The following is a 71,336-nucleotide window of genomic DNA, read 5'->3' as shown; positions in this document are numbered from 1 at the left end:
TCCTGCTCAGCCTGTGGCGGGGAGGGTGGTGTGATGGGGGAAGGCGGCCCCTGGAGGGAGAGGATGAGGCTGGCGCCGCTGGCTCCGTGTCCTGGGAGCAGCTTTTCTCCATGAAAAGACAGTGCTTCCATTGCTCTGAACACAAGGGACCTCCTTTAATCCTACCCACTGCTCTGTAAGGCGGGGAGCTCAGAAGGCAGAAGTCCTTGTGTCCCGGGAACACCTGACCAAGGTGGAAGTGTCCAGCTAGCTGGGCCCGGCACCCACATGAGCGCGGGATTGCTCCTGCCCAGGCTGGACTCTGCCGGGGTTTGGCTTCGGGCCCTGAGGTCAACAAAGCTGCCTTTCTCCTTGGCAGCTGCACAGCTGGGGCACCACTGGGCAGGCTGTGTGGGCAGGGAATGGCTGTGTCCATGGCCAGCACTGGGGTGCCAGGAGGAGAGCTGGGCCGGGGCCCCATCAGGTAATTTTCACTCCCGAAGCTGTGAGGTTCTAAAGACCAGCTGCCTAAACCATCTGCTGCCCTGTTTCTCCTGGGGAAGCAGGTCCTCCCCTGGGCGCGCCCTTCTGTCCCCAAAACACTTCGCGTGCCCATGCTGAGCCCTGGCTCTGGCATCCTGAGCCTGCTGCCCTGAGGTGGCTGCAGGGGTCCCAGAGCAGGAAGTGACCAGAGCCACAGACTACAGCAATCCTGGGGGCCGCCAGAGGAGGGAGTCAGGGCTGGAGTCCAGATGGGAGAGGGGATCTTAATGGAATCGGCAGGACCCGGTGACTGCCTGGAGAGAAAGAAAACAGACTAATGCTCAGGCCAAGAAGACCAATAAGAAATACAGGCCCCCTGCCTGCGATGCCCCCCTCACAATGCTCAAGCATGTCCCAGCATCAGCCCCGGAAGGAGGATTGGGAGGCCTGGGTTCTCAGCCCAATGTGGTTTCAGACAAATTGCTCAACTTCCCTGAGCCTCAGTTTCTTCTGAAAAGTGGGGCTGCTGTCCCATGTGCCTGAGGTCATTGTGAGTCTTTGTATCGGGCACTCAGTAAAGTGGGGCCGAGTCTTGTGGAACTTGAACGATCAGCCCTCTAATTGCCCCGCCAAGGAAGGAAGGACGGAAGGAAGGAAGGAAGGAAGGAAGGGAGGGAGGGAGGAAGGAAGCCACCAGAGAGCAAGGACTGTCTTCCAGAAGTGGGCAGGGCTAGCACCTGGGCCAGAGGTGCTGGAGAGAATTCGGAGGGAGCCTGTCAGGTGGAAGGAGCCAGGCTGGCTGTGGGTAGGACCTGCTGTGCCCATGTGGCCAGGCAAGCAAGGCAGATCAACTCACATGCAGACCAGAATCCAGCAAGGCAGGCCCTGCAGGGGTGAAGAAGTTGAGGCCTGGGGATCCTGGGTAACCCTCAAGAACCTTGAGTTAGGAGTGGCCTCACATCTTCAGGATTCCTGGCTCCGTTCGTTTCCTTGGCTTTCTGAATTTCTTAAAAGTTTGCTTAGATGATGTGCATCTTGCAAGACAAAGCTGGATGGAGTGGCTTGTGCCAGGTCCCAGAGCTGGAGGGTGGGGGTCCCAGAGGCCCGCTGGCATGGCGCTGGGGGGGTCAAGTTCAACAGTGATCCTGTGTTTCTGTCCAAATTGGGAGCAGGGGTCCGGGCAGCCAAGCTCTTGCTATTCCTGCTTTTTGGATGAAGAAAGGGTCAGAAAGGCTGACCCGGCCAGGTGCGGTGGCTCACTTCTGTAATCCCAGCACTATGGGAGGGCAAGGCAGGAGGATCATGAGGTCAAGAGATCGAGACCATCCTGGCCAACATGGTGAAACCCCGTCTGTACTAAAAATACAAAAATTAGGCCAGGCACAGTGGCTCATGCCTGTAATCAGAGCACTATGGAAGGCCAAGGCGGGCAGATCACGAGGTCAGGAGATGGAGACCATCCTGGCTAAGGTGGTGAAACCCCGTCTCTAGTAAAAAAAAAAATCCATAAAAATTAGCCAGGCATGGCAGCAGGCACCTGTAGTCCCAGCTACTCGGGAGGCTGAGGCAGGAGAATGGCATGAACCCAGGAGGTGGAGCTTGCAGTGAGCCGAGATCGCTGCCACTGCACTCCAGCCTGGGCGACAGAGTGAGACTCCATCTCAAAACTAACTAAATAAATAAATAATAAAAATACAAAAATTAGCTGGGTGCGGTGGTGCGCGCCTGTAGTCCCAGATACTCCAGAGGCTGAGACAGGAGAATTGCTTGAACCCGGGAGGCAGAGGTTACAGTGAGCTAAGATAGCGCCATTGCACTCCAGCCTGGTGACAGAGTGAGACTCTGTCTCAAAAAAAAAAGAGAGGCTGACTCACCTGAATTATTTACACACCAGGAGGTAAGAACTCCAACAAGCCCTGACTCCTGTCTGTCAAGGCTTTTCCATAGCTGGCCTGAGGACACAGTTCAAGAAAGCAAGTGACTCCAAGGAGGCAGCTCTTAAGGGATGAAAACCCTTGGGGGCTACAAGTTTGATCTCTGGGGCAAGTCACATGGGTTCCACTCCCTTCTCTGCCATTCAGAGCTGTGCCAGCCACTCAGTTTCCTCATCTGTAGAATGGGGACAGCAAGCACTACATGAAGGCCACAGGGCTAACCTGAGGGAGTGCTGAGCCTGGTGTGTGTTAAAGCAGAGAAGGTGACAGCTAGCACCTTTACCGTCACCAGAGCTGGGAGAGCCCAGCAGGACATTCACTAACCATATGTTCCACACAGATGAGGTACTGCTTTTTTTTTTTTTTTTTTTTAGGGGGGTGGGGACAGAGTCTTGCTCTGTTGCCTAGGCTGCAGTACAGTGGCTCTGTCTCGGCTCACTGCAACCTCTGCCTCCTGGGTTCAAGGGATTCTCCCGCTTCAGCCTCCCGAGTAGCTGGGATTACAGGTGCGTGCCACCACGTCCAGCTAATTTTTTGTATTTATAGTAGAGATGGGGTTTCACCATGTTGGTCAGGTTGGTCTCGAACTCCTGACCTTGTGATCCACCTACCTCAGCCTCCCAAAGTGCTGGGATTACAGCTATGAGCCACCACACCTGGCCCCCCGCTTTTTTTTTTTTTTTTTTTGAGACAGAGTCTTGCACTGTTCCCCGGCCTGGAGTGCAGTGGTGCAATCTCTGCTCACTGCAACCTCTGTCTCCCAGGTTCAAGCGATTCTCCTGCCTCAGCCTCCTGAGTAGCTGGGATAACAGGTGCCTGCCACCACACCCAGCTAATTTTTAGTAGAGACAGGGTTTCACTGTGTTGGCCAGGCTGGTCTCGAACTTGTGATCTGTCCGCCTCAGCCTCCCAAAGTGCTGGGATTACAGGCGTGAGCCACTGCACTCGGCCTCTTTTTAACTTTTAAATAAAACATAGGCCGGGCGCGGTGGCTCAACCCTGTAATCCCAGCACTTTGGGAGGCCGAGGCGGGTGGATCACGAGGTCAGGAGATCGAGACCATCCTGGCTAACATGGTGAAACCCCGTCTCTACTAAAAATACAAAAAACTAGCCGGGCGTGGTGGCGGGCACCTGTAGTCCCAGCTACTCGGAGGCTGAGGCAGGAGAATGGCGTAAACCCGGGAGGCGGAGCTTGCAGTGAGCCGAGATCGCGCCACTGCACTCCAGCCTGGGTGACACAGCGAGACTCCGTCTCAAAAAAAAAAAATAAAAAAAAAAAATTAAAAAAAAAATAAAACATAATAATAACTTCTGTGATAAGCATCCTTACTGCTAAATCTTTGTTCATATCATCATTTCTTTGGGATAAATTCCTACCTGTGGAATTAAAGAGCCAAAAGGTATGAACTTTATCCCCCCAATTTTATTAGTTTTAAAAACCAAGCTGGGCACAGTGGCTGATGCCTTTAATTCCAGCACTTTGGGAGGCTGAGGCAGGAGGATCACTTGAGCCCAGGAATTTGAGACCAGCCCAGGCAACACAGACCCCATCTCTTAAAAAAACAAAAAACAAAAAAACAGGTGTAGTGCCCGCCTGTGGTCTCAGCTACTCAGAAGGCTGAGGTGGGAAAATCACTTGAGCCTGGGAGGTTGAGGCTGCAGTGAACTGAGATCATGCCGTTGCACTCCAGCCTGGGCAACAACAAAAAACCCCCCCAAAAACCCCAACCATATCATTATTTCCAAACCATACAATTCATCCATTAAAAACGTACAGCTGGATGACTTTTGAAAAATGTATCCACTTGGGTACCACCACCATTATCAAGACACAAAGAACATTCCATGTCCCCAGGGGGAGGCTCCCTCATAGGTCCTCACTTTGTAAGGAACTCGCTGGGGGACAGTGGTTGCAGGGTGGGTCTTGCATTCTCTGACACGTCCTCAAGCTGAGCTGCTAAAGCTGGAGTGGGCAACACCGAGCCGCAGTGCTCAGGCCCTAGCCAGCTGGAGGAGCCTGAATGGCGGAGAGTCTGGAAGGCCAGAGGTCCTGGGAGTGCAGCGAATTCCCAGTGGCTGAAGTTCTAGGCACCAGAGCAGGGCAAGGGGTGGAGCTTGCAGGGCGGCAGCTTCAGCTTCGGGAAGGAAGCGCTTTCTGTTAGTTACAGCAGTCTGACCATGAAGCGAGCTGATTTGCACGGCGCTGGGCTCCTCTTTACTAGGGATGTTCTAGCATAGGCTTAGCTTTTATTTATTTGAGACAAGGTCTTGCTCTGTTGCCCAGGTGGATTGCAGTGGCACAAACACTGCTCACTGTAGGCTTGACCTTGCAGGCTTGAGGGATCCTCCCACCTCAGCCTCCCAATCAACTGGGACCACAGGCAGGCACCACCACACCCAGCTAATTTTCTATTTTTTGTAGAGGTAGGGTCTCACTATGTTGCCCAGACTGGTCTTGAACTCCTGGGCTCAAGTGATCCTCCCACCTAAGCTTCCCAAAGTGCTGGGATTACAGGTGTGAGCCACCATGCCTGGCTGGCTTAGCTTTTAGAAGCAGTCCCTCAGCCAGGCACGGTGGCTCATGACTATAATCCCAGCACTTTGGGAGGCTGAGGCGGGTGGATCACGAGGTCAGGAGTTCGAGACCAGCCTGACCAATATGGTGAAACCCCGTCTCTACTAAAAATATAAAAAATTAGCCGGGCGTGATGGCGCGCACCTATAATCCCAGCTACTCAGGGGCTGAGGCAGGAGAATTGCTTGAACCTGGGAGGCGGAGGTTGCAGTGAGCCAAGATCGTACCACTGCATTCCAGCCTGGGCGACAGAGTGAGACTCCATCTCAAGAAAGAAAAAGATCAAAAATAAAAATAAATAAAAATTAGCTGGGCATGGTGGCACAAGCCTGTAATCCGAGCTACTCGGGAGGCTGAGGCAGGAGAATTGCTGGAACCAGGGAGGAAGACATTGCAGTGAGCCAAGATTGCACCACCGCACTCCAGCCTGGGTGACAGAGCGAGACTCTGTCTCCAAAAAAAAAAAAAAAAGTTAAAAAGATAGGTAATGCATGGTCGTGTTACAAGGGGAAAAAGATAGGTAATGCATGGTCGTGTTACAAGGGGAAAAAAAGCAATGGTTCAAAAGAGCAGAGTGAAAAGCCTCCTTCCACCCCTGGCAGTCCCCATCAAGTTCCTCTCCCTAACGGTACCATCTCCTCAGACATCCATCGGAGGCATCTTGTGCTTATTTGAGCATATGTGTGTGTATTAATACCCCTTTTTAAAACACAAATAGCCTACGTGCTGCTGTGCACCTTGCTTTTTTGGTATGCGTATATTTAAGATCCGCTGGGCTTCAGTATCCCATTCCATGGCTGTGCTATAATTAACCAGTTCCCTACATCAGCAGGACAAGGGGGTTGTTGTACAATGTCTCCACGTATCTTACACTCCTGAGCTCCCCCATTACCTTTTGGATACCTATAGGGAAAATCCCTACTAGTGAAATAGCTGCACCAAAGGAAAGGTAGTGCTTTTAATAGCCCCACATTAGAAACACCCTAAATAGTCAATGGTAAGGAAGTAGATAAAACTTTAAGATATACAGGCATATCCATAGGATAAAATACTGCACGTTTATTAAAATTCATGTTGCAGAACATCTAGTAACATGAACAGACTTCTACAACTGATGAAAAAAGTGTACAGTAAGACTCTAACCATGTAAAAATATATCAGGGCATATGCACCAAATGCACGTTACGAAGTGGAAAGAACTCATCTGGGGAGGGATTAAGGAGATAATTATTTTGTTGTAATGTCTGTACTTTCCCATTTTTCTACAGTATGAATTACTTTTGTAATAAAAGGGGAAAAGGGAGACAGCCCTCGGTAGGAGCAGAGCTGGGCTGGGAGGCGCAGAGGGCCCGCAGACCCGCCCTTCCTGAAAGCCAAGTCAGCAGCCCCTGTCACAGTGGGACGCTGAAGGGCTCACCCACTCGGGACCCTGCGCTCGGTCCTCACCACCAACGCCTCCACAGAAGGCAGTGACCGGAGGCAGCTGGGGGACTTGGCCTGCGCGCACGCCTCGCACGGCTAGGCCCGGCGGTGGGAGTTAAAGGGAGGCCGATTCCAACTCGGCTGAAGGCAGGCCATTCTGACGGCTGCCCCCAGGAGGGCGGCTGCACGCTCCCGGCACGGAGGTGCTCGAGTAATGAGTCCGGGCACGCAGCAGCGAAGGCGACGCCTGCAGTGCCCACGGACCAAAGCGGGTGACCTCTGAGGCCGCCGGCAGCTCCGAGGTCGCGTGGGATTTGGGCTCCAGGAGCCTCCGCTCTCCCGCCCACCCCATCCCGCTGGCTCCGGGCCTCCGCGTCCTCCCACCACAAGGTGGGGACTCGCTGCGGCCCCTACCCAGCCCATACCTGTACGACGTGGTCGCTGCTCCAGTCGCGTCCGCGTCGCCGATGGGCAGCACGTAGACCCCGCGGGCGCCGGGCGCAGGTGGCGCGGAGGACTGCGCGGAGGATTTGCTCCTGCGGCCGCCCGCCCCCGGTCCGCGCCCCGGCTGCTGATCCTTGGGCCCGGCGTGCGTCGTCCACAAGCCGAAGTCCCGCTGGTATTGAGTGAGCGGCACGTCCCGACCGGGATCCCGGGCGCCCGCGGCAGGCTGGCCCCTGCGCGAGGCGGCGCCGCCCGGGCCCGGCTCCTCGCTGTCGAGGTCCGAGTAACCGTGAAGGGTCAGCGGCACCGCCACGTCGGAGCGGTCCAGCTGGTTCCAGCGCCGCGCCAGGCAGCACAGGCGGCTGATGCAGGGCCACGCCATGCCAGCCCCGGCGCCCGCCGCCCCGCTCCCGGCGCGCGGCGCTCCCGGCCGCGCCTCCTGCGCCCAGCGTCCCCGCCCCCGCGGCCCGCCTCGCGCCGCCGCAGCGCCGTCCCCCGGCACGGGGGTGGGCGTCCCGGGAGGGGGCGCACTCGCGGCAGCCCCACTTGGCCGGGGCCGGCTGCGCACGGCTGGAGCTGGAGGGAGCGGGGACGGGGGAAAGGCTGCACCGTCGCCAGGGGGCACCGGAAACCACCTACAGTCATTTACAAGTGTCCATCTCGAAGAATACCTCCGAATTGAATCCAAAGTTCCCTCAGTGTCATCTTATAAATGGCCCCGGCTTCGCAGAGGCCGACGGCCGGATGGTCGCAGGCAGGCGCAGTCCGCCAGCTGGGGGGTTCTCCACGTGGCCTCGGGACGCCCGGCAACTGCTGCATTTGTGCCAGGCTGCACCTCAGGGACTCCGCGAGCACAAGGGCAGGTGCAGCAATGAGGGTGTCAGGAAAGACTCGGGGCCCTGCTTCCTGGAGAACACGTGTTTCAGTCAGCCTGTGAGTCGCAGCCTATTTGCCTTTACGATGCTAGTCTACATTTGTGACAACCAATCCACTTTTCATTAGAATTGGCATTAGCCACCAATCGACCTTGTCCTAGGTTCTGAAATTCCTAATTTTAAAGCATGGCCATTGCAAAGGCTTTAGTTTGATAAAGGGGCCACAGAACTGGCCACTAAACTATCAAGTTCCTTTCCTCCTGCGCATGCATGGCTGTGTTCAGACAGAGCTGTTGAGGGATCCTCCAGCGTAAAGGCAGGTCTGTTCAATGCAGGACACGGCCTCAAACAACTCCCTGACCACCCACAAAAGCCTTTCTGAATATTTGAACGTGCTCTCGGTATACACTGCAAGCCAATTACTAATAACACTACTGAGACAGCATTAATTACCCAGAGCTCCATTTCAAGATTGTACTTGGAAGGTATCCAGTCTGCGCCTGCAGTACATCCCTGGCCAGTCAGAAAACAGATTCATCTCCCAAAACACTGCCTGCCTTAGCTTGAAGTTGTAGCAAAGTGACATGACAGCTGCCCAGAAGTGGCAGCAGGTCAGCTGAGCAGGCCAGGCCGTGGCTCAGCAGGCAGCAGGCAAGGCGCCACGTGTAGGGTGAGACCCTGGAAGATGACACACAGGCCCGCGTAAGAGTGAACTGCCTTTGTGGACTGTGCGCCACAGCCCTGGGTTAGCCAGCCTGGCAGATGGCGCTTGGCACTAAAATTCTCCATCTCGCAGGAAAAGAGAACAGCTCTCTTTTTATTACTTCATTGATCCAACAACAGTCAAAGAGCACTTACTATGTGCTAGGAATAATTCAGGGTGCCTTCAGGAGGTTTAGTGTGGTAGTGACGGACGGAAGTAAGTGTAATTGAACTGACGAAGCCAGGTCAGCATGAGAGGGAGGCGGGCTGGGGAAGGCTGGACTTGCCACCTGTTGTGAGGGAGGGTGGTTGGGCCAGGTGGGAATGTAGGTCACAGGGAGGAGGGTTCAGCTGAGGTAGCAGATCATGGAGGGTCTTGGCAGCCACACTAAGGAATTTGTTTTTCATATTGCTGGATGCGGGTGGCTCATGCCTGGAATCCCAGCACTTTGGGAGGCTGAGGCAGGAGGACTGCACGAACCCAGGAGTTTGAGACCTGCTTGGACAACATAGTGAGACCCTGTCTCTACAAAAAACTTGTAAAAATTAGCCAGGCCTGTGCCTGTAGTGCCCGCTACTTGGAGGCTGAGGCTTGAGCCCAGGACTTCAAGGCCACAGTGAGCTATGATTGCACCACTGAACTCTAGCCTGGATGAGAGAGAGAGAGACCCTGTTTCAAATAAATAAAAGTTTTTCACAGGTGACAACAAAGGAATGACAGACGTGTTGTTAGCACTCTGGCAGGCATATGGAGAAGCACAGGGACGCTTTGGAGACCAGATGGACGAACAGGCCCAACAGTCCAGGGACTAAGAGGTGAGGACCACCATCGAGGCACAGGCACTGGGAGCGCTGAGGGGCTGGATTCTAGAAATATGAGGCGAGAGAGGGAGATCTCGAACGGCTCCGGGTTTCAGACTTCACTGATCGCTCACGTCACTCCTTAAGCCGAGTGCTATTTGAGGGGCCTGTGCAGGGTGGAGGGTGGTCCCAGCACCTGGAACCGTGCATGTGTTGCAGTAGACACATTTACTAAGAATACAGAGAGATTCTGTGGGTCTGGAGCTCAGAATCCTCACAGATAACTGAGGCTACAGGAAGTGCACCCACTCAAGAGGTGTGTGGAATGAGGGAGATGGCAGCCACGGCACGTTCCTAGGTGCCCCACACTTCAGATGCTGGAGGCGGCAGCACAGCCCAAGAGGCCCACGGGCCAGTGAGTGCATGGCCTTGAAGGCAGTGATTGCAGGTCCCCAGAGAAGCCAAGAAGAGAAAGTGAAGCTCCCTCGTGGGCAATCAGGAGGGGGGCTGTGGATAGCAAGGCTTTTGTGGCCACAGCCAGGCTCTGGCCTCCCCAGGCCACGCACAGAGGTTCCAGCATCGAGGAGTTTTATGGACCAGGAGGTGCTACAGGGAGTTCTTTTTCCCAGTCACAAAGCAGGGACAGAGAAACATCTTCATTGCCTCTTTGCCTGGTCTGCCCAAAGCATGACGTCAATTAACGTTGGATTCTAGAGGGAATGTCCCTATGAACTCAGCCTCCTATCCTATCTCTGGAAAATGCATCTTAACTCATCTGTGTCGCAGAGTTGTTAGCGGATGTCAGAGCAAAGCAGTGTGGCCTTGGACACTGCCCCTACATCACGTGTGCCCTGTTTCCTCATTGGCAAAATGATGGCTGGGTTAAGATAACTCTCTCCCCTAGAAGTGATACGAGTTTAGAACAGAATCCTGTGCCTGCGAAGAGTAACTGTCCATCACAGTAGAAATCCAGCCTGATGGAAGCAGGATATGAAGGACTGCCAAATACTGGACAATTTCTATGTGCTGGGTGCATGCTCCCATGCAGTTCTCACCTACCTGGCAAGGTGGGCACCACTCCCACTCCTTTTCCAAAGCTGCCATTCCCATCGCCCCATGGCACACAACCTGAGTCAGATCGGCCACATGAGGCTGACATCAGGGCCTTCACTCCTCCCAGGACAAAGGTGCAAGACTTGGCATAACATTTTGAGGCCATGAAAAGACTAAAAATTATCCTGTAACTCCAAGAAGAACAAACTCTCAAACTGCGTTTCCTAGATGTCATTCTCAATCACGAGGGTAACATGAATTCCCCGACAGTGAGGCTGTGATGACAACCACTACTATCTATTTCAGTAAGACGCTTCAATTAGAACATACTTTCAAACCGAAGATAAAATTCGGCTCAGCTTCAAGTCTGAATTTACCCAAATCACTTCCTTCCACCTCTTAATGTATCTACAAATTGAACCTAGAAAGCAAAACCTGAAAATAGCTTTTTGTATGTGCCACTCACTGCCAGAAAACACTACCTTTCCTGGGAAAACTGAGAAAATACTGCAGCTGTTATTTCAGATCATGCCGGAGAGGGGATACTCTTGACTTTTACTTGCAGCCAACCCAGGGAAGGGGTAGGTAAGGAAGAGTGAAGGCTAAGCAGAGGCGCTGGAGGGTCCACAGACAGGCACCAGCGCCTTCATGTTCTGATCAGGCCTTTTAGCATGCACTCTCCCCAGGTCCTGGCTCAAATGATGTCAATGCAATGACCAAAGCAAAATGCCAGAGCCGTGTCCGCCCCTTAAAGAGAGAACGCACACATCTGCTTACAAACTAGATAGAAACCTTTATTTCACAACTTTATCATCATTCACTTTCTAAAAAGACAGACTGGGGGGGCGCAGCTGAAAACACTGGGAGGCCAGATGCTGGCATCTTCCAGGCGGGAGCATAGCCGTGGTCACTCTGGGGCCGGTGTCTCTGGGGCTCTCAGGCGTCATGGACCAGATGCATCACTACTGTCCAACCCCAGTTTTACTTAGAGCCACCTCCTTTTTTGGGGCCATTAGTCCTTATTTCATGCCAGATTTTCACTAGAGGCTCCCTGTTCTTCCAAATCAGTTCATGACCATAAGTAACATACCATCTGGAGAAAAGAAAAACAAACCAGGTCTGACATTCAAACAGTGTGACATACAAATGGTAAGCAGCATGGTGATAGATACAAAGTTGACATTTTAAAAATCGAATGCCACTCACTATGTAGCCTATTAAAACTGACTCACGTAGAGAAATGATTGAGCGTTCACATTAGACTATGTAAAAGGCAGAAGTAGGATGGGACGATGGCTGAATGCTCTGCAATGTGTAAGTACTTCACATATACTACTTTTGATTCACCACTATCTGCAAGTTAAGTACCACTTTTCCCATTGGAGATATGAGGCAACCAGGTCTGAAAGAAAGTAGCTTGTCCAAGGTGCTAATAGTTTCTAAGCAGTCAATCAAGGCTCACTCGCAGGTCAGACTGACTCGATGTTCTGAAGTGTCAGAATCAGCACTGACCCAGGATGGCTATCCCAGTTGACATGCCTCCATCATCTTCCTCCTAGCTATAGGAAGGGTGGACAGCTCATCCAAACTCTGCCCCACTTTAAGATCCATAGTTCCGATCCCCACTCTCCTATTCACACAGCCTAACTGCTAACTGCGGCCTGAAGCAATGAGCCTGGGAGGCTGACACACAGAGAAGTTTAGTAACTTCGCCTGCTCAGGCTCCACAATGAGGAATCAGCAGACTGAGACTAGAACCCGAATCTGCTGCTGAGGCCTGCGCTGCAAGCACTGACTTTTCTGCAGCGTGTAGGGAGCATCTCCTGTGAGCTGAGGAGCACACTGAGCTCTGGGAAGGGCCTGCCTTGAGAAGCTCCTGAGGGCACTGGGGGTGTAGAAAGGCTTCCTGGAGGATGTGTGGTGGATTTCCAATGGCAGTTAGTGAGAGCTGGCTATTGAAACCTTTATTTTTGCTCTGGCTTCCCCAAACAGATTTCATGTTCCCTGAGGCAGAGACCAGATTTTGTTATCTTGCATCTCGCTCCCAGACACCTGACCGAAAAAATGCTGTTTGACTTAGAGCAGATCAGAATAGCAGTTTAATGTTTTAATATTTTAAAAAAATGTTTTGAATGTGTATGTTTAATTATAAAGGGCTTGATTTGTACCTGAATATTAATATTCACTAAATATAGTTAAAATCTGATTATACACATTAATTAATCAGCATGTAATAAAAATTCTGTGCTTAGTCTCTGAATTTAGAACAGGAGAAAAAGGAGCACCCTAATATTCCAATGCAATTGTAAAAATTCTCCCCCAAAAAATCACTTTGTCAGAAACTCTTCATTAATAAAGTGTTTTCCAAAATCTCTTTTGTTGTTAGACAGAGTCTCGCCCTGTTGCCCAGGATGGAGTGCAGTGGCGTGATCTCGGCTCACTGTAACCTCCGCCTCTCAGGTTCAAGTGATTCTCCTGCCTCAGCCTCCAAGTAGCTGGGATTACAGGCAAGTACCATCACGCCCAGCTAATTTTTGTATTTTTAGTAGAGACGAGACGAGGTTTCACCATGTTGGTCAGGCTGGTCTCAAATACCTGACCTCAAGTGATCTATTTGCCTCAGCCTCCCAAAGTGCTGGGATTACAGGCATGAGCCACTGTGCCCGGCCACCCAAATCTTTTTAACCTACTTACTTCAAGCAAAGAGTCAAATACTTTAATTTCACAGGTATACTGTCTGACTATACTCATAAATCCAAATGGAATTTTTCATTTGGCTAAACTAAAATCGGGAAATGCAAGATGACTGATTTCTAGGGCACTCTTTTCTGCAGCGGCAGCGCAAGCCAGCACTCATCTGAAACTCCAGCTCTGCAATTCTTGTGTGACCTGGATAAGTTACTTTCTTTAAGCAGTTTCTTTTTCTGTAAAATAAAATACCTCACAGGATTTTAAGAGAATTAAATCCTTAGCTTAGGCACACAGCAAATATTCAGCATATTAATATGTTAGCTATTACTACTGCAACAGTACAATGTGAATACTATAAGATTTGGTTAGAGGCAAAGTCAGGGAAACGTATAAGTGGATAATAATGGAGTCTTTACCACCAACAAAATCAGGGCACTTTAACAACAAAAAAAAATATTTTAGATTTCTAAATCTAGATTAAAGCTTTTAGAAAAGATGAATTCTGGACATGACTGAGATCCAGTAAATGAAAAGGAGTTTAAATTAGAAACAGTAAAGAGAAAGGATTCCTCTGCCTTTCAGACCCTGAACTTTAAAATGCATTTGATCCAATTATTTTCAGAATGGAAAAAGGCCATCTAATTATAGTGCAGATGAATAAAAATCTACTGGGGAGAAGACCCTTGAAGTATACATGGAAGGATCCAGATAAATTTAGAGCTCATAAAACAGAACCCCTTCATGTTTCTCATACTGTAATATCAGGTCAGTTTCTACTATTTATACTGCACTGCTGTTAGAGCTAGACCTTGCATGTACTACACACTAATCACTTAAAATGATAAATGGCATAATCACATTTAGTCCTGCCACCTACTGGGAAAAACTGCTTCACTTAGAATAGATTTTTCTTTTTAGTAAAAAAAATTAAGTTTTCCATTGTCGCAGAACACAATAAAAACCAAGTAAGGGCAAAAGGCAACATTAATGAAGACAAGACAGGCCCTGAGGGGATCCAGCTCAACAGACTCATGCAGAAGGGTCTCCCACAGTCAGATGGTTGTCAAGAGTCCTGACCGCGTTTCCGTGATAGAGTTGCTACTAACTACTAGTGTAGACAAAACCCCATTGTCTGAAGCACACGTGGTCTTGTAGCCACAATGCCATTTGCCATGACCCAAGGAAGCAGTTTAGCAACCAATTCCACATGGTGTGATGGGGGTGGAAAGGGCTTACAGAGGTGGGTTTACTGCTCTGCTCTGCTATTGAAGAGCTGTTTGGCCTGGGGAAGATAATGTCTGATCCTCAGTTTCCCATCAGTAAAATGGGAGTAGTAACAGTGTAACATAAGGGAACTAGCTTGGTGCCTGCATACAGCAGGTGCTCAGCAAGTGTCCACACTGGTTTGCAGTCAGCGGCCTCTACTCCAGTCATGCAGAGTAATGGCTCCGCCAACTCAGCATGTCTGCACGGCACTGGTGAGACAGAGGTCGGGGTAACAGAGTGGGATGCCAGGCAGGGGAGAGGAGGACAGGAAAGTCTGAAGGGGAAAAAGGAGATGACAGCACAGACTGGGGGCCAGGCGACAGTCTTCTAAGAGGGGGCTGGAAATAACAGGCCAGGAGTTGGGGCAACTTAAGTTTAAGGGTAGGGTAAAGGCACAGACTGTCTCTACGAATAAGCCAGGTAGGCTGGGTAAGCCCAAAGCAAGCCATGTTGAGGTTTCCTGACCCTCCCAAGCCCACCTGCTTCTGCTTCTGTTGCATAGCTCAATGTCTCACTCTGCTGTGGGGACTGGGGGTAGGAGGAGGGCATAACCCAAGGAAGCAGTTTAGCAATCAATTACACTCAAACTTACATTCCAAAAAGAGCTCCCCCAAGATGTGCTGCATGATCAAAAAATTTCCATCCCAGGATCATTCCTGCTGTATCCATGGCGATAATGGCTTTCAGGGCCTGAAAGGCAGCAAGAAACAAGAGAAGTGGCACAACTGTGATTCCTCCAGCACTGACGTTTCTAACGTAAGGGCAAGAACCCACTCAACATAAAAACATCACCACTATCCCCAGAACTGCACTTCATAAAAATACTTACATTCCCTGCTGTGAACGTGAACATCGGAAGGAAAATAATGGCAAGCCTCCCTTCTGGGATCTTAGTGCAGACAGCTGCGAGGACCGTCATGATGGCGCCAGACTGCAAAGTAACACAGCAGGGAGAATGGGAAACACAACATGCAGCTGCTTATGGCTACAAGGTCTAAAGAGCAGCACATTTTCTAGAAAGTTTATATGCTGCACATTTCTAGGTGAGCACAAGGCTGAGGCAGACAGATTATCTGAGGTCAGGAGTTTGAGACCAGCCTGACCAATGTGGTAAAACCCTATCTCTACTAAAAATACAAAAAAAAAAAAAAAAAAAAAAAAGCCGGGTATGGTGGCAGGTGCTTATAATCCCAGCTACTTAGCAGACCAAGTCCTGACAATTGCTTGAACCTGGGAGGCAGAGGTTGCAGTGAGCCGAGATTGCACCACTGTACTCCAGCCTGGGTGAAAGAGCGAGACTCCATCTCAAAACAAAACGAACAAAAAAGACTATATGGGAGTCCCTTGTACTATTTCCTTCAACTTTCCATAAGTTTTTAATTATTTATGAATGTTAAAAAAAAAAAAAAAAAGACACCTAAGAGCAAAGTAACTTTTAAAAGAAGCCCCTATCATTAAAAAGAAAGGTTCCTACCTTTTCATATTAAGAAGGTTATTTCTGGAAAACAGCATCTACCTCTCTTAATCAATGTTTTCTTAATGTCTTCTATGTGACAGGTTGCTTCACAATACAAGATTATCTTACATTTGGGGAATTACTAAAACTTTAAAGAAAAGTATTATGAGTCTCAGAGATCTCAGATGTCCCCAGTCCCTCATATAACTGCCAAGTGGCCTCAACAAGGAAGCAAGCTCAGGTTGCAATCTTAGAAGTTAGGGTAATTTCAAGATGGAAGAACAGCATGAACATTCCTCAAAAGGAGAGCCCAAGAAGACCTGAATTTTGACCAAGCTGGCTTCTGTGCAAGAGTCTATAATTGTAGCCAGGTACAGTGTCTCACGCCTGCAATCCCAGCACTTTAGGGGGCCAAGGCAGGTGGATCACCTGAGGTCAGGAGTTCAAGACCAGCCTAGCCAACATGGTGAAACCCTGTCTCTACTAAAAATACAAAAATTAGCTGGGCGTGGTAGTGTGCACCTGTAGTCCCAGCTACTTGGGAGGCTGACGTTGCGGTGAGCCAAGATTGCGCCACTGTACTCCAGCCTGGGCGACAGAATGAGGCTTTGTCTCAAAAAAACAAATCAAAATTACATTTTTCCCCAAAATGAAGCAAATATAATTTGATTAGTTGATATGAAAGAGCATTAAAATTCTATGAAGTTCTGCCTGGCGCAGTGGTTCACGCCTGTAATCCCAGCACTTTGGGAGGCTGAGGTGGGCAGGTCACCTGAGGTCAGGAGTTCAAGACCAGCCTGACCAACATGAAGAAACCCCAGCTCTGCTAAAAATACAAAATTAGCTGGGCATGGTGGTGCATGCCTGTAATCCCAGCTACTCGGGATGCTGAGGCAGGAGAATCACTTGAACTCGGGACGCAGAGGTTGCGGTGAGCCGAGATCGTGCCTTTGCACTCTAGCCTGGGCAACAAGAACGAAACTCTGTCTCAAAAAATAATAATAATAATAATAATAATTCTATGAAGTTCTTCTAAATTACCGTTCCATAGATGATTATTCTCCATCTGGTAAAAAAGAATTGTCATTATCTGTACAATTCTATGTAACACTGGTTTTTTTTGTGATTATAACTTATTGTAATTATTGCATATTAAAGAAGCAGTTCCATCATCCTTCTAGAATTTTCTCAATGTGGCTTTTATATAAATTTAAGTATGTATACGTCTGAATAAATCATAACTTGTTTTTTGACAAATGTTTGGGCTTACTCCCATGAAGGGAGATTTTTTTCACTTTTTCTAGTCAGAAAGAATTTAATGAAAATGAAACCTTATCTTCTCAGAAAACGTTCACATTCATACACAGTTTCAGTACAGTGAGTCATGAACCCTGATCCAACCAGACCTAAGAGGTGTGCGTCCATGGGAAGAGGTGAAGGTCTTTTGTTCTCCATCAGTATTTTTAGGTACACTGGTTATATACTTGTAATCAATATGCACATCTGATTTTTTTTACTTATTTCATAAACATATATATATATTTTTGAGACATAGTCTCGCTGCTGCCCAAACTGGAGTGAGGTGGCACGATCTCACTGCAACCTCCGCCTCCCGGGTTCAAGTTATTCTCCCACCTCAGCCTGCTGAGTAGTTGAGACTACAGGTACACACCACCACGCCCAGCTAATTTTTGTATTTTTAGTAGAGATGAGGTTTCACCATGTTGGCCAGGCTGGTTTCGAACTCCTGGCCTCAAGTGATCCACCCACCTCGGCCTACCAAATTGCTGGGATTACAGTTGTGAGCCACTGCGCCTGCGCTCATGAACATTTTTCTGTATCTACATAATCTTCAAATCTATCATACTTATGTTTTTTAACTTTTTTTGGTATTATAATTTAAGTGAATCTGTTCCCTCTGCTTACAAAAGCTAAGCAGAGCTAAAGACCCGGGGTGTTACATATGAAACAAATATAAGACGACCCTGAAAGGGAGAGGAAAGCGGACCAGCTAGGAAGCCTGAGATTCAATGAATGTTGTGGTGGTGAGTTCCCTGGGCTTTCTTTTGGCCTCATACTGATCATCCCTCAAAATGTTCTCTCTAGTCAAGGACCAAAAAAGGATAGCCTAGCAAAACAGAGATCTTGGAGACAATATTTAGAGAAACGGCTGCCCCGCAAAGGCTGAGCAGAGCCTAGACTTCCACCCTTGCCACACTGTAATGAGGCATCCCAATATGCCTAACAGGCGGTGTCAGTGGAAAGAAGCACCCTTGCTCCTCCTAGCCAAAGCGACATTAGCAGAGGTAGGACACTAGGTAGCCTGCACGCCCTGAGCTCCCATCCCTGCCCTGCAGTGACAAGAGCCCCTATCCCTCAGGAGGCAAAGGCGGCTGAGTGAGCAACCTGGATGTCTACTCCTACCCAGCAGTAATGAGTCACGGCACCCCCTCTCCTCATCAGAACAGTGTCAGAAGACGACTACTAAAACACTAGATTTCAATACGATCCAAAGTCTCATGATATCCAAAATGATCAGGCTTCAACTGAAAAATCACTCATCATATCAAGAACCAGAAAAATCTCAACTTGAATAAGAAAACACAATTAGCTGGGTGCAGTGGCTTATACCAGTAATCCAAACACTTTGGGAGGCCCAGGTGGGAGGATCACTTGAGCCCAGGAGCTTGAGACTAGCCTTGGCAATACAGGGAGACCCTGTCTCTACAGAAAGGTTTAAAAATTATCCAGGATAGTACCAATATAGTAATTTACAAACATATTTGAACAGTCCATTCAACTTTTTTTCTTTTGAGAGATAGGGTCTCACTACATTGCCCAGGCTGGAGTACAGCGGTGTGTTCATGGCTCACAGCAGCCTCAACCTCCTGGGCTCAGGCCTTCCTCCTACCCTCCCACCCCTCCTGAGTAGGTAGGATTACAAGTGCATGCCACCATGCCCAACTTAATTTTGAAATTTTTTGTAGAGATGGGGTCTCACTATGTTGCCCAGGCTGGTCTCAAACCTCCTGGGCTCAAGTGATCCTCCTGCCTTGACTCTCAAAGTGTTGGGCCTACAGGCGTAAGCCACTGTGCCTAGTTATCCCCTTCATCTTATAACATCTCACTAAACCAAGAGGACTAACACTTTACATTTTGTAGCAACACAACTTTGTTAATGGAGTTTTCTTTTCCAGATTTCTCATTAAAAATGCCATTATACCTGGTGATTTAATTTCCTTGAATTTTAATCACAGATTCATTAAGATATTTCGGGATAGTTTTATCCTACCATGGTTCTATAGGATTTTGATGACTGAACAGGAACTACCATGTCCACATTTTTTACTATGTGCTTCTTATTGTGCTAAGCACTCTAAATGAACTTGCCTTGCACATCAGAAATAGATGGTGTTATCCTCATTTTATATGGGGAAACTGAAGTTCAGAGAAGTTCAGTAATATGTTCTAGAAATCACAGGTAAGTAGCAGAACCAGGATTCACCCCCATCTACTTCCAAATACCTTACTGCCATACTTCATTAATTTTGCACTTCAGTTTCTTATCTGTAAGATGAGGACAACAGCTGTCCAAGAGCACATCAAAAGGCCCTCGCAGGTCCTTTCAGCTAATGAGAAAGGTCTCTTCACCCTCAGAGCCCCCATAGTCCTCTAGAGAATCCTCATTCCTTTCAGTGTGTATTAGATGTGTGTATGCTTTTTCCCCAGCTAAATTCGAATTCTGAGTCTGTGATTCATCCTAGTGGTCTTCACTGGCTTCCTATATTAGGTGCTTAGCTGTTGAAGGAGGTAGAGAATATGATTCGAAATACATAAATTATACCAGAGCGAAATTTCATAAAGAAAACAAACATTCCACGAAGGAAAAAAAGGGGGCTTAAGAAAGCGTGTCAGTCATAGGACAGAATACAGGCCTCACTAGGAAAATTAAGTGTAAACAAATTTGGGGAACACACAAATTAGGAAATGGTTATTTTACATAAGAATTCTTTTTAAAATTGAATCTTTTTAGAGTTCCTTTAAATAGGAAATCCCCTATTTGAATGCATTTAAGTGAATTAGTATTTAAATATGTACAAACTGAATGTGTAGTTTAAAGAAATATTACATAAAGATTTCCATGTGCCTAGAAATCTGCCATTAAACTCAAAACATGCTTAAAAAAATTTTCTTTTCTTTGAGACAGGGTCTTGTTCTGTCACCCAGGCTGGAGTGCAGTAGTGCGATCTCAGCTCACTGCAACCTCCACCCCATGAGTTCAAGTAATTCTCCTGGCTTAGCCTCCCAAGTAGCTGGGATTACAAGCGTGCGCAACCACACCTGGCTAATTTTTGTATTTTTAGTAGAGACAGGGTTTCACCATATTGACCAAGCTGGTCTTGAACTCCCTGACCTTAAGCGAGCTGCCCACCTCAGCCTCCCAAAGTGCTGGGATTACAGGTGTGAGCCACTGCACTCGGCCTCAAAACACTTAAAAAAAATTATTTTTTTTTGAGACAGGGTCTTGCTATGTCACGCAGGCTGGAGAGTAGTGGTGCAATCATAGCTTACCACAGCCTCAACCTCCTAGGCTCAAGCTATCCTCCTACCTCAGCCTCCTGAGTAGCTGAGACTACAGGCATGAGCCACCACACCCAGTTAATTTTTTAAATTTTTTGTACAGATAGGATCTTGGTATGTCACCCAGGCTGGTTTCGAATTCTTGGGCTCATCCTCCCGCCTTGGCCTCCCAAAGTGCTGGGATTACAGGTGTAAACCACTGCATCCAGTCTAAGAAAAAATGTTTTAAGCATCCAGAATATAAGAGCTCTGAGGGCAGGAACCTTTGTCGTTGTTGTTGTTCCCCACTTTCTAAAACCATCACAAATAATCGTGATCATCTTGCTCACTGGCTGTATCCCCAGGCTCTAGCATAGTACCTAGCAGGCACTCCAATATTGACTGAATAGAAGGATAAAGCACCAGATTCAAACCTGTAATTAGAATTTTCCAATACTGGATTAGGCTCTTTGGTTTATGAGGATTGCATACTTACTGTTCTGAGACATACTCTATTCTGATAAACATATATATAGATAGAGCCAATGGTTAAAAGCCACAGCCAGAAATTTACAAAGCTTTACAAATGTGTAACTGAAAATTAGTCAACTGTATTGTTTCAATGTTAATTTCTTGGTTTCCATGTAGGGTGAAGGACATATGAGAAGCCCTTATCAATTTTACAACATTCTTCTAATTCTAAACGTATTTCAAAGTAAACTTAAAAATTAAATTAAAAAAAATTAAATAGAAATACTTACTGCACCGAGTGATGGTCCGTATCTTCCTGTGGCAACTTTACCCACGTAACTGACAAAATTGGAAATAACACCTGAGAAACAAGTCACATTACAATAACTTAAGTGAGGTATAAAAATGGTTTGCATTTTTTTTTCCTTTTTCTTTTTTCTTTGAGACAGAGTTTCACTCTTTCGCCCAGGCTGCTGAAGTGCAGTGGTACAATTTTGGCTCACTGCAACCTCCGCCTACCAGGTTCAAGTTATTCTCATGCCCCAGCCTCCGGAGTAGCTGGGATCACAAGTGTACGGTTTTCATTTCTGACTTCCACACAGATAAACAGTGTCAGGTTTCAGTCTGGATCACTGTGAGGATACAGGCATGAATACTTATGCTACCTATCATTTCAGCGACTTTACAGGGGATGAAAAGTCTGACCTATTGCATGATCTGCTGAGCGAGGGTCACTCACTTTACTTCTCAGTTACCATTTTCCTCAACTGTAACATGAAGAGTCATTCTCAGGAATATATTCTCTGGGCTGTACTCTAGACACACTAAATCAGAATATCTGGGGTAGGACAACAGACTGGATACTCCCTTAAGTCTCTTTGGCTTCACTGTCATTTGAGTCAACTTGGCTCATTTTTAAAAACTTCCTATGGAGCAGGAATTAATGTATCTGAAACAGACCCACGGTAACTACAACACCACTAGTGCTTGGGAAAGAACTACACACTTACCTTACGAGCCAAAGACAATGCTCAGCTTTTTTTGAAGGACTAGGTACACATAAGTATTCGATGAACACTAATTAAGCATCTACTCTGGGCCTTGTGGTAGATGCTTTTATTTAGTGCTTTCTTTAACCCCTTATCATGAGGAGGTAAGTATCATGAAGTTTAGTCATTTTTGCAACATCACACAGCTGGTAGTAGAAATAGGATCTGAACCTGGGTCTATCTCCAAGCTCAGTGTTTTGGTTTTTTTTTTGAGACGGAGTCTAGCTCTGTCGCCCAGGCTGGAGTGCAGTGGCCGGATCTCAGCTCACTGCAAGCTCCGCCTCCCGGGTTTATGCCATTCTCCTGCCTCAGCCTCCCGAGTAGCTGGGACTATAGGCACCCGCCACCTCGCCCAGCTAGTTTTTTGTATTTTTTTAGTAGAGACGGGGTTTCACTGTGTTAGCCAGGATGGTCTCGATCTCCTGGCCTCGTGATCCGCCCATCTCGGCCTCCCAAAGTGCTGGGATTACAGGCTTGAGCCACCGCGCCCGGCCACTCAATGTTTTTCACTACAGCACAGCAAAACTGCCAGATATACTGTTTCTAAATGTAGAGATTTTAGAAATTAATTTTTACATTGTATTAAGTAAGCACATTTTACAAACAGAGAGGTAAGTAAAATCTGACCAACTGTCACATTAGCAGCATCTAGGGACCTGTCATGTATGAGAATTTCCTAACTGAAATAAGAAAACGATACCATCTTCAAGACCATGGCTAGGAAGTGGTTCCGTGCCAACATACATTCTTGCAAAGAAAGACAGAACAAGCTCATTCTTGACAATCATATTGCATAGCTCTGATTTAAAGCTTTCTGTGAACTGAACACACCGGGGGAAATGAGCTTGCTTAAGGTTATTTAACAAAGACCCAGGAGATTGAGGCAGCCGGGAAGACTGGGAACCACTATCTATAAAATGGTAGGCCTAAACTAAAGAAATCAAGGCCCAATGAGATTTTAAAAATGACGTGCTTAAATTCTATACTAATCTTTACTTAACTCCTGTTTATCCTAACTTAAAATTAAGCATACCCACATAATTCATATGTAAGAGGAAATCAGCAAAATGAGAAGCAGAAAAGGCACACCTCCACCAATCTGTGGCACCCTTCTCTACATACACTGTGAGAAACAAATACGTTCTGAGCACTCACTACGTGTAGAATATGGCAGTAACCATTCCCTGTGTCCCTTCTGCAGATAGGTTAGAGTGCTTATACTTTCAAAGGCCCTGAGATTAAAGCATATTACCTGCAGATAGGTACAATGCCATGAACTGCTCTTGACCCAGAATATTCACTATGCTGGAAGAGAAGCTCCACAAAACGTACATATTTGCCGCCATGTGAAATAAGGAGAAATGGCTGAATGTTGACAGCAACATTGGAGAACAAAGGACTTCTACAAGAGAAAGAAAAACACGGTCTGGTAATCATGGAACACACAGCCAATAAAAATTATCTATTTTAAACTTTTAAAAGTAGGCTGGGCGTAGTGGCTCATGCCTGTAATCCCAGCACTTTGGGAGGCCAACGCAGGCAGATCACCAAGTTGGGAGTTCAAGACCAGCCTGGCCAACGTGGTCAAACCCCATCTCTATTAAAAACATAAAAATTAGCCAGGCATGGTGGCACACGCCTGTAATTCCAACTGCTTGGGAGGCTAAGATGGGAGAATCACCTGGACCCGGGAGGTGGAGGTTGCAGTGAGCTGAGATTGAGCCACTGCACTCCAGCCTGGGCCACAGAGTGAGACTATCTCAAAAAAACAAAAAACAAAAAACTATGAAACAAATTAAACATGGAAAACAAAAACAGCTTTTTTCTTTCTTTCTTTTTTTTTTTTTTTGAGACGGAATCTTGCTCTGTCACCAAGGCTGGAGTGCGGTGGCGTGATCTCGGCTCATTGCAAGCTCTGCCTCCCAGGTTCACGCCATTCTCCTGCCTCAGCCTCCCTAGTAGCTGGGACTACAGGTGCCCGCCACCACGCCCAGCTAATTTTTTGTATTTTTAGTAGAGACAGGGTTTCACTGTGTTAGCCAGGATGGTCTCGATCTCCTGACCTCTTGATCTGCCTGCCTCAGCCTCCCAAAGTGCTGGGATTACAGGCGTGAGCCACGCACCTGGCATCAACAACAGCTATTAAGACATTTTCTTTTTTTTTTTTTTTTTTCCTGGAGACAGAGTGTTGCTGTGTTGCCCCAGGCTGGAATGCAGTGGCATGAACTTGGCTCACTGCAGCCTCAACTTCCTGGGTTCAAGTGATCCTCCCACCTCAGCCTCCTGAGTAGTTGGGACCACAGGTACGCACTCCCATGCCCAACTAATTTTTGTATTTTTAGTAGAGATGGGGTTTCACCATGTTTCCCAGGCTGGTCTTGAACTCCTGAGCTCAAGCAGTTCACCTGCCTCAGCCTTCCCAAGTGCTGGGATTATAGGTGTGAGCCACTGTGCCCAGCTTAAGACATCATTTTTAAAAGCGGTAAAAAGCTGTCTTAGTAAATCTCTTTTCTACTTCGTAAGCAACCCATAAAGACTCTCAGTTCAATTAAAGCAACTTGTCCTTATGGCAAAAGTTGATAATAAAAAAATAAGCAGTCTGGGCAACATAGTGAGACTTCATTTGCACTAAAAACAAAAAAATTAGCTGGGCATGGTGGCATGCGCCTGTAGTCCCAGCTCCTGGGAGCTGAGGTGTGAGGATCACTTGAGCCTGAGAAGCAGAGGTTGCGGTGAGGCAAGATTGTGTCACTGCACTCCAGCCTGGGCAACAGAGCAAGACCCTGTCTCAAAAAAATAAAATAAAAAATGGAAAAGTAAATTATGTTAATTATAAAGTTGTATGTAATATTTTCCTTAAAGAATAAACTTGTCGGCTGGGCATGGCGGCTCACACCTATAATCCCAGCACTTTGGGAGGCTGAGGTGGGCGGATCATTGAGGCCACGAGTTCAAGACCAGCCTAGCCAACATGGCAAAACCCGTCTCTGCTAAAAATATAAAAATTAGCCAGGCATGGTGGCATGCGCCCATAATCCCAGCTACTCAAGAGGCTAGCGGCACGAGAATTGCTTGAACCCAGGAGGCAGAGGTTACAATGAAACAAGATTGCCCCCCACTGTACTCCAGCCTGGCGACAGAGCTAGACTCTATCTCAAAAAAAAAAAAAAGAATAGGCTCTTCTTTTTGACAAATATAATTTGTCAAAAAATATTTAGATATTTGCTATGGGTGAGGTTCATTTTAGGTATCTAGGATATTACATTGAGAGAGATGAGGCTGGGCACAGTGGCTCATGCCTGTAATCCCAGCACTTTTGGAGGCTGAGCTGGGCGGATCACCTGAGGTCAGGTGTTCAAGAACAGCCTGTCCAACATGGTGAAACCCTGTCTCTATTAAAAATACAAAAACTAGGCCGGGCGCGGTGGCTCAAGCCTGTAATCCCAGCACTTTGGGAGGCCGAGACGGGCGGATCACGAGGTCAGGAGATCGAGACCATCCTGGCTAACACGGTGAAACCCCGTCTCTATTAAGAAATACAAAAAACTAGCCGGGCGAGGTGGCGGGTGCCTGTAGTCCCAGCTACTCGGGAGGCTGAGGCCGGAGAATGGCGTGAACCCGGGAGGCGGAGCTTGCAGTGAGCTGAGATCCGGCCACTGCACCCCAGCCTGGGCAACAGAGCGAGACTCCGTCTCAAAAAAAAAAAAAAAAAAATACAAAAACTAGTTGGGTGTGGTGGCGGGCACCTGTAATCCCAGCTACTAGGGAGGCTAAGGCAGGAGAATCACTTGAACCTCGGAGGCGGAGGTTGCAGTGAGCTGAGATTGCACCACTGTACTCTAGCCTGGGCAACAGAGCAAGACTCTGTCTCAAAAAAAGAAAAAGAAAAAGAAAAAGAGAGATGAGGTCCCAGTCCTCAATGAAGGAGCTTACAGCCTGTCCTCTGCATTTTGCTTGTAGCTATCGATAGGTAACTCATCTTTTTTACAGCACTTTCATTAACTAAAGCATATTTCTTTCATATTATTTCTACCTTAAAATAAAATCAAACAAGTCCGACTTACTTGAGGCTGGATTCGATGTGAAATATCTGATCATTGTCCGCTGCAGAGAAGGTACTCTCCATAAACAGAATACAAGGACATTTGCAGCTATAATACCTACAAAATAAATATTTATAATTTAGGGAGGTTAAAAATAAAAGCAAAAAAGTCTTATCTAAATTACCGCCTTGTAAGATCTCTTCCACAATTATGTAAGAGTACTGTATACTTGGGGGATGGGGGTGAGCTAAAAAAAACCAAGTGCAATCAATGCTTTTAAAGTATCAGCACTGCCTAGGGTTGGTAAAGTCACAGAATTCCTGAGAAATCGCAAATGCTCTAGGAGCTAACTTCCTTTCCCTAGATCCGTATTTTACTTCTTTAGAACAGTTTACTCTTCTCAATAATAATCAGATTAATAATTTATTGTCTATAATAGCCAAACCAAAGACAGAAGTAATATATAAAATTAGGTTCTTTGGCCAAGAGTAGAAAAGCTAACATTACTCCTTTTTCCTCAGGGCATGGTATGCTTCTTAAACTTACTGCTGGCTTATGGAAACATATGTGAGTCATCTGTGTAGGTGAAGGTCAACATGTTTGAGAAAAATACTCATGTGATAGGAATTCAGGGATAATTTAGAAACACTCTGCAACTGCTTCTGAAGTCTGTTTACACGTGGGAGTTGGGTGACTTTCCTTTTTCTGTAAGTGTTGATGTTGTTAGTACTACTATGAAATTGAGGTTTATTTGATAATAGAATTAACTTGTTAGATTTTAGATAAGAAATTAAGTTATTCTTGAAAACTACAAACTTTAAAAAATATATTAATTTTATGAATTGCCACACTCCTTCACATAGCAGGTATTCATCTACTTGTTGAATTAAAATAATTTAAACAATTTTATTCCTCCAGTCTCTGTAAGCAACAGGCAAGTAGCACTTTCACCTTCTTCAATGCCAGTAAGGACTGATTTCAATAACATTCTGGTAAGAGGATTTACTTTAGAAAATATTCTTTGTCTAGTCCCTGGCAGCTGCTACGTCTCGGTGTTACCTGTGGCTTCTGCACTTGCTCATTCTGTAAGGCTCTCAGCTAGCCCCTGGCATTTCTAGTCTGTCCAGTTTTTGCTCTCCCACTTGAGAGGTGGGAAAGGAAGCTACATGTTTCACAGATCTTAAGACATTTTTCCCATTTTAATATCTGAAATCAGGATGCATCTTATAATTGGTGGTATGTGATAGCTTAATTGGTAGCATTTTTTCTTTCTCTGTAGTACATTAAATAAAATTTTATTGCATTTTGTTGAACTGATTCCATCAGTTGTATCAGATGTCTCACTAGTGGGGACTGTGACAGCCATTATACCATCTTTGGTAAATAATTACTCAGAACTCTTTTAAAGATGGTGAGAGGGACAGCATTTATGCAAAGATGGGAAAAGGGATCATACACCAGGCAATGAAGAGCGAAAAGCACTGTGTGCACCTCCCAGTGTGGAGCCTGGAACCCTGGGAAGGGCAGGCAGGCAGAGCCTCCTCAGAGGGACTGGAGTCTTGGGAGGGTTATCCTACAGGAAGAGCAGTGATTCGTGTTGCCCAGGATTCTTTAGTTTCCTCTGGGAGAGTTAATCATCTTTACTATGCAGAGTGCACGCTTAGGTCTAGGTTGTCATACCCAGTGATTAATATCTTAGGGTAAAGAAGACCTGAGAATAGTCTGGCCATGATCATAAAGATCGGATTGCCAAGATCATGATCTGTCAGGGCTTTGGTGTTTTACTCTAATTGTGGTTCAAGGCAAAGCGAGCAAAATGGGGGCCCTGATCCTGCCTGCTAGGCTGAAAAATGGCAACGACTACTCTGCTTCCGCTGTCAATTCCATGGGCAACTTCCTCAAACCACTGATACACAGCACACACATTTTCTGGAAACCACAGGTACCACAGCACTGTCAAGAGGAGGGTATGTCTCTGGATAAAGTGATTACAATAAAGGAAAATACATGAAAAAAAAAAAAAAGAAAGATAAAGGCCAGGCGCGGTGGCTCACGCCTGTAATCCTAGCAGCACTTTGGGAGGCTGAGGCAGACGGATCACCTGAGGTTGGGAGTTCGAGATCAGCCTGACCAGCATGGAAAAACCTTGTCTCTACTAATAATACAAAATTAGCCAGGCGTGGTGGTGCATGCCTGTAGCCCCGGTTACCCGGGAGGCTGAGGCAGGAGTGAACCCAGGAGGCGGAGGTTGCAGTGAGTCGAGATCACGCCATTGCACTCCAACCTGGGCAACAAGAACAAAACTCTGTCTCAAAACCAAAAAAGTGGGGGAAGATAACCAAAGACATCAAGGTTAACAGTGGACAAAGAGTTAACACTGCTAAGTTTTCAATCCAAATGCAAGAAGCTTTTCTGATAAATTATGGAGTACTGGCACTGAAACAGACTGTAGCCAAAATCCCTTACTTCATAAGCCAGTGGTCATCAAACTGCTTTCATGAGGCACCCCATTAGCAAACACCATCCATTAGTAAGAGACACATCCCATGTATGTATACTTATTAACAAATTATGTACGTGAACCACTATAAATTCATCATAAGACACATTTAACAAATTTAAAAGAAATAAGAAAAGTGAAATGCACATGCTTTCTTCTTTGTAAACCCTATTCTGAAGGCCAATTATAGATGAGAAAAACTGAGGCTGTAAAAGGTACAAGTTGCCAGTCAAATTCAGTAGCCAAGCCAGAAAATCTAGTGCTCTTTCTACTATACACCAAGACATGGGGAGCCAGGAGGATTTATTTTGACCTTGGTCACTCTAGGACTTCACACACCACATAAAAATGGCTTCCTTACTGGGAAAGAGCATATGCTAGTCCCCAGAAGCAGAGAAGAATGAGAGGATTTGTGGCAATCCTAGGCCTGAGGCAGTACTGCATTTTGGCTAAAAGTATGGGTGAAGGAGTCCAGCAGAAGTGACTCTGTCCTACTTACATTATAACCTCGGGAAGAGGCCTAACCTCTCAGCTTGTTTCCTCTTCTATAAAATGAGGATAATAAAATCTACCTGAAAGGGTTGAATGGGCCGGGTGTGGTGGCTCATGCCTATAATCCTAGCACTTTGGGAGGTCCAGGCAGAAGGATCCATCCCTTGAGCCTAGAAGTTTGAGACCAGCCTGGGCAACATAGTGAGACCTCCTCTTTCCAAAAAAATGAACAAAATCAGCTGGGCATGGTGGCACATGCTTGGGTCCCAGCTATTTGGGAGGCTAAGGAAACCAGGAAGTCAAGTCTGCAGTGAGACAAAATTGCGCCACTGTACTCGTCTGGGCGACAGAGGGAGACCCTGTCTCAAAAATAAATAAATAAATAAAAAGGAAAAAAAAGGGTTGAGTGATGATGAAATGAGAAAACATGATTAAATGTAGCAGTCACACAGTGACGAACCAATAAATGGAAAACATGGTGAAAAGAGAACGGCCTTTTCAGGTCTGAATCCTAAGTATGTCACTTAGCAGTTTTGTGGCCTATGGCACTTTATTCCCTCATTTGTAAAATGAGGATAATACCTCCTACCCCATAAAGGTTGTAGTGGGGCTTAAATAAGATAGTACATGCACCTAGTATGCAAATGATCAAAGAATAATGGTTTCCTCCTCTCTCCTCCTCTGAGAAATAGAAGGGCTTAAGTTTTGTATATCTCCACTTAGGAGGGATGTCACCTGCTTCTTCCTGACTCTATGGTAACTCTTGGACAAGCTTGGCACTACTGATTCAGGAAGGCTGCTGCTGTCCTAGTGCCTATCCTCACACCTGTGTAATGCACTGGACTACATCAGTGAAAAAGTAACAAAATAAGGATCTCTGAAAACTCTCCTTCATAAGAGCAATGAAAGAACTGGCAAAAAAAAGTCAGAATCAACTTTTTCAGAACTCTGGAAACTAATCAAAGGCTTATAGCAAAGCAGGGCGTATTTACTTAAGAAAAACAGCTGAATCTCAAAACAGCTAGCTTTACAGCATTTTGCCATTCTCCTGCCTCAGCCTCCCGAGTAGCTGGAACTACAGGTGCCCGCCACCACACTTGGCTAATTTTTTGTATTTTCAGTAGAGATGGGATTTCACCATGTCAGCCAGGATGGTCTTGATCTCCTGACCTCATGATCCGCCCGCCTCGGCCTCCCAAAGCTTTGCAGTATTCTAACTTGGCCTAGTCCAATCCCCCGTTCTCTAGTTACAAGGTAGTCTTAAAAACCGAGGTAGCTGGTAGAATGGAGCTGGAGCTCTTTCAAAGCCTCATTCCCAAAGAATTGTCATTATTTGACCTGGCTGTTGATTCCATGTAAGACCCACTTTCAAGGCTGTTTAACCTGACTGGGAGCTCCCCAAGTACAAAACTTTTCACAGAGGGTGTTTGTCAAAAACAATGACAGGTAAGTGTTTTAAGTTTCAGACTGCCTGAGATGCTGGATAACACATGGAGGCAAGTAAGAGACTAATCAAAAATCTTAAGAGGAAAAGCAGGGGAATAAGATTTCCATAGAAACTTTGAAAACCTCCAACATATTCCTGGACCCTAGAGGGCCACACGCATAGTAAGATAAAATAGACCTCAAGACAAAATTCATTGCTAGAGAAAAAGAAGGATATTATACAATGATGAAAAGGTCAATTCATCAAGAAATAACAATTAGAAACATGCACCTAACAAAAGAATCTCAAAAGACATGAAGAAAAGGACAGAACTGAAGGGAAAAACAACTCAACAATAATAGCTGGAGACTTCAGAACTCCATTTACAATAATAGAGAGATTAATTAAATGATTAGCAAGGAAGTAGAAGACTTGAGCAACTCTATAAAACAACTTGACTTAACAGACACCTATAAACACACCATCCAACAAAAGCAGAATATACATTCTTCTCAAGTGCATGTGCAGCATATTCTAGGATATGTTCAGTCACAAAACAATTCTCAATAAACTTAAACTAGAACACTAAATTATACAAAGTACGCCCTCTGATTCTGATCACGTGGAATGAAATTACAAATCAATACAGAAATAAACTCAGAAAATTCACCAGTATGTGGAAATTAACAAACTCCTAAATAACCAATGGTTCAAAGAAGAAATCACAAGGGCAACTAGGAAACTGAGATGAATGAAAACAAAAATACAATATGCCAAAATTTATAGGATGCAACAAAAGTGGTGCTATGAAATGTCCACATTAAAAAAGGAGATCTCAACTCAATAACCTAACTTTTCACCTTAAGAAAGTGTAAAGAGAAGAGCAAACTAAAACCAAAGCAAGGAGAAGGAAAGAATGAAGAAAATAGGTAAATGAATTAAAAAAAAAAGCAAAATTAATAAATACAAAAGTTGGATCTGTTTGAAATGATCAATAAAATTGACAAACTTTTAGCTACAGTGACAAAGAAAAAAAGACTCAAATTACTAAAGTCATGTCATACAGGTCTGAGATTTGCTAAAAAATAAAAGGAAAAATAAAAACAAATTACTAAAATCAGGAATGAAAGCAGAATGTTACTACCAACCTTACAGAAATCAGAACTACTACAAAATACAATGAACAATTATATACCAACAAATGAGAATAACTTAGATGAAATTTAAAATTCCTAGAAAGACACCAACTACTAAAACTGACTTGAAGAAATAGAAAATCTGAACAGACCAAGAATAAATACAGAGACTGAACTAGTAATTTAAAAAACTTACCACAAAGAAAAGTCCAGAGCCAGATAAGGTGTTAGGTGCCTATGTTTCTCATTGGCTTCACTAGTATTTGAGTTTCCTACAGCTGTTGTAACACAAACTTGGTGGCTTAAAACAACAAAAATCTATTCTCTTCCAGTTCTGGAAGCTAGAAGTCAGAAACCAAGGTGTGAAGTGTCAGCAGGGCCATGCTTCCTTTCGAAGGCTCTAGGGAAGTGTCCTTCCTTCCCTCTTCCTAGCTTCTGGTGGCTCCCGACAATTCTTGGCGTTGTTTGGCTTATAGGTGCATCACTCCAATCTTTGCCACCATCTCTTTGGTCTTGTTTTCTGTATCTTTCTTTGTCCTCTCCTCTTCTTATAAAAACATGAGTCAATGGATTAAGGTACATCCTAATGTAATATGATCTCTCTGTAACTAATCAAATCTGCAAAGCTGCTATTTCAAGTAAAGTAACATTCTGTGGTTCTAGGTGGACACAAATTTTGGGGAAGCACACTATTCAACTTACTACAACTGGGAAATTCTACCAAATATAAAGGAGAATTAACACCAATCCTTCTCTAACTCTTTCAAAAAATAGAAGAGGAAGGAACATTTTCCAACTCATTCTATGTAGCTAGTATCACCTTCGTATCAAAACCAAAGACATCACAAAAAAACTATCCATATCCCTTTATGAAAACAGATGCAAAAATCCTCAAGAAAATTTTGGCAAACCAAATCCAGCCATATGTAAAAAGGATTATAAATCATGACCAAGTGGAATTTGTCACAGGAATGCCAGTTGGGTTCAACATATGAAAAATCAACGTAATATTTCACATTAACAAAGTTGGAAGACTCACAATTCATAGTTTCAGAATTTACAACACAAACCTACAGGAATAAAGACAATGTAGTACTAGAATAAGGACAGATATATAAATCAATGGAGCGAACTGAGAGTCCGGAAATACACCCCATATGATTATGGTCAACTGGTTTTTCACTAAGGTTCCAAAAAAATTCAATGGTGGAAAGATTGGTCTCGTCAAAAATGGTGCTCAGAAAAGTGGATATCCATAAGCAAAAGAATGAGTTTGGACCCCTACCTCAAACCAAATACAAACATTAACTCAGAATTAATCAAATGTCTAAATTGAAGAGCTAAAATTTTGAAGCTCTTAGAAGAAAACACAGGTACACATCTTTGTGACCTTGAATTAGGTCACAGTTTCCTTGACATGACACTTAAAAGTACAATCAACAAAGGAAAAAATAGATAAAATGAACTTCAGCAAAATTAGAATGTTAATGCTTTGGAAAACACTATGAAGAAAGTGATAAGACAACTTACAGAATGGGAAAAATATTTGTGAATCGTATCTCTTAATAAGGGTCTAGTCTCCAAAATATATAAATAACTTTTACAACTCAACAAAAAGACAAATAGCTATTTTTAAATGAAGAAAACATTTGGAGAAACAGGCATTTCTCCGAAGAAGACTAAATATACAATAAGACATGAAAAGATGTTCGTTACTCATTAAGGAAAGGCAAATCAAAACCACACTGATATCCCTTTACACTCACCAGGATGGATATAATAAAGCCAACAAAATGGAAGAAAATGTGCAAATCATATCTGATAAGGGATTAATATCCAGAATATATAAAAAGCTCAACAGCCCAATGTAAAAATGGGCAAAGGAAGTAAATAGAAAGTTCTCCAGAGAAGATATACAAATACCCAATAAGCACATGAAAAGATGCTCACCATTACTAATCACTAGCAAAATCTGTGGGGAAAAGAAAGATCAGACTGTTACTGTGTCTATATAGAAAGAAGTAGACACAAGAGACTCCATTTTGTTCTGTATCTGAGATGCTGTTAATCTGTGACCCTACCCCCAACCTTGTCCTTGCAAGAGACATGTGCTGTGGTGACTCAAGGTTTAATGGATTTTGGGCTGTGCAGGATGTGCTTTGTTAAACAAGTGCCTGAAGGCAGTATGCTGGTTAAAAGTCATCAGCATTCTCTTAATCTCAAGTACCCAGGGACACGTACACTGCCAAAGGGCGTACACTGCCAAAGGTCGCAGGGACCTCTGCCTAGGAAAGCTAGGTATTGTCCAAGGTTTCTCCCCATGTGACAGTCTGAAATATGGCCTCGTGGGAAGAGAAAGACCTGATCGTCCCCTAGCCTGACACCCGTGAAGGGTCTGTGCTGAGGAGGACTAGTGTAAGAGGAAAAGAAGCCTCTTGACAGCTGAGATAGAGAAAAGCATCTGTCTCCTGCCCGTCCCCGGGCAATGGAACATCTCAGTGTAAAACCCGATTGTATGTTCTGTTTACTGAGAAACGAGAAAACCACCTTAGGGCGAAAGGTGGGACTTGCTAGTGCAATGCTGCTCTTTATGCACTAAAAAAGTTTATGAAGATGTTTGCATATGCGTATCAAGGCACAGCACTTTTCCTTAAACTTATTCATGTCACAGAGCTCTTTATTCATATGTCTTACTGCTGACCTTCTCCCTACAATGATCCTATTATCTTGTCACTTCCCTTTTTCTAAGATGGTAAAGATAATTATCAATAAATACTAAGGGAACTCAGAGACCGGTGCTGGCGTGGGCCCTCTGTATGCTGAGCGCTGGTTCCCTGGGCCCACTTTTTCTTTCTCTATACTTTGTCTCTGTGTCTCATTTCTTTTCTCAAGTCTCTCGTTCCACCTAACGAGAAACGCCCACATGTGTGGAGGGGCAGGCCACCCCTTCAAACATGGAAATTAAAACTATATCCATTAGGACAGCTATCATCAAATTTCAAAAAAAGGAAAACAGGCCAGGCATGGTGGCTCACACCTGTAATCCCAGCACTTTGGGAGGCTGAGGCAGGTGGATCACCTCAAGGTCAGGAGTTCGAGACCAGCCTGACCAATATGGTGAAACCTTGTCTCTACTAAAAAAATAAATAAATAAATAAATAAATTAGCCAGGTGTGGTGGCATGAGCCTGTAGTCCCAGCGACTTGGTAGGCTGAGACAGGAGAATTGCTTGAACCTGGGAGGTGGAGCTTGCAGTGAGCTGAGATCATGCCACTGCACTCCAGCCTGTGCAACAGAGCGAGATTCCATGTCAAAAAAAAAAAGAATTGAATGCATGGTCGGTCTCAAAGAGATATCTGCACACCCATTTTCATAGCAGCATTATTCACAATAACAAGAGGTAGAAATAACTCAACTGCCCATTAATAGGTGAATGGATAAACAAAATGTGATATACACACAAAATAAAGTATTATTCAGCCTTAAAAAAGGAAGTAAATACTGTCACGTGCTCCAACATGGATAAACCTTGTGGACATTATGCTAAGTGAAATAAGCCAGTCCAAAAAACCAAGTATTTTATGATTCTACTTGCATGAGGTATCTAAAGTAGTCAAATGCATAGAAAAAGGAAGAAGGATGGTGGTTATCAAGGGCTGAAGGGAGGAGAAAAAGGGGACATACTGTTTAATGAGTAGAGAGTTTCAGATATGCAAAATGAAGTTCTAGAGATTGGTTTTACAAAAATGTGAATATACTGAACTCGATTGAACTATATGCTTAAAAATGATTAAGATGGTATATTTCATGTTATTTATTTTTTTACAATTAAGAAAAAAAAAAAAGAGTTACCACATGACCCAGCAATTCCATTCCTGGCTATATACCGAAAAATGAAAACATGTGTCCACACAAAAACGTGCACATGAAAGTTCATAGCAGCATTATTAATAGTTGAAGAACGGAAACAACTCAAATGCCCATCAACTGATGAAGGAATAAACAAATGTAATATATCCATACACTGGAACATTATTTGGCCATAAAAAGAAACAGAAGTACTGATGATATATACTGCAACATGAGTGAACCTTAAAAACATTATGCTACGTGAAAGAAACAGACACCAAAGGCTACACATTATGTGACTTGATGTATATGAAATCTCCAGAACAGGAAAGTCCCTGAAGAAAGCAGCTTGATGGCTGCCTAAGGCTGAGGGGAAGGAAAGAATGGAGGAGTGACTGCTAACGGGAATGGGGTTTCTTTTTGGGATAATGAAAGGGCCCTGGGATTAGATAATGATGATAGTTGCACAGCCTTTTAAATATAATAAACACCACTGAATTTACTTTGGCTTTCTATTTTTATTTGTTATTATTTTTAGAGAGGTGTGGGAGGTCTCACCATGTTGCCCAGGCTGGTCTAGACTCAAACAATCCTCTGACCTCGGCCTCCTAAGTGGTAGAATTCCAAGTGTGAGCCACCACACTCAGCCAATTGTATACTTTAAATCAGTGGTCCCCAACCTTTTTGGCACCAAGGACCAGTTTTGTGTTAGACAATTTTTCCATAGACCAGGAGGAGTAGGGGGATGGTTTTGGGATGATTCAGATGCATTACATTTATTCTGCACTTTATTTCTATTATATCATAATATATAATGAAGTAATTACACAACTTATCATAATGTAGAATCAGTGGGAGCCCTGAGCTTGTTTTCCTGCAACCAGATGGTCCCGTCTGGGTGTGATGAGAGACAGGGACAGATCATCAGGCATTAGATTCTTACAAGGAGTACACAACCTAGATCCCAGCCTGGTCAACATGGTGAAACTCTGTCTCTACTAAAAATACAAAAGTTAGCCACGTGTGGTGGCAGGTGCGGTGGCAGGTGCCGGTAATCCCAGCTACTTGGGAGGCTAAGGCAGGAGAATCACTTGAATGCGGGAGGCAGAGATCACAGTGAGCCAAGATTGCACCACTATACTCTAGCCTGGGCAACAGAGCAAGACTCTGTCTCAAAAAAATAAACAAAAAAACAAAGGAAAAAAAACATAAATGAAGTTTCACTCGTTCCCCTGCCGCTCATCTCCTGCTGTGCAGCCCGGTTCTGGTACCAGTCCTTGGCCCAGGGTTGGGAACCCCTGCTTTAAATGGTGAATTTAATATGTGAATTATATCTTAATTTTTAAAAAGGCAGATGCACTGATTTGGAAAGCATTACTTGGTTCAATGACCTCAGGTTATTTTCCTCCTTAGCCCAAGAAAGGTAGTATAACCCCTTTTTTCTCATTTTCCTATAAAGGACTTACCATACCACTTGGGGTCTAATAGCTACTCACAGATCCCCTCTGTTTCTGGGTGGGCCAAGTCACACCTCCACAGCTCCTTTATCTGAAGGGGCTACTATACCGACCCAGACCCGGCCAGTCCAGACACTGACAAGCATGTACATCCACAGCAGCCAAAAATCTGGGCTCAAGCCATCCTTACCTCAGGTTCTCTGGGAACCAGGCAGGTGTAAAGATCAACCTGTTGGCCTCACACAGTGGCTATCATTTCTTTTCCTAGGTAGTATCCACCAAACTAATTAAGGACTGGGTCCACAGCTACCTGGAATCAAGAAGAAACCCAGAGAGACTGTCCATCTTCCATCCTCCCACTGGGATAGAGACAGAAAGTTTGAAACTAATACGGGTAAACAGAAAGGGCAAATTCACAATGAGGGAGGCAAAGGCCCTTATAATTGCTAACCACAAAAAAGGGTTGTTATTTCTCTGTACTCTCCCTGCAGATGAGAATATCTAACCTTCCCGGTGGGCAACTTTTAGAAATCAATCTGACGTATTTATACTCCGTACATTGTTGGAGGACATTTAAAATGGTACACAACTTCTTTTAAGACAACTTTGCAATACACAAAATTTTAAATGTACATATTCTTTGACCCAGCAATTCTATTTCCAGTAACTTATCCTAAAAATATACTTGTACAAGGTACAGAGATCTGTATGTAAGGCAATTCACTGCAGTAATATTTCTAGAAGCAGAAGACTAAAAACCACATAAATATCTATTAATAAAAGATTTGTTAAATAATATTCAGTTACATGGAATACTATAATGTCATTAAAAAGAATATGCTGGCCAGGCACAGTGGTTCACATCTGTAATCCCAGCAATCTGGAAGGCCAACGCAGAAGGACCACTTGAGTCCAGGAGTTCAAGACCAGCCTTGGGAGGTTGAGGCTGCAGTAAGCCGTGATCATGCCGCTGCACTCCAGCCTTAGTGACAAGTGAGATGCTGTCTCAAAACAAACCAAAACAAACAAAAAAGCCTGGTGTGCTGGTAATTTCCATTTATCAATTCGGGTGCTGGTTACATGGACGTGCTCAGCTTGTGAACATTAATTAGTTGAGTTGTACATTTGACATATTCACATTCTTCTGTGTATATTATACCTCAATAAAATATTAAAAAGAATGTAACAGACCTACTTGTACTGATATAGAATGTTCTTTAAAATATTAAGTGAAAAAAAAATCATGGTGCAGAAGAGTATGTATTGCATGTTACTATTTTTATGTTAAACCACAGATAGATATAAATGCCTATACATAAATAGATGCCTTGGAAGAACACACAAGTAACTAAACATGCAATGGTTATTATGGGAAAGGGAAAGTGCAGAACTGGAAGTTGAGAGTGAGAGAAAGACTTGTTTTTCACTTTATGTATCCTTTATTCCAATTTTCATCTGTTACCATGCATATTTATTCCTTTTACAATGACAAAATCTAGTCTAGGCAGTCAAAAAGGGCTCCCTTTCCTCCCTGGGTACCAGGCTGCTATTCTGGAACAATTTGCTGCAATTTGTGCTGTGAATCAGCACCCAGATACTTGACAGGGGGAGGCAGTGTGGTTTATCAGAAAGGTAATTAGTGGTGGTTTGCTATTCTAGAAAGTGAAAGGACATAATAAGCCTATACTCTGAAATATGAAGTGGATTTGATTCCCGAATCCACCCAGTTCTAGCTGTGTGATCTCAGTTATTTGACGGCTCCTTGCCCCATCTGAGAAATGAGGATACCACTAACAGGGTTCTTATGATGATTAATAATAATATAAATGCATGTAAAGCACACAGCATGATACTTGAAGTGTGGTTGGCACTCAAGGATTAATTTTGCTATTCTTCTCCAAAAATAACTTGTTTGCAGACTGGGAAGTCAGGAGTTAGGGGTTACAGAAAAACAGTGACTGATTAAAAGATAAAGATGGGCTATAAGACCAAGGAAAACGTTACCTTACCAACAACATCAGAATAGATAAGGAGGCCTTAGTCTGGGAAGACAGTTCAAAACCCAGAAAATGTACAAGGGCCGGGCGCGGTGGCTCAAGCCTGTAATCCCAGCACTTTGGGAGGCCGAGACGGGTGGATCACGAGGTCAGGAGATCGAGACCATCCTGGCTAACACGGTGAAACCCCATCTCTACTAAAAAATACAAAAAACTAGCCAGGCGAGGTGGCAGGCGCCTGTAGTCCCAGCTATTCGGGAGGCTGAGGCAGGAGAATGGCGTAATCCCGGGAGGTGGAGCTTGCAGTGAGCTGAGATCCGGCCACTGCACCCCAGCCTGGGCGACAGAGCAAGACTCCGTCTCAAAAAAAAAAAAAAAAGAAAATGTACAAGGAGAGAGAGAACCGAAATGAAAAAGAATAAGCCTGGTAGAAACAGAACAGCAAAGAAAAAAGAATAGACTTTAGAAGTTGGGGCAAGGGGTCAAAGACTAGAGAGTAGTAGCGACTAAACTTTGATGCTGACAAAAAATACACTAGTAGAGGAACTAGGGCATAGTTTTCTTGAGATCTCTCTCCCTATCCTTTTCCGTCCTCGTTCCTTCTTGATCAAAAATAATAATTTAGCTGATTCTTTCCCGTGGCTTTACCTGAATCTCAATACAGTAAAGTCAGCATTCTCTTGAACTACCAGGAAAACCTGGCAAGTGCCTCAAAGACAACCCTGAAAGCTAGAAAGGTAGGAGAAAATATTCTCTCTGGGGCTTGCCCGGGGACCTCCAGGACAGGCTTAAAAGGCTGACAGATCAGGGCAATAGAACAGAAAATTAGCTGAAATATAAAAGCACCAGGGATAACAAATCTAGCTTTGAAGAATGTCACCTTATACTCCCCATTTGCTCCACAAATACCCAGTGGGCTTATAAACACTTTTTCAGAGCAATATGAAGCCTGGGGAGATTATTTCTGTGTAATAAAAATTAAGACCAAAAAAAATCCTCAAACAAACCAAAAAAAAAAAAGGATTAAAACAAGTTTCCTAGCATAGCTTTAAAAAGGAATTTGCACAGACAGATTGAGACAGAACAGTCAAAAACTACAGACTCCAAACCTGGCATCAGCTGTAAGAAAGGGAGGTTTTTGTTGTTGTTGTTTTCAGACGGAGTCTCACTCTATTGCCCAGGCTGGAGTGCAATGGCATGATCTCGGCTCACTGCAACCTCTGCCTCCCAAGTTCAAGCGATTCTCCTGCCTCAGCCTCCCTAGTAGCTGGGATTATAGGCATGTGTCACCACATGCAGCTAATTTTGTATTTTTAGTAGAGATGGGGTTTCACCATGTTGGCCAGGCTGGTCTCCAACTCCTGACCTCAGGTGATCCATCCACCTCAGCCTCCCAAAGTGCTGGGATTACAGGCGTGAGCCACTGCACCCAGCTAGAAAGGGAGGTATTTTACCTCACCACCAGATGCCTCCTTAAGAATAAAATAAATTACAGGTATGCCTTACAATCTGACTGTTCTTATCTACACCTAGGAACCAAAGAGACATGGATAAATTTGAGATACCCATCATTATCTGAAACTCAGAAACCATGTATATTTGGATTAACACTTTACTGTCTGAACTTACTATATCCAAAATCTTTCCATCCACATTCAAGAGCTCAACAGATTCAACAGCAAGGAATACTTACAAGAAGTGTTTGGTGTAGTAGTGAGAAAACTTTAACCAACTAGAGCTTTCATGCTGCCGTTGTCTAGGTATGAAAACTACAAAGCAGAGAGGCACACTGGTCTCACAAAGCTTTAAAAACTCTCTAGGTCAAACTTGTCAAGTTCTTTCAAAATATAAAATGAAACAACAACAACAAAAAATCCACATTCAGAAAACATCCCCAATCCAAAGAAAGAAAGTGGGACGGAGTAGACCTGTCACTCCATAAATCTATCATTGATTAAAACCAGGAGCTGAGCCAACTTCACTTTGCAGTCTACAAGAAGCAATCAGGAGTGCTCAGCAAGGAAAGCTGGACTAATTGGCACCCCAGGAAGGAGACAAGACATACTAAATAAACAGTTTATTCTTGAGAATCTCATATGTAGGTAATTGATTAAGCGCCATTTACAGACATTGTAAAACTAGAATCACTATTACTAGAATAGTTATTTCCTACAAGGAAAGTCTGAGGTGACACAAAACAGTTCAAAGGGCATTTCCTGAGGTTAAAGTCACTTGGATAACCTAACAATAAAGATTTAAGACCTGAAGCATGACCATTCACATTTATCTTGTTCAAAGTAGCTGACATTCAAGTTGCAAGACAGATCACAAGCATCTCTCTCTACTGCTATGCTCTTCATGCCAAATGGCTGATTTGATTTCAAAAAAGAAAAAGACTGGGGGGAAAGAATTCTGATTTTTAATTACCTCCAGCTTCTTTGAAGAAAGTATTCACCAGCATGAGAAAAGGTTTTAAACTCTTACGCTAGGCTTCTTCACATGTTAAATGGCATAAAATCACAACCATCTTCAAAGAATGTGAGGTATCAACTAATAGTGAAATGCTTCGAAACTAGTGAAGGCAAAACCTTGCCACCCTAAAGAAATCTTAATTTCGTTCCTTTTTTTTTTTTTTTTTGAGACAGAGTCTTGCTCTGTCATTCAGGCTGGAGTGCAGCGGCGCAATATCAGCTCACTGCAACCTCTGCCTCCCGGGTTCAAGCGATTCTCCTGCCTCAGCCTCCCTAGTAGCTGGGATTAACAGGCGTGCACCACCACGCCCAGTAATTTTTTGTGTTTTTAATAGAGATGGGGTTTCACCATGCTGGCTAGGCTGACCTACCTCAGGTGATCTGCCCACCTTGGCCTTCCAAAGTGCTGGGATTACAGGCATAAGCCACTGCACCCAGTTTCGTTACTTTCATAAAAGAAGCAAAGAAACAAAGTACATTAATCTAGTGGAAACAGATGTGCTACTAAAGAGCTATCTTTCAAGTAATCAATTTAAGATGTCGTTGACCTATCAATTCTACGGTCTTAGTTACGGCAACACTGAAAAATCTCAACCCCTTGGTTAAGATTCCATTCAACATTCATTCACTCAACAGATTTTAACTGAGTGCCCTTACTGTGTACATGATATATGCTAGGTGCTGTCACAAAATTAAAGATGCCATTGTTGTCCTCCAGATGCTTACACTGCTCTCAAGGATGTTACACATACAATTATATAAGGCACACTGTATTATCAAAGATAAAAACTGCAATGAGTTCAGGAAAAAAGAAAGCACTTCCTAAAGGAAGCAATGTCTGAACCATAAGCCTGAAAGCTGGATCGGGTTCCAATAAAGTCAGAAAAATTAAGACCTCCAGAGAGAATAAACAGTTTGAATAAAGAAAGATAAACATCCTTTCTCCACTTATGTTAAGTACAGAAAATTAAGAGTACCAAATAAGTCTAATCAAATTTGAGCAAAAGTAGTATTTTGCAATTCTCTAGAAATAATTGTTTCCTATCTACACAATCGTTAAAAAACTTAAAAAAAAATTTTTTTTTTTTTGAGTCTCCTCTGTCACCCAGGTTGGAGTGTAACAGTGCAACCACAGCTCACTGCAACCTCTGCCTCCCAGGTTCAAGCAATTCTCCTGCTTTAGCCTCCCAAGTAGCTGGGACCACAGGCACGCACCACCAAACCCAGCTAATTTTTTGTATTTTTGGTAGAGATGGGGTTTCGTCATGTTGCCCAAGCTGGCCTTGAACTCCTGAGCTCAAGGGATCCACCCACCTTGGCCTCCCAAAGTTCTGGGATTACAGGTGTGAGCCACTGTTCCTGGCAAAAATCTATTTTCAAGTTTCTCAAACAACTAAGTCCATAAAATATTGCAGAGGTATTAACTTGAAAAGCCAGATCTGTCTTTCCAGAACAATTTACAAAGAAAAAAAGTTATCATGGTGACATGCATGTCATGCTTACATTTAAACAGGGTTTTACAAATAGCATGGGGGAGAAGACCGAAAACTGGTTTTAGAATGAGACAGACTTGGGTTTTGAAACTCAGCTCTACTGCTTACTAGCGGTTTGACTTTCAAAAGTTCCTTCTCTGAAAGCCGGTTTCCTTATCTGTAAAAAGGGAGACAACCACTCTGTAAGCAACTCCGCGTAGGGACAGAGTGTGTATTACAGCATTCTTAATATAGAAGGTACTTAATGTTTCCATTAGTTTCTTTAATAAGGGAAGTAATAATTAATAATAAGCTATTCCACAAGCTGGAATTCTACAACAAAACTGATCATTCAATCAGTATCATACTAGATCAAAATTAGAAAGTAAGTGACCCAGAGTATCATGTAAACCTTTATACCTCACCACTTTATACATTATTACATTAGCCTATAGGTACAGAGACTGTCTTCTAAACCACTGGTGAGCATGGTACAAAAGCCATTGCCTGTGACATACTGTACCTTTTGGTTTGATTTCTCTTCCCTTGAATGGTTAAAACGTGTAAGCTAACACAAACCTGTCACAGTCCGCTGGCCATCACTTAGGTTATTCCACCACTTGTTAATCTAAAACAGACGGAAAACTGCGTATCACCATATGGGAGAAACTTCAGGCTACAAAAATGAAAAACCAGAAGAAAATGCCTTACACATAAAAGAGGAATTCCTCTTCTGTAAAAATCACTAGTGGCGACAGACATAATAAATACGTGGTAGAATGGAAAAGGCATGTGTTTTATAGTCAGGGAGCCCACATTCTCCACAAAGAACCACTGGATAGCTCTGGAACCTCAATTATTTCTAAACTTCAGTTTCCTGACACATGAAATGGGACAATAATAGGTACCTAGCAGTGTTGTCATAAGGAATAACAATAATGTAAAGCCCCTAGCACACTTGCAGATACAGACAGGTACCAAGGAAGTGATTATTCATACCAAAGTCCTATGTTTTAAAATTCTGAGAATATTGTCTGCTAAACTGCACGTTTTTAAAGATGCAGTAATGGTACTGGAGTTTAATAAATAGAGGAGGGTCCTAATTTTTCAGGGATATATGTTGAAAGTTTTATGGATGAAATATGCCTAGAATTTGCTTTACAATAATACAAGGGTGGAAAGGGAAGGGGAAAAAAAGGGAAATAGATGAAAAAAAAATTGGCCCTGTGTTGGGGAACACTGAAACTGGATGATGATTCATCATACTATTCTCTCTACATTTGTATCTGCTTGAAATTTTCCATGATTAAAGTTTTAAAATAAAAATATATTCTAACTATGAAATTAAACCAGAATCTGTTATTTTAAAAAAATCCAAGGTGAAAGAAACTACAGATTAGTATGTATAATTCCATTTCTTTTCTTTTTAAGAGACAGGGTCCCCCTATGTTGCCAAAGCTGGTCTTGAACTCCTGGGCTGAAGCAATCCTCCCATCTCGGCCTCCCAAAGTGCTGGGATTACAAAGCTGCTGCACCCAGCCAATTCCATTTCTATAATTACAATTACACTGTTTATGAGCTCCCAGATCTTACTTCATATATAGTGGCACAAAAGGGGTTCCCAGGACTGTCATGTTTCCATGTTAAATTTATTTATTGTTTCAAACTTCTTTAATGGGCATAGGTTTTATACATTAAACCTATCATTTAATTCTATCATAAACAAATCAATCTTTAAATGAAGATTATGTATACTGTTTGCATCATTTTTCACCATTCTCAAGAACCATTTGGGTGCATTTGGATATCAAAACTTCATGTGCAGACATGTGCTGAAAACCTATAGCTTTGTAAGAGATCCAGGATAATGGAATAGGTCAGTTTTACTATCTTCTCAAATACAAAGTTATTGTCATTTTCACCTGCAAATATTATCCACCGTTCTGGCATGAAGCCTAACACAGAAAGGGCTCATGCTTCTTGAATGTGCCCATGGAAAAACAAGGAGGAATGAATCCCTTTCCCTACTTAGAGAAAACTCAAAACATCATTAGTAAAAAGAAAATGCCAGGTTTCCTTCTCAGGCCCTTGCTGGCCGGGATCACATTGTTCCGAGGAAGGGGAAAAGTAAAGGAGATATCAACCCACTCGCCTGATTGGAAGGGCAATGAGTCATAAAAAACAAAAGTGCTTGAAAACCAAATGGGCCTGAAAACACATATTAACTAAAATCGCAGTGTTCAATATGTATTGACGAGTAAAAGAAATAAAATATTTATATGTTTTATCTGAAAGCAAACATTTTTAAGAAATCAGTTAAGAAGAAAGAGAGCCATCAACTTGCATATAAAGTAAATAAAGGCCGGGCGCGGTGGCTCAAGCCTGTAATCCCAGCACTTTGGGAGGCCGAGACGGGCGGATCAAGAGGTCAGGAGATCGAGACCATCCTGGCTAACACGGTGAAACCCCGTCTCTACTAAAAATACAAAAAACTAGCCGGGCGAGGTGGCGGGCGCCTGTAGTCCCAGCTACTCGGAGGCTGAGGCAGGAGAATGGCGTGAACCTGGGAGGCGGAGCTTGCAGTGAGCCGAGATCGCGCCACTGCACTCCAGCCTGGGTGACACAGCGCGAGACTCCGTCTCAAAAAAAAAAAATAAATAAAAAAATAAAAATAAAGTAAATAAAAAGCTCTAAAAGCTCCATATTTTTTTTTTTCGCATTTCATCTCGAACAGACACTTAACAGCAGGTATTTACCACAGGTGTGTAAATATCATGTCACTGAGAAACATTTAAAACTTCTCTTGGGGCCAGGCACAGTGGCTGACGCTTGTGAAATTCCAGCACTTTGGGAGGCCAAGGTGGGAGGATCACTTGAGGCCAGGAGTTTGAGATCAGCCTGGGTAACAAAGTGAGACTCTTGTCTCCACAAAAAATGAAATAACTGGCCCAGCGTGGTGGCACATGCCTGTAGTCCCAGCTACTCAGGAGACTGAGACGGGAGGACTGCTCAGGCCCAGGAGTTTGAGGCTTCAGTGAGCTATGATCCCATTACTGCACTAAAGCCTAGGTGACAGAGTGAGACCCGGTCTCTTAGAAAAAAAAAAAAAAAAAAATCACTTGCTAGCTCTATCCCTAAGGCATATATATTTTGAAAAATTCCCTGCAGTTCAAACACATACTCTAAAGTCGGGGTCCCCAACGCCCCGGCTGCTGACCACTAGTGGTCCGTAGCCTGTTAGAAACTGGGCCACATAGCAGGAGGTGAGCAGTGGGAGAGCATTACCACCAGAGCTCTGCCTCCTGTCAGATCAGTGGCTGCATTAGAGTCTCATAGGAACGCAAACCCCACTGTGAGCTGCACATGTGAGGGATCTAGGTTGCACGCTCCTTATGACAATCTAATGCCTAATGATCTGAGGTGGAACAGTTTCATCCGATAACCATCTGCCCCTCTGCAACCCTGATCTGTGGAAAAATTTTCTTGCACGAAACCAGTCCCTGGCGCCAAAAAGTTTGGGGACTGCTGCTCTAAAGCAATCCATCAAGGTGATCCAAGTAAAACAGTGGCCTTTAAACTTTAGTAGAGCTGAGATCCACTGAGATTCTTAAACTTTAGTAGAGCTGAGACATCCTCCACACAGAAACATTAACAACTACTAACATTAATTTCTTTTTTTTTTTTTTTTTTTTTGGAGACGAAGTCTTGCTCTGTCGCCCAAGCTGGAGTGCAGTGGCACAATCTCATCTCACTGCAACCTCTGCCTCTTGGGTTCAGGCAATGCTCCTGCCTCAGCTTCCTGAGTAGCTGGGGCCACAGGTGTGTATCACGACGTCTGGCTAATTTTTGTATTTTTAGTAGAGATGAGATTTCACTATGTTGGCCAGGCTGGTCTCGAGCTCCTGACTGCCTTGGCCTCCCAAAGTGCTGGGATTATAGACTTGAGCCACTATGCCCGGCCAATATTAACTTTTTACAATTTTTTATTTATCTTTTTTGAGATGGAGTCTCATTCTGTCGCCCAGGCTGGAGTGCAGTGATGTGATCTCGGCTCATTGCAAGCTCCGCCTCCTGGGTCCAAGCAATTCTCCTGCCTCAGCCTCCTGAGTAGCTGGGACTACAGGTGCCCACCACCATGCCTGGCTAATTTTTTGTATTTTTAGTGGAGACAGGGTTTCACCATGTTACCCAGGATGTTCTCGATCTCCTAACCTTGTGATCCACCCGCTTCGGCCTCCCAAAGTGCTGGGATTACAGGCGTGAGCCACCGCGCCTGGCCAACATTAACATTTTTAACAACTATCTGTGGCGATTTTTGATGCATGTGGGTAGAGGAACAGAATTCTGGAACACCGTTAAGTACAACACCAGACATATAAAACAGTAATAAATACTTACTGTGAAGAATTAGGTGCACTGATTTGACATCTATAAATCTGATGTTGCCATTAACTAAAAGCAGTTCATAAATAACCAGGCTTCAAAACTTGGGATTATTACCAGTAGAGTAACAATAGTAAACTATAATCTATAGTGTATTTCAAAATATCTAGTGGAGAACAATTCAAATATACCTAGCATAAAGATAAATGTTTAAGGTGACAGATATTCAATTACACAGATTTAATTATTACACAATATGTGAATGCACCATGTACACTGGAAACATGTGCATCTATTAAGTTTCAGTTTTTTAAAACTGTGATTAACTAGAAAAAAGAAAGCAGTGTTTATCTTTACCTCCTTTCTGAAGTCTCCTTCTTTTTGTGGTCTTATGCTATCCAACCAATCAGCTTTAATACCATCAAAATAACTCTGGACCCTGGATTTCAGTGATTCATATTGCCAAATAGCAGCTGATCCAAATGCACAGCCTGTAAACTATATAAAATTAGATATGTTACAAAATAGATTTAAGAGGGAAATAGATCTATACATATTTCCAAGGACAATACTTCATTGCCATTGCTTTTTACAAACCAACAGAAGGGAATACCTGGCACAGGGAAATCTAGTAAGTGAAAAGGGCTTTTTTTTTTCTTTTTTTTTTGAGATGGAGTTTCACTCATCTCCAAGGCTACACTTCAATGGTGCAACCTGGGCTCATCGCAACCTCTGCCTCCCAGGTTCAAGTGATCCTCCTGCCTCAGCCTCTGGAGTAGCTGGGATTACAGGTACCTGCCCCTAGGCCTGGCTAATTTTTTTATTTTTAGAGATGGGGTTTCACCATGTTGGCCAGAGAGGTCTCAAACTCCTGACCGCAGGTGATCCACCCACCTCAGCCTCTCGAAGTGCTGGGATTACAGGCGTGAGCCACCATGCCCAGCCAAAAAAGACATTTTAATGTTTCTCATTTTTTTAACTTCACAATACCCTGGGGCCTGTTTCCAGCTATAAATCCTCAAATAAAACTGAAAATACCAACTTAGCACTGCTTGAAATGCTGTACCAAATAAGGCCCATAAATTTATTCTCTAGGGCTTATATAAGTGAGCCAGAATTTAATAATAAAAGCAATTATTAAATTCAGACTCTAGGCCGGGCGCAGTGGCCCACTCCTGTAATCCCAGCACTTTGGGAGGCTGAGGCAGGTGGATCACGAGGTCAGGAGATCGAGACCATCCTGGCTAACATGGAGAAACCCCGTCTCTACTAAAAATACAAAAAATTAGCCGGGCGTGGTGGCGGGTGCCTGGAGTACCAGCTACTCAGGAAGCTGAGGCAGGAGAATGGTGTGAACCCGGGAGGCAGAGCTTGCAGTGAGCCGATATCGCGCCACGGCACTCCAGCCTGGGTGACAGAGCGAGACTCCGTTTCAAAAAAAAAAAAAAAAAAAAAAATTCAGACTCTATAATCAGACTTCATGAGCCCAGCTCCTTCTCATGCCCCCTCCACCTGTCCTTACTTTAAGGGAGCCCAAATGGGACAAAGTACTTTAACACTGCATTTGTAGCAAGCGAGGTAACTCCTAGCAAAGTGAGCTCTTACCCCAACAGTAAAAAACAAAGGTTTTATGAGACTCCTTATAGGATAGGGAGACGGATAAAAGACTGTTTCTTCCACAGGAGGAATCAAAGCACTTCTCCTGTATGCTTCACCACTTGTCCCTGTGTCTGATCTTCGAGGTTCAACCTTCCTGGGTGCTTTTCGGAATCCGCATTTTTGCTGAATAAAGAAGTTAAACCTATGGGGCAAAAATAACAGATGAGAAACACAGTGGCATCTTGCAAACATCGACTTCTATGAAGTCGACTCCACTTGGCCTGCATCATCACCATCTCAGTTTCTCACTCTACAGTCCAAAAACAGCCAAGACTCCTACTCTCAGACAGAAATCAAAGTCACAAAATTCAACCTTTCTGGAAAAGGTGACACACAAACTACAGCAACTTCAGAGATACTACTTTGGGCTATTACTTTATATCAGTCAGCAAAATAATTTGTATCCATCTTCCACACAGAAAGAATCTGAAGAACTGGTAAAAAGCTAGAGAACTCTAAATTGTCCGTTTCTTTTTCTTTTCCTTTTTTTTTGAGACAGGGTCTCCCCCACTCTGTCACTCAGGCTAGAGTACAATTACTCCCTCCCTCTGTTGCCCAGTGGTATGATCATGGTTCACTGCAGCCTCCACGTCTCAGGTTCAACCGATCCTCCTGCCTCAGCCTCCCAAGTAGCTGGTACTATAAGTGTGGGCTACCACACTGTTAATTTTTGTACATTTTGTAGAGTCAGGGTTCTGCCATGTTGCCCAAGCTAGTCTCAAACTCCTGGGCTCATGCAATCCTTCTGCTGTGGCCTCCCAAGGTGCCAGGACTACAGGCATGAGCCACGGCGCCCCACCAGTTGTCAGTTTCAATCAGAATGACTTCTGGTTTTTTTGTTTAAAGTTTGGTCAATTTCTGGAACAAATATTTAAACGTATTGTCCTTGAAGCCATTCCAAATTCAAATAATTATTTTATTTCATAAGTATTGACCATTATAAATTAATACACTCCTCCCACCTCTCGCCTTCTTTATTTCACTGTTTTGGGGACATCCACCAAATTATTTGTGAGTTGTTACCCCAGCAGTAAAAAAAATTTGTTGTTTGAGTCTTTACAGCTTGACCTCCTCAAAACATCTGACACTACTGATGATGCCTCCTAATCCTAGCTTCTATAACAGCATTTCCTACTCTTCGAATTCATCTTTAACTCCCGGTATCTTCCCCTTTTCCTCTACCCTAGTTCCTCTACCCCATTCAAACTCAACTCATATAAATTCTTGGAACAGTCTTCTTTTTCTTTTGTAAAACTGTAACTCTCGCAGGTCACAAAGCAAAGATCCCTTCCTGTTTGTACACTGAACATATTATCCCTTCTTCTTATTTTGAGACAGAGTCTTATTCTGTCACCCAGGCTGGAGTACAGTGACACAATCTTGGCTCACTGCATGCAACCTCTGCCTCCAGATGCAAGCGGATTCTCCTGCCTCAGCCTCCCTAGTAGCTGGGATTATAGGCACACACCACCACATCTGGCTAATTTTTGTATTTTTAGTAGAGATGGGGTTTCACCATGTTGGTCAGGCTGGTCTCGAACTCCTGACCTCAGGTGATCTACCCGCGTTGGCCTCCCAAAGTGCTGGGATTACAGGCATGAGCCACCACGTGCCTGGCTATCCCTTATTATTATAAGGGATAATAATGCATATTATTTTGTAAGGGAGTAAGGGATATTATAATATCCCTTCTAGAAGGGATAGTATGTTGAAGGATATTATATATATAATACAACGAATAATATTCAGTGAGGAGTATCATAACATATTATCCCTTCTACTAGCCTCAAAGCTCCTCAAAAGCAGAGTTCAGGCAGGTCTTTTGTCTTTGTATCCCAACCCCTAACACAAGCTATTTGGTTGAATTTTTGTGGCCTCAATGACTTCTAAGCAGGTAAATGATTCACATTTATTTTAGTCCTAACCTCAACTTTCTACTCTGGTATTTCCAACTCTATATTGAATAATGCTACTTGGATATGCTCCCCATTACTTTAAAACCAACATATTCAAAATAGAACTAACTCATTCTCCTGTATAAACCCTTCCATTTTCTGACATACTCTTTCAGTAGGACCAGAGTTCTCTCAGTTACTGAGGTTAAAAATCTACGCTGGGGGCCAGGCACAATGGCTCACGCTTGTAATCCCAGTACTTCGGGAGGCCGAGGCAGGTGGATAAGGAGGTCAGGAGTTTGAGACCAGCCTGGCTAATATGGTGAAACCTCATCTCTACTAAAAATACAAAAGTTAGCCGGGTATAGTGGCACACACCTGTAGTCCCAGCTACTTGAGAGGCTGGGGCAGAAGAATTGTGTGAACCTGGGAGGCAGAGGTTGCAGTAGCCGAGATTGTACCATTGCTCTCCAGCCTGGGTGACAAAGCGAGACTTCATCTCAAAAAAAAAAAAAAAATCTAGGCTGGGCACAGCGACTCACACCTGTAATCCCAGCATTCTGGGAGGCCAAGGCAGGCAAATCACTTAAGGTCAGGAGTTCAAGACCAGCCTGGCAAACACTGGGAAACCCCATCTCTACTAAGAATACAAAAATTAGCTGGGTGTGATGGTGTGCACCTGTAATCTCAACTACTCAAGAGGCTGAGGCACAAGAAGTGCTTGAATCTGGGAGGTGGAGGTTACAGTGAGACAAGATCACATTACTGTACTCCAGCCTGGGTGACAGAGTAAGACTCTGTCTCAAAAAAAAAAAAAAAATATATATATATATATATATATATGTCATTTTGGAGTTATCTTTCCTTTATTCATATTCAATGAAAAGCCAACTCTACCAAAAATACTTTTAAAATTCCTGGTCTAGTCCCTTATCTCATGCCTGGATCATGGCAACAACAGTTTCCTTTACTTCAAACACTTGAATCTGTTGCGTGTTCTTCTAACCTCACATTGCTTTTCCTCAACATTCAATAGTTTCTCAAATGACCTTTTAGAAGGCCAAAAATCTCTTCCTAATTCTAATGCAACTCCTTAGTTCATCCCTTCTGGCCTGGAATACGCCACAATTTCCTAGCAGATCTCCTTGCTTCCAGTACTGCCTCACTCCAAGTGCATCCTTCACACTGTATTAAGAACAAATGTAACGTTCCCTGCAATAACTTTTCATCACCCCATCAAACTCAGCACACATCCCTTAAATCTGACCCCTTCCTCTCTCTTGCCACTTTCTCCCTCCACCACCTCAAATTCTCTCTATACCTGTTATACTGACTTTCTTGCAGTTCCTGTGATCTGCTTTGCTCTCTTACCTATGATAATGCTACTCATATTTTGGTATACATTTCCCTTTAACTTTTTTGGGCCCTTCAGATTTCAGTTAATATATCTCTTCCTCCAGGAAGTCTTTCCTAGCTGCCCCGGGCTGGGTACATCTCTCCTCTGCACTTCTAGAGTTCCAAAGCAGTTTTTAAATACTTATCTCCATTACTGCCCATGTCTCCATTAGATTATAGTTTTATATTCATTATATCTCTACCACCAAGTTTAGTCCCTAACAAAATAATTGTTAGAATAAAAAAGAGATCAAAAAATGACTTAGTTTTATTCTGAATAACTCAAAGTAAGATGGTACCATACTCAAAGTAAGGTGGTACTACACTCAAAGGTGGTACTATACTCAAAGTAAGGTGGTACTACACTCAAAGGTGGTACTATACTCAAAGTAAGGTGGTACTATACTCAAAGGTGGTACTATACTCAAAGTAAGGTAGTACTATTCAGTAAGATAAGGAAAATTGGAAACCCCAAAACAGGCAACTGGGAGATAAGAGATGAACAATTCCATCTGGGGTACTGCTTAAAATGCTTGCAGTCATGGCAGCTTTATTCTTCTAGCTAAAAACTGAAACTTAAATTTCCATTAACAGGAGAAATTCTGTGGTATATTCATATAATGGAGTACTACACTTGGCCAAAAAAAAAGGGGGGGCGGGGAGAACTAATAATACATCATGGATAACTCCAAAAACACTTTTGGCAAAAGAAGTCAAACACAAAAGAGTGCATAATATGTGATTCTGTGATTTCCATTGCTAAGAAGTTGACAGACACAGTGACCTGTAATGACAAATATCAGATGAGCGATTGCTGGAATGAGTGAGGCTTGACAAGAAAGGAGCAAGAGGAAACTTTCTGGGATGATGGCAATCTATCTTGATTTAGGTGACAGTCACACAGGTGTATACATTTATCAGAATGCACTGGCTGTGCATTTAATAGTTATACATTTTACTATATGTAAATTACATCTCAATAAAGTATTTTAAAGATGCTCATAGGACATCCAGGTGGAGGTATCTTAATAAGCATTTTGGAAACAAATGTAACTCAGAATGATGGTATAGCTGCTACTACTATTACTTGCCTAGAATGCCTTTTTTTTATTTTTATTTTTATTTTTATTTTTTGAGACGGAGTTTCGCTCTTGTTGCCCAGGCTGGTGTGTAATGGTGCGATCTCGGCTCACTGCAACCTCCACTTCCCAGGTACAAGCGATTCTCCTGTCTCAGCCTCCCAAGTAGCTCGGATTACAGGCATGCACCACCACACCTGGCTAATTTTTTTGTATTCAGTAGAGATGAGGTTTCACCATGTTGGCCAGGCTGGTCTCGAACTACTGACCTCAGGTAATCCACCCATCTCCGCCTCCCAAAGTGCTGGGATTACAGGTGTGTGCCACCATGTCCTGCCTAAGAATGCCCTTTCTTTTCAACACAGAGTCCACTCCTCAATTCAACTCAGAAATCACATAGTGAGGTAAGTGATGATAAAGCAATTAGACTTGAGATTTTAAATTCAGAATTTATACTTCCAAATAAGTGATATTCCTTTCAAAGAAACCTATTACAGAAAAAGCAGAAAAGGTTTGAATAAGTTCATCTATCTTGGAAAGTTATGAACTTATTCAACCAATGGTACTGTTGCTCTAAATAGCTCTTAACTCCCTTCAGAGCCTGTTACTAGTCTTATAATGAATATCCTTTAGCAAACTCTGTTGAATAGCTAATCCCAAATCTATTTCCAACCCTTTCCCTTTGCCTGCTTTTTCTGTAATAGGAAATATCTTCACTTTTCCAGCCTCCCCTATAGCTAGTGGTAACCATATCACACAGAATTATGGCCAAATGAAACATAAGAATTTTTCAGGAGCCTCTTGCAAAGGTTTTGCTCACCTGATAAAAATGAACACATTGGCCGGGCGCGGTGGCTCAAGCCTGTAATCCCAGCACTTTGGGAGGCCGAGACGGGTGGATCACGAGGTCAGGAGATCGAGACCATCCTGGCTAACACGGTGAAACCCCGTCTCTACTAAAAAAAAAAAATACAAAAAACTAGCCGGGCGCGGTGGTGGGCGCCTGTAGTCCCAGCTACTCGGGAGGCTGAGGCAGGAGAATGGCGTAAACCTGGGAGGCGGAGCTTGCAGTGAGCTGAGATCCGGCCACTGCACTCCAGCCTGGGCGGCAGAGCGAGACTCCGTCTCAAAAAAAAAAAAAAAAAAAAAAAAAAATGAACACGTCACTGATGTCAAGCACGCCCCCTTTTTCCTGCCTTAAATAAGGACATAATGCCTAGAGATGGAGCAGTCATCTCAAATGCCAAGAGAAAGGCCAAGAGATTCAGACACTAACCATTGACATTTTTGAGCCACTGAGCAAAGACACTACCCACTTACCTCCCATCATCCTATATTTGGTAAATAACTCTCCCTCTTATTTAAACCACCACCAGTTTATTTACTTCCAAATGTATTCCTGGTATAATTTTTAAAGTGGCAGATGTTAACCTTCTGCAACCAGATTTGATTTTTTATTAAAGATCCCAAAGTAACTTGGAGATAGGTCTTTTAAGTAAAGTTGCAACTAATTAATCAAAACAAGTAATGTCATTTTGGGGCAAAACAAAGGTATATCATAAAGTAATAGGAATATATTTACCATAAACAGGACAAGTTAGCAGCCAGGCATGGTAGCTCACACCTGTAATCCCTGTAATCCCAGCACTTTGGGAGGCTGAGGCGGGAGGATCACCTGAGATCAGGAGTTTGAGACCAGCCTGGCCAACATGGTGAAACTCCACCTCTACTAAAAATACAAAACTTAGCTGGGTGTGGTGGTGCATGCCTGTAATCCAAGCTGAGGCAGGAGAATCTCTAGAACCTGGGAGGCAGAGGTTGCAGTGAGCCGAGATCGCGCCACTACACTCCAGTGTGACAGAGCTCCTGGGCAACACAGCAAGACTCTGCCTCAAAAAATAAATAAATTCATTAATTAACTAAAGATGGCAAGTTATAACCCAGTAATGTTGGTTCCTAGCATTGGTCATGTACTGGACCAAGAAATACAGAGAATAAGAATCCTCTGTATTTCCAACAGCTGAATACTACACAAATAATTCTAATAAAAAATTATTTCTGTCACCAATTCACTTAAAATTTTGAAGCACAAGTTTTAAAAGGAACATAAACACACTAGGTTGGGAATCTGGACTTGAAGCAAAGTCAGATCTTTTTGCCTAAAATATTTACCTCGAGGATCTCACCAGAAATGTGTGTCAAGCTGAGGACACTAAGAGTACATTACACAAGCTGGCCCCAGGGTTAAGTTATCAGATGCAGTATACACATGCTGAATACATCACACACAGGCATACCTCGATTTACTGTATTTCACAGATATCTCAAGTGTGTTACAAAAATTGAAGGTCTGTGGCAACCATACATCGCGCTTGTCTTTTGGCACCATTTTTCCAACACCATGTGCTCACTTGGGGGCTCTGTGTCACATTTTGGTAATTCTCCCAACACTTTAATTTCTTCTTCTCTGTTACGGTGATTTGTGATCAGTGTGACCTTTGATGTTACCACTGAAATTGTTTTTCATGACCATATGAAACACTGAACTTAATAATGCTGCGTAGGTTCTGACTGCTCTACAAACCAGCCATTGCCCATCTTTCCCTCTCCTTGGACCTCCCCATTCCTTGGAACACAACAATATTGAAATTGGGTCAATTAATAACCCTATAGTCACCGCTAAGTGTTCAAGTGAAAGGAACAGTCCCATGTCTCTCGCTTGAAATCACCAGAAATCTTTTTTTTTTTTTTTTTTTTGAGATGGAGTTTCGCCTATCACCCAGGCTGGAGTGCAGTGGCGTGATCTCGGCTCACTGCAACCTCCGCCTCCCGGGTTCAAGCAATTCTCCTACCTCAGTCTCCCAAGTAGCTGGAATTACAAGCACCCATCACCACATCCAGCTAATTTTTGTATTTTTAGTAGAGACGGGGTTTTGCCATGTTGACCAGGCTGGTCTTGAACTCCTGACCTCAGGTGATCCGCCCGCCTCAGCCTCCCAAAGTGCTGGGATTACAGGCGCGAGCCACCACACCCGGCCAACAAGAAATAATTAAGCTTAGTGAAGAAGTCATGTCAAAAGCTGAGATGGGCCAAAAGCTAAGACTCTGGCACAAATAGCCAACTTGTAAATACAAAGAAACAATTCTTGCCGGGCATGGTGGCTCACAGCTGTAACCCCAGCACTTTGGGAAGCTGAGGCAGGAAGATCACTTGAGTTCAGGAGTTTGAAACCAACCTAGGCACCATAGTGAGAGCCTGTCTCTACAAAAAAATTTAAAAATTAGCCAAGTGTGGTGGCTTGCACCTATAGTACTAGCTACTTGGGAGGTTGAGGTGGGAAGATTGCTTCAGCTCAGGAGGTCAAGGTTGCAGTGAGCTTTACAAATGCACTACTGCACTCCAACCTGGGTGACAGAACTGGACTCTGTCTCAACAACAACAGCAAAACTACTGAAGGAAATTTTAAGTGCTACTCCTGAGAAGAGAAAAATAGTAGGTCGGGTGTAGGGGCTCACACTTGTAATCCTAGAACTTTGGAAGGCAGAGACTGGCGGATCACCTGAGGTCAGGAGTTCAAGACCAGCCTGGACAACAATGTGACACCCCATCTCCACTAAAAATACAAAAATTAGCCGGGTGTGACGGCGGGCACCTGTAATCCCAGCTACTGCAGACGCTGAGGCAGGAGAATCGCTTGAACGTGGGAGGTGGGGGCTGCAGCGAGCCGAGACTGTGCCACTGTATTCCAGCCTGGGTGACAGAGCAAGACTCCATCTACCCCTACCTCCCCCCACTACACACAAAAAAAGATAAACAGTAAGAAGCAAAACAGCCTTATTGCCAACATGAGAAAATTACAGTGGTCTGAATAGAAGATCAAATCAGCCACAACATTCCCTTAAGCCACAGCCAACCCAGAGCACGACTAACTCTCTTCAATTCTATGAAGGCTGAGAGAATTGAGGAAGCTGCAGGAAAAGTCTGAAGCTAGCAGAGGTTGGTTCATAAGGTTTAAGGAAAGAAGTTGTCTCTATAACATACAAGAGCAACTTGAAGCAGCAAGTGCTAATGTAGAAACCGCAGCAACTTATCAAGAAGATCCTAAGATGAAGGTGGCTACACTAAATAGATTTGCAAAGTAGACAAAACATCCACCTATTGGAAGAAGATGCCATCTAAGACTTTCATAGCTATAGAGAAGAGGCAATGCCTGGCTTCAAAGCTCCAAAGGACAGGCTGACTTCATTAGACACTAATGCCATTGGTGACTAAGTTGAAGCCAATGCTCATTTACCATTCTGAGAATCCTACAACCCTTAAGAATGATAGTAAACTACTCTGCCCGTGCTCTATTAATCAAACAACAAAGCCTAGATTACAGCACACCTGTTTACAGCATGGTTTATGGAATACTTTTTGTCTATTTTTACTTTTTGAGATGGAGTCTCACTCTGTCACCCAGGCCGGAAGTGCAGTGGTGCAATCTCAGCTCACTAAAACCTCCACCTCCCAGGTTCAAGTGATTCTCCTGCCTCAACCCTCCGAGCAGCTGGGAGGCATCTGCCACCACGTCCAGCTAATTTTTGTGTTTTTAGTAGAGACGGGGTTTCACCATGTTGGCCAGGCTGGTCTTGAACTCCTGACCTCAGGAGATCCACCCACCTTGGCCTCCCAAAGTGCTGGGATTACAGGAGCGAGCCACCGTGCCCAAACGGTTTACCAAATATTTTAAGCCCAATGTTGAGACCACATGCTGAGAAAAAAAATTCCTTTCAAAATATTACTGTTCATTGACAGTGTGTCTGATCACCCAAGAGCTCAGATGCACAGGTACAAGAAGATGAATGTTGTTTTCATGCCTGCTAACACAACATCCATTCTGCATCCACACACATCAAGGAATAATTTCAACTTTCAAGTCATATTATTTAAGATTTAAGAAATACAGTTTGGTTTTTTCCCCCCCCATGAAATACATTTTGTAAAAAAAAAAAAAAAAAAAAAAAAAGAAAGAAAGAAAGAGAAATGCCTTTTGTAAGACAAGAGCCACAGAGTGATTCTTCTGATGGATCTGGGCAAGGTAAACTGAAAAGGTTCTGGAAAGGATCTACCATTCTGGATGTCATCGGGAACATTCATGATTCATGAGAGGAGGTCAAAATATCAACATTAACAGGAGTTTAGAAGAAGTTGATTACAACACTCAATTATGACTTTGAGGGGCTCAAGACTTCAGTGGAGGAAGTTAACTGCAGATGCGGTAGAAATAGAAACGGAACTAAGGACTGGGTGCAGTCACTCATGCCTGTAATCCCAGTACCTTGGGAGGCCGACGTGGGCAGATCACCTGAGGTCAAGAGTTCAAGACCAGCCTGGACAACATGGTGAAACCCCGTCTCTACTAAAAATACAAAAAAATTAACCGGGCATGGTGGTGGGTGCCTGTAATCCCAGCTACTCAGGAGGCTGAGGCAAGAGAATCGCCTGAACCGGGGAGGCAGAGGTTGCAATGAGCCAAGATTGCACCACTGCACTCCAGCCTAGGCGACAGGAGTGAAACTCCATCTCAAAAAAAAAGAAATTGGCCGGGCACGGTGGCTCAAGCCTGTAATCCCAGCACTTTGGGAGGCCCAGGAGGGCGGATCATGAGGTCAGGAGATTGAGATCATCCTGGCTAACATGGTGAAACCCCGTCTCTACTAAAAAATACAAAAAAAACTAGCCGGGCGAGGTGGCGGGTGCCTGTAGTCCCAGCTACTCAGGAGGCTGAGGCAGGAGAATGGTGTAAACCTGGGAGGCAGAGCTTGCAGTGAGCTGAGATCCGGCCACTGCACTCCAGCCTGGGCGACAGAGGGAGACTCCGTCTCAAAAAAAAAAAAAAAGAAATAGCAAGAGAACTAGAATTAGAAGTGGAGCCTGAAGATGTGACTGAATTGCTGCAATCTCATGATCAAACTTGAACAGATGAGAAGTTGCTTCTTATGGATGAACAAAGAAAGTGGTTTCTTGAGATAGAATCTACTCCTGTTGAAGACGCTGTGAACACTGTTGAAAGGACAACAAAGGATTTAGATTATTACATAAACCAAGTTGATAAAGCAGTAGCACGGTTTGAGAGGATTTACTCCTACTTTGAAAGAAGTTCTACTGTGGATAAAATGCTATCAGACAGCATCACATGCTACTGAGAAATCTTTTGTGAAAGGAGGAGTCAATTAACATGGCAAACTTCATGTTGTCTTATTTTAAGAAATTGCCACCACTACTCCAAACTTCAGTAACCACCACTCTGATCAGTCCGCAGCCATCAACAGAGGCAAGACCCTCCACCAGCAAAAAGATTACGGCTCACTGAAGGCTCAGATTATCATTAGAATTTTTTAGTAATAAAGCATTTTTAAATTAAGGTATCCACATCTTAACAAACCACTCTAAAATGCACTGGCTTAAAACCATAATTTATTACTTTTTTTTTTTTTTTGAGACAGTGTCACCCAGGCTGGAGTGCAGTGGCATGCTCTCGGCTCACTGCAACCTCTACCTCCCAGGTACAAGCAATTCTCCTGCCTTAGCCTCCCGAGTAGCTGGGACTACAGATATACGCCACCACATCTGGCTACTTTTTGTATTTTTAGTAGGGATGGGGTTTCATATTGGTCAGGCTCGTCTCAAACTCCTAAGCTCAAGTGATCCATCTGCCTCGGCCTCCCAAAGTTCTGGGATTACAGGTGTGAGTCACCACACTCAGCCTACTTTTTCTTGTTTTTAAAGAGCTGGGTTCTTGCTATGATGACCAGGCTGGTCTGGAACTCCTGGCTTCAAGTGATCCTCCCATCTTGGCCTCCCAAAGTGCTAGGGTTATAGGCATGAGCCACCATGCCTGGCCTAAAACTGTAATTTATTATTTCTCATGATTCTCTAGGTTAGCTGCCCCCAACTGGGGACCGATTCCACTGGTCTCACCTGGATCACTCAATGCAGCCAGTACTCTTGACTGCTTAATCAGAGCTGGAGAGTCTAAGATGGCCTCATTCGTACCTGGAGCCTTAGTGCTGGTTGTCTGCTGGCTCTTTCTCCACCCAGTCCTTGGTGTTCAGTAGTCTAGCGGGGGCTTCTACCATGACAAAGGGAGTGTTCCAAGTGGGCAAAGGCAAAAGCTGCAAGGTCTTCTGAGGCTGTCTCTGGACCTTGCACAGTATTACTTCCACCACATGCTACCAGTCAAACAAAGCCACAAGTCCAACCCAGCTCCAAGGAATGGGGAAGCTGACTCCAACTTTGGATGAGAAGAACTACAAAATATTGTGGCCATAGTTTTTTAACTACCACAGTAGATGTGGCAGAGGCAGTCATGCTTCCTAGTCTAGAGCAGTAATTCTCAATTCTGGCTATACATTAGAACTGCCGGGTGAGCTCTTAAAAGTCCTACACCATGGTTCTACCTCATATCAATTAAATTAGAATCTCTAGGACTGGGCCCAAGGCCTCAGTAGTTGTAAGACCTCCCCCGGGTGATTCTCATGTGCCGCCAGAGTCGAGATCTATTCATACCACAGGTTTGGGGAAACTTTAGTCTACATACAGATCACCTGGAAGTCTCATTAAAAACATTCTAATTTAGTAGGTCTGGGACAAGGTGAGTCTGAAATTTTGCATATCTAAACAAGCACCTAAATTAGGGGTTGTCAAACTATGGCCTATAGAGTGGATTTGAGCCTCCAACTAAAAATGGTTTTTACATGTTTAAAGGGTTGTTTAAAAGGAAAGCGGAAGAATATGTGACAAAGACCACATGCAGTCATATTTTCTATGTGACCTTTTACAAACTAAGTTTACCAAATCCCTGTCCTAGATGATGCCCAAACTGCTAGTTCATGAACCACTTGGAATAGCAAGGAGCTAGAACCCGATTCCTCACTCTTCCAACAATACTTGTACTTAAATTAGAATGGTTTGTTGTCCCACAGATTAATCCTATGTAGGTAATAAAACAAAGAATTCCAATACAAATGCTTCACTAGGACTGGCTCCCAGCATCTATGCCCTCTTCTCCCTTTCCAAACCATACCCTAGAATTTCCAGCCACTTCGTTTGATTAGATACACCAAGTCCACGATTGACTTAAGCCAACTTTCACATCCCATTCCCTGGCAACGTCAAGGGATTCAAGCATGGGCACCTGTCCCAAGTTAGGCCAATCTGGTCCAATGAAATTCAATTTCAAGATTTTGTTTGTGGTAACAGAGAAGACAACTTTTTTTCTGCTAGATTTGCACCTAAAAATGTAGAGCCCCAAGAGCTGCTGGCAGCCATCTTATAACCACAAGGAGATAGCATGCTGAGAGAATAAAGCCAACATTTAGGAAGCAGAGACAAGCCATGGAGAAAATGGTGTCTGGTGACAATTTGAGACACTGGACTTATCTCACTAGAAGCCAGTCCTACCTCTACATTTTTGACCTGCATAAACCAATAAATTCCCCTAATAATTTAGGTCAGTTCGAGTTTGGTTTTCTATTGGCATAAGGATGCTTTTAGATATAGTATGTTTATTACATATTATATAAGGTACATTTTCTTTTTAGTGAGCTTTCATTTTAAATTTCTTTTTGCGGGGTGGGGGGGTTGGTCCTCACTCTGTCACCCAGGCTGGAGTGCAGTGGCACTATCACAACTCACTGCAACCTCTGCCTCTCGAATTCAAGTGATTCTCCTGCCTCAGCCTCCCAAGTAGCTGGGATTACAGATGGCTGCCATCAGGACCGGCTTTTTCTTTTTTTTTTTTTTGTATTTTTAGTAGAGATGAGGTTTCGCCATATTGGCCAGGCTAGTCTCAAACTCCTGACATCAGGTGATCTGCCTGCCTTGGCCTCCCAATGTGTCGCCCAAAGTGCTGCCAAAGGATTACAGGCGTGAGCCACTGCACCTGGCCTTAAATTTCTTAAAGTGTGAAACAAGGAAAAGCATAATATCTCTAATTGCAAATGTCTGCGATCTTATTCACAGGTTTAGGTTATTCACCTCTTCCCAATCGGATGGGTATGTAAGATTGGAAAAATAAATTACCTACCAGAATAAGTTGGAAAACAAAGTGAAGTGCTGCAATAAAATGGATGGGAATGGGAAACAGGGTCCCTTGAGGCATATACCAACTCACGAAGGCAGGACTGCCTTGACCCTGCTGCTTTGGTCCTTCTGCCAGTAGCTGGTGATTTGTGGACGCAATCAAATGTGCTCAACGTGGAAGGATGTCATGAATACTTAAGTTGCCACCAGCCACACAGTTATGGTTCAGTTTTTTTTGTTGTTTCTTTCTGTTTTTAAGACAGAGTTTTGCTCCTGTTGCCAGGTTGGAGTACAATGGCGTGATCTCGGCTCACTGCATCCTCCGCTTCCGGGGTTCAAGCGATTCTCCTTCCTCCACCTCCCAAGTAGCAGGGATTACAGGCGCCCGCCACCACGCCCAGGCTAATTTTTGTGTTTTTAGTAGAGAGGGGGTTTCACCACATTGGCCAGGCTGGTCTTGAACTCCTGACCTCAGGTGACCCGCCCACCTCGGCCTCCCAAAGTGCTGGGATTACAGGCATGAGCCACCACACCCAGCCAGTTCAGATTTTTTTTACAAAATACAATCCTATAACTTTTAAGTAGAAAAAGTTATACCAATATATTTGTTGACCTAATGGTGCGTGACAACACAGTCTCATAAACGTTTTGGTTGTTTTGTTTTTTGGGGTTTTTGAGACAGGGTCTCACACTCTCACTCAGGCTGGAGGGCAGTGGCACCCTCATAGCTCACAGCAGCCTTCACCTTCACCTTCCTGGCTAAAGCAATCCTCCTACCTTAGCCTCCCAAGTAGCTGGGACCAGAGGCAAGCACCACCATACCCACTAATTTTTTTAAATTTTTGTAGAGACAGGAGTCTCCCTATATTGCCCAGGCTGGTCTCAAACTCCTAGACTCAAGTTATCTTCCTGCCTCAGCCTCCCAAAGTGCTGGGACTGTGCCACCGCACAGCCATTGTGCATTTTTTTTTTTTTTTTTTGAGATGAAGTCTCGCTCTTGTCTCCCACGCTGGAGTGCAATGGCGTGATCTCAGCTCACTGCAACCTCCGTCTCCTGGGTTCAGGCAATTCTCCTGCCTCGGCCCCACCGAGCAGCTGGGATTACAGGCACCTGCCACCATGCCTGGCTAATTTTTGTATTTTTAGTAGAGACGGGGTTTCACCATGTTGGCCAGGCTGGTCTAGCACTCTTGACCTCAGGTGATTCATCCGCCTCAGCCTCCCAAAGTGCTGGGATTATAGGTGTGAGCCACCGTGCCCGGGCTGTGCATTGTTTTTAAGAGTGCAAGGGTAAAGACGATATAACTTAAATATACAGGTCAGCGCTAATGCTTATGTTACTTAAGATTTGTATGAACAAATTAAGTAGAAATGGCCTAATGTTTAAATGGAGACAAAATGTGTCTAAGCATACACAACTGATTAGATTCATTCTACTTAAAACAAAATAGAGCCCGAGGCATGGTAGTGCGTACCTGTAGTCCTTGCTACGAGGGAGGCTGATGAGGGGGGATCCCTTGAACCCAGCAGTCTGGGGCTGCAGTGAGCTATGATAGTGCCTATGCACTTCAGCCTAGGTGACAGAACTCACCTCTTAAAAATACAAAAGATATTGGGTGGGAGGTTGGATTCTACATAAACTCTGGCATACCGAAATTATTTTCTTGACCCCATCTTGAGTTAATAGATGATCAGTTAAAACAAAATACAACATATACAACTGACTAATATGTCAAGCATCTTACTTAAAGGTATTTTGAGGCTAGGCATGGTGACGGAAGCCTGTAATCCCAACACTTTGGGAGGCCGAGGCAGGCAGATCACTTGAGACAGGAGTTCGAGACCAGCCTGGCCAACATAGCTAAAACCCCATCTACAAAAAGCACAAAACTTAGCCAGGCATCATGGTGGTGCATGCCTGTAATCCCAGCTACTTGGGAAGCTGAGGCAGGAGAATCGCTTGAACCTGGGAGGCAGAAGTTGCAGTGAGCTGAGATCGTGCCACTGCACTCCAGCCTGGGCAACAGAGCAAGAGTCTGCCTTTAAAAATAAATAAATAAATAAATAAATATATATATATATACACACACACACATACACACACACACACAGAGAGAGAGAGAAAGGGAGACACTATATCTCAATATAAACTTTCCATCCAAATGGCAAGTTTTTTAAAAATATAAAATGTTAAGTATTACAATTCAACTACTTTCTTCCTTTGGATAGTTTCATACAATTGGCAAATTAAGCAGGTTTCCACTTTCAAGCCTCAAACCTTGGTAACAGTAAAGTTTACAAAGAGCCCAAATGAGATTTTTTTTCCCTTTTGTGTGAAAGGCCAGATAGAAGGTATTTTGGTCTTTGTGGACTACTGAAATCTGTCACATACTACTATTTTTGTTTTACAATCCTTTAAAAATATAAACCATTCTTGGCTGGTGGGCTGCCTTCGGCCTGCAGTAGTTTTCAGACCCTAGTATCTCCACCTAGAGTGCTTGTAAAATGCAAATTCCTGGCCCCACTTCCGGCCTATTATTAATACATCAAATAACATGGATTGGGTCATTCTTCTGCACGCTAATTTCAGAACCGTAAGAACTCAACATACAGCTAATAAAGGTTATATACAAGGTAACTGATACACTGTTAACTTTAAGAACTTATTTCCAGAGGCAAATGCTCTATTTCAGGCCTACACTCTCATGTATATTTTTTATGCAACCACGAAAATGTCATTTTCAAACTTTCTATACAAATGGCAAGCTTTTCAGATATTAAATACTAATCTTCAACACTTCATGTGTTTCTTCTTCACTGTTTCAAATGGTCTTCGTGCTCAGTTTTTACTAGAGGCTCATTAGTTTTCCTTTGCTTCCCCTTCCTAAAACCAGCACGGTGATGTGCACATAAATCTTAAATGTTTCACACACTTTCTGTTGCTTCCTAATACACGTACAGTATTTATTTTAGATGGAGTCTCACTCTCGTTCAAGCTGGAGCGCAATGGCATGATCTCGGCTCACTGCAACCTCCACCTCCCGGGTTCAAGCCATTCTCCTGCCTCAGCCTCCAGAGTAGCTGGGATTACAGGCGCCCGCCACCATGCCCCGCTAGTTTCTTGTATTTTTAGTAGAGACAGGGTTTTGCAATGTTGGCCAGGCTAGTCTTGAACTCCTGACTTCAGGCGATCCATCTGCCTCAGCCTCCCAAAGTGCTAGGATTACAGGCGAGTGAGTCCACCACGCCCGGCCAGTATTAATCGTTTCTTCCCCCCTTAAACTATGCAATCTGAAACGGGATTACCACCTCCACCTGTCCTCACTTTCCATCTCCCCAAGAGTTCAAGATTAGTGTCTGACAGATCCATGTTACAGTGTATGAAGATACAATGTATGTAAGGTTTTCACAAGTCCCTGATAAAACTCACCTTTAATGCTTGTAGGACATACAGGTTCTTCCACTCCACCCACCCCCTCCTGATTGTGATTTGATAGGAGTGGGGTGAAGCCTGGGACATAAAAATACCATACAAACTCTCCAGGTGATCCTTGTCCGCCACATTAGAGCCTCGATTATTTATCATTGACTATCCCACGTGTTGATAAACAATGGTTCTTATTACCAGCAATCAGGTGGATTCGAGGCATCCATCTAACCAAGTCAGAAATTGGGAGGAGTTAAGTTTTGAACAAAAGAGGAGGAAAATTTTCAAAGCCAAATGCACACCAGATTCTTAAACAGGTGAGGAATTTCTCTCTTCTCTCTCAAATTAGAAATGAATTACTGTGATGCAAAAATCAGCAATACTGATAGACCATACACTTCACACTTCTACTCGGAAGGTTCAGTAGTTTTCTTTCCGAATCAACCGGAAACCAAATCTTCCACTGTCTCAATTCAACAGTAAAGCCTCTCCTACGACTTTGCCAGACACAAAGTGATACCCTCCCTCAGCCTTCGTCCTCCCTCAGCTCACTACAAGCTAAAGGCGGCGACTGGTTGTAATGGAACATAATCCTTAAAATTAGATGGAAAAAGAATAAAAACCGCCATTCTACCAGCTGTACTAACTGCTTCACTTAGAAACTGGCTCAACAGTTTTCTCTCGGGATTATGAAGTGTGGCACGCATGAACCTTCAGCTTAGTTCCCCTTCCAGTCACGTCCTTCCCAATGGGAAAGGAGAAAGCGCAGGCTCGTGGAAGGCTAGGCTAGGATGGGCAAGGGGAGCGAGAACGAGGACTGGACGGAGGCGAGAGAGGAGAGAGAAGGGGCAAGTAAGGTGAAGGGGGTGAGCTGGGGGCAGCACAAGAGACCCAGACGGCCTCCGCCCCCTGAGGATACACTGCCAGAGCTCAGGGACCAAGAGGCGAGACCAGAGCAGCTGCCATTACCTGCGTCCAAGCAGCCGCTGCGGGGCTAGGGCCGCAGTGAGCTCCTCGCAGCTGCGGCCGTCCACCGACACAGCCCATGCCTGGCCACAGCCCCAGCCTCTCTGCGCCCAGCCTCGCCACGCCATCTTCCCAACCTCTGCCCCACCATGGCCTGACCTTACCCACCCCAGCTGCGCAACTACTTCCGGGGCGAAGGAAACACCATAGAGCGCGAGGAGCAGTCTAGAGCGTCCCCGCGCGGCTGAGAGGCCGCCGAACCTGCCACGGTGCCGGGACGAGTGGCTGGCGCACTTCTCCAGCACCGCTTCCCCTCCCACCGCTCAGTCGGCTCCCGGAGCGACCTGCGAGAGTGGCCCGGACTCCCCGCATTTGCAGATGAGGAGGATGAGGCCAGAGCGAAGAGGGACAACTGACATTTTTTTTGAGTAACGGCACATACCAGGCGCTTTCCCTAAGATCGCATTTAATTGTCACAGCACTGCTAGAGGTAGATGTCATCACTGCTTCACTTTGCCTCAGGTCAGAGGGGACAGGACTTGGCCAGAGTTGCAGGGATGGTTCCTAGAGGAACCAACGTCGCAAGCCAAGTTTTCTTAAATTACTACTCTTTTTTTTCTGTATTTCTAACCACTTCGTGTTATTCTGTATGCCTTTAACAAAGTCCAAGCCTATTGGGTGGGATGGCTCACTCCTGTAATCCCAGCACTTTGGGAGGCCGAGGCGGTCGGATCACCTGAGGTCAGGAGTTCGATACCAGCCCGGCCAACATGGTGAAACCCCGTCTCTACTAAAAATACAAAAATTAGCTGGACATGGTGGCACGTGCCTGTAATCCCAGCTACTCAGTTGGCCGAGGCAGGAGAATTGCTTGAACCTGGGAGGCGGAGGTTGCAGTGAGCCGAGATTGTTGTGCCAGCCTGGGCAACATAGTGAGACCCTGTCTCATAAATAAATAAATAAACACAAAATCCAAGCCTGAAATGAAAAGCAGGCTTTCACTTTTTCATAATCCATCCCTAACCTACCTGTCAGTCAGCTTGATTCCCTGCCACTCCATTCCCTCCAACCCTAGCTGCAGTACTGTCATTGGCCATTACTCAAAGGCAGCATCCGAGTTCCCACTGCTGAGCATTCACGCTACCGTTCTCACCACTTGAAATACCTAACCGACTTGTCCTTCAGGTCAGCCTCAAGTGTCACCTCTTCCAGGAGGCCTTTCCCAGACTTCCACTCCGATTTAGATTCCCTTCTTTTGTACTCACATACCGCTTTATGCATATCTCTGCAATGGCACTTCCTTCATTCCATAAGCACTTATTAAGCGCTTACAGTGTGTCAGGTGATGTGTTAAACCTGGAGATACAATTGAGAAGACACTATATCTGACCTCACAAACATCCTAGTGTATTGGGGGAGAAGGCTCTGTAGGAGTCTTGAGAGAGGGAATATAGCCCAGTTGAAGGAAGGGGCATGGGAGGCTCAGGGAGAAGGCTTCCCAGAGAAACTGAGAGAGGTCACCAAGAGAAGAGGATTGAAGTGTTCCTCAGAGATAATAGCATTTGTGATGTCTCCCAGCACATGACTTGTTTAAAAAACTAAAATAAATTCACGCCTTTTCCACACAACGCAGAGAGGGGCCCATACGGCATTGTTCTAGATTCCCGTTGTAACTTAAAGGGAAACTTTCACAATATCTGGAGCTTTTGATGTCCTGCAAATGAAGGAGGAGGATGTCCTTAAGTTCCTTGCAGCAGGAACCCACTTAGGTGGTACCAAGCTTGACTTCAAATGGAGTAGTACATCTGTAAGAAGAAAAGTGATGGCCAGGTGCAGTGGCTCACGCCTGTAATCCCAGCACTTTGGGAGGCCAAGGCGGGCGGATCACAAGGTCAGGAGATCGAGACCATCCTGGCTAACACGATGAAACCCCGTCTCTACTAAAAATACAAAAATTAGCCAGGCGTGGTGGCGGGTGCCTGTAGTCCCAGCTACTCGGGAGGCTGAGGCAGGAGAATGGCGTGAACCCGGGAGGCGGAGCTTGCAGTGAGCCAAGATCACGCCACTGCACTCCAGCCTGGGCAAGAGAGCGAGACTCCGTCTCAAAAAAAAAAAAAAAAGAAGAAGAAAAGTGATGGCGTCTACATTCTACATCTGAAGAGGACCTGGGAGAAGCTTCTGCTGGCAGCTCATGCCATTGCTGCCTTTAAAAACCCTGCTGATGTCAGTGTCATGTCCTGTAAGAATACTGGCCAGAGGGCTGGGCTGAAGTTTGCTGCTGCCACTGGAGCCACTCCAATTGCTGGCCACTTCACTCCTGGAACCTTCGCTAACCAGATCCAGGCAGCCCGCAGAGGGAGTCAGCTTCTAGTGGTTGCTGATCCCTGGGCTGACCACCAGCCTCTCGCAGAGACATTTTCTATTAACCTACCTACCATTGCTCTATGTCACACTGGTTTTCCTCTGTGCGATGTGGACATTGCCATCACCTGCAACAACAAGGGAGCTCCCTCAGTGGGTCTGAGGTGGTGGATGCTGGCCCTGGAAGTTCTGCGCGTGTGTGGCACCATTTCCCTCGAACACCCATGGGAGGTGGGAGAAGCCTGATCTCTACTTCTACAGAGATCCTGAAGAGATTGGAAAAGAGCAGGCTGCTGCTGAAAAGACTGTGACCAAGAAGGAATTTTAGGGCAAATGGACAGCTCCAGCTCCTGAGTTCACTGCTACTCAGCCTGAGGTTGGAGACTGGTCCGATGGCATGCAGGTGCCCTCTGTGCCTACTCCTCAGGTCCCTACTGAAGACTGGAGTGTTCAGCCTGCCACGGAAGACTGGTCTGCAGCTCCCACAGCTCAGGCCACTGAATGGGCAGAAACAACTACTTAATGGTCTTCAACTGTTCCTGCACGGGTTCTTAAGCAACATGGAAATAACATTGATGGAAAATACACATCAGTTTCTAAAAAATAAATTTACTTTGGTTATATCAGAGGTGTTAAGTCTGGGATTTGATTTTACCCTATATGCAAGCTAAAAGATTGGATGTTGGCAAAAGACAGGAGACTCCTGGGTCAGAAACAAAACACTTTATATTACCACTGCATGTTCTCCAAGTCCCATGGTGGCAATGCCATGAGCCAGATGGGTGCTAAACATGCAGTGGATTTGCATCTCAACTGAAGAACACTGAGCCTGGAGGACCTACTGTTTAATAGTAAGTTTTTATGGTAAACAAGTCAACAATCTTGGAAGGTAGAGATGTTTTCCTCAAGAGCAAAGGGCTGTTGACTTATGACCTTGGAAGAAAGATAGTATCACCCTAGAGAGCGCAGGCTTGTGTGCTGCCCATCGTAAAAGGTTCTGATTCCATGGCACGGCGTGGGGGCTCACGCCTGCAATCCCAGTACTTCAGGAGGCTGAGGTGGGCGGATCACTTGATGCCAGGGATTCAACACCAGCCTGGCCAACATGGTAAAACCCTGTCTCTACTAAAAATAGAAAAATTAGCCGGGCGTGGTGGCACACGTCTGTAATCCCAGCTACTCGGGAGGCTGAGACATGAGAATTGCTTGAAACTGGGAGGCGGACGTTGCAGTGAGCCAAGACTGTGCCACTGCACTCCAGCCTGGGGGACACAGCGAGACTTTGTTTCAAAAATAATAATAAAATAAATAAAAGATTCTGATTCAGCCAGGCACGGTGGCTCTAGCACTTTGGGAGACTGAGGTGGGTGGATCACCTGAGGTCAGGAGTTCGAGACCAGCCTGGCCAACATGGTAAAACCCTGTCTCTGCTAAAAATACAAAAATTAGCTGGGTGTGGTGGTGCATGCCTGTAATCCCAGGTACCCGGGAGGTCAAGGCAGGAGAATCGCTGGAACCATGGAGGCGAAGTCTGCAGTGAGCTGAGATCACGCCATTATACTCCAGCCTAGGCAACAGAGCAAGACTCTGTCTCAAAATAAATAAATAAAAGATTCTACTTCAGTTCAGCATTCCTCTCCTATAATGCAACCCACTGAGTGTGCAGGTACAGTCCAGCCCTCTTCATGTTGCTCCATGGGAATTGGGACTCAAGGAACCAGCACAAAAATTCTAATAGTCAGTCTGGCTAATGCTATTGCTGTGGGTAATAAATTGTCCTTCATTTCTGACCCAGGAGTCTTGTGCCAGCACCCATAAAACTAGACCAGGTTAACTTGTTAGTTTTCAAGTAGGGTAAAATATTAGACCCTTCACGGTTCTCTATAGGGATCTGTGAATTGACCATTTCAGAGGGTGAGAGCTTCTCTTAGGGGCTGACAAGAACTTGGGTATGGCCATAGGGCTGATGGCAGAAGAGGAATGAGCTGAAAATTACTAAAGATGAGGGAGCCCAGAAACGGAGAGGTCCTGGATGTCGACTGCGTTGCTCACATGAACTTGGGGTCTTCAGGATGACGGCAGGACTTGGAATGAAATCCTAACATTTCAGTGAAGAAGAGTATGACTAGAAGGTGATGAATAGTGCTGAAGAGGCGCTGGAGATAAAGGAGACAGTTTCAGCAGAGGAGACATATGTGCTCAAGGTGGTCTTTGGGCAAGTAACCTGGAAGAATTATGAGGGCATGAGGAGGATGCTCACCTCCGGAACCCAAGGGGCCCAAGGCTGGGGTGTGCTGAATATCCTCTGTTTGCCCCTCCAGCTCACTCTCACATGCTGTTCCAGGCTGCTGGAGGCTGACCTTTTTTTTTTTTTTTTTTTTTTTTTAAGATGCTCTCTCCTCCAGGCTGGAGCGCAGTGGTGCGATCTCTGCTCACTGCAACCTCTGTTTCCCAGGTTCAAGTGATTCTCCTGCCTCAGCCTCCCCAGTAGCTGGGGT

General features: G+C 44.4%; 3 protein-coding genes across 9 annotated transcripts in view; 1 reads left to right on the top strand and 2 right to left on the bottom strand.

Moving 5' to 3' along the window:
- Window positions 1-7,276, bottom strand: part of MAP6D1 (MAP6 domain containing 1) — a 10,208-nt gene extending 2,932 nt beyond the window's left edge. For 2 of the 3 annotated variants that reach the window (XM_025375767.1, XM_025375768.1), the window contains exon 1: window positions 6,821-7,276. In XM_025375767.1, coding sequence (XP_025231552.1) covers window positions 6,821-7,221 — 401 coding nt within the window. In that variant the 5' untranslated portion in view covers window positions 7,222-7,276. Of the gene's footprint in view, window positions 1-1,171; window positions 1,664-6,820 lie in introns of those variants that run through there. The other variant, XM_025375766.1, reaches the window with a different exon arrangement.
- A 3,762-nt stretch (window positions 7,277-11,038) lies between these two features.
- On the bottom strand, window positions 11,039-66,661 carry PARL (presenilin associated rhomboid like). Of its 5 annotated transcripts, XM_025377300.1 has the most exons (10): window positions 66,481-66,661; window positions 48,595-48,790; window positions 47,347-47,487; window positions 43,186-43,234; window positions 25,828-25,923; window positions 23,016-23,165; window positions 21,005-21,075; window positions 15,057-15,158; window positions 14,820-14,917; window positions 11,039-11,363 (listed from the first exon to the last, which is right to left on the bottom strand). In XM_025377300.1, exons 1-10 carry the CDS (start codon window positions 66,603-66,605, stop codon window positions 11,252-11,254), a joined length of 1,140 nt encoding a protein of 379 aa, XP_025233085.1. In that variant the 5' UTR covers window positions 66,606-66,661; the 3' UTR covers window positions 11,039-11,251. The 5 variants fall into 5 exon arrangements, with proteins under 5 accessions (XP_025233085.1, XP_025233086.1, XP_025233087.1 ...); XM_025377301.1 differs by lacking the exon at window positions 15,057-15,158; XM_025377302.1 differs by lacking the exon at window positions 23,016-23,165.
- A 1,536-nt stretch (window positions 66,662-68,197) lies between these two features.
- Window positions 68,198-69,084, top strand: LOC112619280 (40S ribosomal protein SA-like). Its single transcript, XM_025377305.1, has 2 exons — window positions 68,198-68,284; window positions 68,599-69,084. Exons 1-2 carry the CDS (start codon window positions 68,198-68,200, stop codon window positions 69,082-69,084), a joined length of 573 nt encoding a protein of 190 aa, XP_025233090.1.
- The last annotated feature ends 2,252 nt before the right edge of the window (window positions 69,085-71,336 follow it).

Source organism: Theropithecus gelada, chromosome 2 (genome assembly GCF_003255815.1).
Source record: "Theropithecus gelada isolate Dixy chromosome 2, Tgel_1.0, whole genome shotgun sequence".
Taxonomy (NCBI): Eukaryota; Metazoa; Chordata; class Mammalia; order Primates; family Cercopithecidae; genus Theropithecus; species Theropithecus gelada.
The sequence above is the reverse complement of the archived record's forward strand: the minus strand, read 5'-3'. Positions and strand labels throughout refer to the sequence as shown.

What these genes read in the sequence shown, in the direction of transcription:
- PARL (XM_025377300.1), bottom strand. Translation starts at nt 66,605, where the DNA reads ATGGCGTGGCGAGGCTGGGCGCAGAGAGGCTGGGGCTGTGGCCAGGCA. An exon ending in CACATCGAATCCAGCCTCAA is followed by an intron (nt 23,166 to 25,827) that starts GTAAGTCGGACT and finishes TTTCTCTTGTAG; the next exon opens with AAGTCCTTTGTTCTCCAATG. An exon ending in TCACGTTCACAGCAGGGAAT is followed by an intron (nt 14,918 to 15,056) that starts GTAAGTATTTTT and finishes GCTGCCTTTCAG; the next exon opens with GCCCTGAAAGCCATTATCGC.
- LOC112619280 (XM_025377305.1), top strand. Translation starts at nt 68,198, where the DNA reads ATGAAGGAGGAGGATGTCCTTAAGTTCCTTGCAGCAGGAACCCACTTA. An exon ending in TCAAATGGAGTAGTACATCT is followed by an intron (nt 68,285 to 68,598) that starts GTAAGAAGAAAA and finishes AAAAAAAAAAAG; the next exon opens with AAGAAGAAAAGTGATGGCGT.